The sequence below is a fragment of the Rattus norvegicus genome, chromosome 18, assembly GCF_036323735.1.
Source record: "Rattus norvegicus strain BN/NHsdMcwi chromosome 18, GRCr8, whole genome shotgun sequence".
NCBI lineage: Eukaryota > Metazoa > Chordata > Mammalia > Rodentia > Muridae > Rattus > Rattus norvegicus.
In genome coordinates this window covers 57,343,481-57,406,221 of record NC_086036.1, presented here as the reverse complement: position 1 = coordinate 57,406,221, position 62,741 = coordinate 57,343,481, and the positions used below count along the sequence as shown (strand labels likewise).

Sequence of the window (62,741 nt, the reverse complement as noted above, 5' to 3'; positions counted from 1 at the left end):
AGAGACAGGAACACTGTTGGTGGGAATAGCCCCAGCCAACAAGCTCCCAGTTCTCAAAAAAGGGAACGCGGCTGGGTGAACGAGACGTGTGGAGGGACAGCCATGTCAGCAGGACCCTAGCCAGACACTAGCATCTGCACCCCGAAGGGCGGACGTCAAACAAGTGTGAATTGGACTCGGTTCTCTAGTGACCAGCCCTGAAAACACCAAGGCACGTTTCTAGGCTGCAGATTGACTGTGTGCTTGCTCTGTGTCTGCTTAGCACTCACTACCCAGAGACATCCCCATGGGCAGGGACACCTTGCCAGCTCTTCCAGTGTGGGGTCTTTGTTGGTGACCTCCCCACCTTCCGGGACATTCTTCTCTCAGGATACACATTCCACCTTTGATGTAACAGGCACTTGGTGTTTGGTCCCTTTGGGCTGTTTTTATTGTCGATTTGTTTCTTGTGCACTTTCATGGGTGTATTCTTTTTTTTTTTTTTTTTTTTTTTTTTTTTTTTTTTTTTTTTTTGGTTCTTTTTTTCGGAGCTGGGAACCGAACCCAGGGCCTTGCGCTTCCTAGGCAAGCGCTCTACCACTGAGCTAAATCCCCAATCCCTCATGGGTGTATTCTTGCTCTTCAGTTTTTGGGAAGACAGATGTATAGACTTACACTTTGAACCAAAGCAACCTGAACTCCAATCAGAGGCATGCAGCCCGCTGAGCTATTTGTGGTTACTTGGGGCAGGCACCCCAACTTCCATCAAGGAAGAGGGAGTAATGAAAGTGAGGTTATGTGTGTGCCGCGTCTGTAAGTGTACCATGAATGGCCTAGCTTCTGTTTGCTTGAACAGACTGTTCTTAACTCCATCCAACCAGATAGCATGGGATAATTCTAGTCAGTTCAGTTTCTAAAACCTTCTAGTTCCCAGAGAGACCCCAAATAGAAGGAAAATCTCTAGGGAAGAGCGGCACCCCATACGTTTTGCCAGAGGCAGTAAGCCTCTGGGGCACTGTGAGCAAGACAGGGGGGGGGGGTGGGGGAGGATCAGGCTTCCCAAGCCTTAGAATCTCCCAACAAGCAAGAAGTCCCTGATCTTCTGGACAGGCCTCAGGACCCCGTAAGCATGGTCCCCGGTCAATACTAGCTCAGGCCTGGGACTGAAAGGAGCAGGATATAAACAGCCTGTCTGCATAGCCCAGGCACTGGGCCTCCTACTCACCCACACATCCCCGCCTCAGCCCCAGGGGATGTTGATAATCTGTTAGAGTCTCCAAGGCTCTGACACCCATCTCCCAAACCACTACTCACCACCACCCCTTTCCTGGGTAGCTCTGTGTCTCTTTGGGGAAGGAGGCCCCACTATCCAGCAAAAAAGGGGGCAGAACAGCTTCAGGGCCCTAGACACAATGAAGGAACTAGCCAGTCTATGGGGGCAGGGGATGAGTTGGGCCAGCTAACATCTGCCACCTTACAAGTAGTGGAGTGAGGCGGGCTAGAGGGGAAAGCTGTGTCTGAAGCAGGTCAGATTTAACACTAGGCTCTAGCTGGGGTCTGGCACTGAGCTGTTTTATTTGGGGTGGCCCTCTGTTGTGGATCTGGGGATATGTGGCCTTGAGGATAGTGTCTCGGTGCTTCACTACAGTTCTGGAGTACCTTAAGGGAGCACTGCTTACAAGCAATGGGTGTCTCTTATTCACTTGCCCTGGAGAGCCTGGGACCAGGATAACCACACAGATTTGCTCACATTTTCCCCAAGAGCAACTCACAACCCACCATTTGGGGAACCGACAACTCTGAGCTCAGTTGCTTACCCTTGGGCAAGGAGCCTTGGTGACTCTTGCCAGGGCCTCTGTCCCTATCCTAGTGACCACTAGAAAGTTCATAGGTGCTTAGGGCTACAATGACTCACAACTCGGCCTCCCTGGGAGCTTGTCTGTGTGCTCTGGAGGAAATAGCAATGGTTAAATGTTTTCTCTAGTTAGTGAGCAGTGTCCTTATTAAGCAACTGCCAGGCACCCGGCATTGTTCTAGGCCCTGGGGAACAACATGGAACACTTATACTAGTTCCTAAACTTGTGCACCAGTGGAAAGTGGCAGATGTGACAGTGTCCCTGTTTCAGGAGCAGCAGTGCATCTTGGAAGAGCCCTTCTGCTCAGCCTTCAGCATCTCCTGTATCCATGACAACATCTGCGTCTTCTGCAAGTTCTGTGCTGCATCTTCTGAGAAGCCTGTGACCCTTAGCTCAGCTTAAACAGAGAAAAGCTCTGTCCCCAGAAGGCGAAGTCTCCCCAAATTTCCAGGGGGGCTCAGTTCTCTACACATCACGAGGGGAGAAGAGCCAGCCTGGTGATGTTGGCAATTTCCAGAGCCTGGGTCCCAGGAAATGAACTCCATCATCGCCTGGTGTTGGAAGAAGCTTCAAGGTCCCTGGCTCTGGATCACAGGAGACGTCCTGCCCAGGTCCTACACAGAGGCATGTGACCACTATCTGGGGATAAGAGTGACACTCCTCACAGGCATGCAGCACTCTACAACTTAGAAGCAGTCAACCCTGTGACTTCATTTCCTCAGTACATGAAGTGAAGTCACTATAAATACAAGAGAAGAAGAAAGCGTCCCAGGGAAGAGAATCACCTGCCCATAGCCACACAGTGAGAGAAGGACAGAGAGGGTTTGAGATGAAATGCTAGGCCCTGGTTTAGAGAAAGATAAGGGTGCCAGGTCAGCTGGGGTCAGAGGTGGGTGACCCATCATCAGATAGATGGCTTCCACCAAGGGTGAAAGGTGGAATGATTCCAAGCTATGCTCACAGCTGCCTACACTCTGCACACATCTGCAAGGGAGAGGATGTATCTGTCGGAAGGCTTTGTGCCCGAGTGCCAGGACACTGAGTAAGCCCTGTAGAGACGCAGGGGTCAGGCTGACCTAGCTCTGTCTTCCCAGTGTGCTCTCCTGGAGACAGCTTGGCTTGTCTGTTATACATGGCTATCTTCAGAGGACTTTCTCTTCCATACCAGTATCCCCTTGCGTTTACCCCATTATCTTAGCCTAAACTAGGTCTGGCTGGGCATTCCCAGAATCATATGTCTTCTTAAGGAAATCGCAGATCTCTTCGACTCTCAAGCACCGCGAGACCATCAAAGGGCATTTTTCTGACATGCCCATCAAATGTCTCCTGGCCTTCCATGTGAACCTTTTGTCTGAACCCTCGTTCTGCTGCCCATACATTGACTGAGAATGCCCACAGCAAGCCTGATGCCTCTGTCCATGCCGAGCAGGCACGCTCAGGATTCCCCGAGTTGTGCTACAACAGCTAGCAGTCCCCAAACCCAAGAAGGTTGGTGCAGTCAAGGTGCCCTCATGGCCTTTGTCACAGGACTCGTACAGGTCACAGAGCCCCTTCCATCAGAAGCAGAGACGCAGAGATGGAAACTTCCCATCGTGTTCATGACCAGAAGCATCACAGATTTATGGGTGACCCATCTACAGAGGCCAAGGATAGGTTTCTGAATCTGTATCCCAACCATAGACTTCACTGGGGCAAATTTCATCTGTCTCTGTCTCTCTGTGTCTGTGTCTGTGTCTGTGTCTGTGTCTGTGTCTGTGTCTGTGTCTGTGTCTGTGTCTGTGTCTGTCTCTCTCTCTCTCTCTCTCTCTCTCTCTCTCTCTCTCTCTCTCTCTCTCTTAGTGCAAAGCAGGGAGTCATACCCAGGGTCTAGCATAGCATATGACAGGCAAACGCTCTACCACTGAACTACATGCCCATCCCTCTGTTTTTGTCCTCTTAGCTTCTCATCTGTAAAATGAGGGTGATGAGGAGGTAACCACCTTGTTGCTTTGCTGGGGATTGAGCTGGCAAGGTGGAGGGTGTAGTGGTTTATATATGCTCAGTGCCAGGGAGTGGCACTATTAGAAGGTGTGGCCCTGTTGGAGGAGGCGTGTCACTGTGGGCGTGGGCTTTAAGACCCTCATCCTAGCTGCCTGGAAGTCAGTATTTTGCTAGCAGCCTTCAGAACAAGATGTAGAACTCTCAGCTCCTCTAGCACCAAGTCTGCCTGGATGCTGCCATGCTCCCACCTTGATGATAATGGACTGAACCTCTGAACCTGTAAGCCAGCCCCAATGAAATGTCATCCTTAGAAGAGTTGCCTTAATCATGGTGTCTGTTCACAGCAGTAAAAACCCTAACTAAGACAGAGGTTAAGTTATCAGAGTCTGGTTCACAGAGCTTTCAGTCAGCTCTCATTATAGGAGCTGGTGTGACCATCTCTCCCTATATCCCCCATGTTGTCCCATTTGGGGCCTGTCAGTTCTTTTCCTAACAGTCCCTGTCTTGTGTTTGTTTGCTTGCTTTTCCATTTCCTCTCACTGGACAGAGACTGAGGACTGAATACTGAGGCAGAGGAAGGCGTGTTTATGTGTCTTTCCAGCTCCCTCCCAGAGGTATACAGCTCGAGTTCACTACCAAGTTCTGTGGCATCGAGAGAAGGAAAACGGAATTTGGAAATGAATCCTTGCTTGAGATGAAACATAATGTGGTAAACACCGAAAAGAAACAGCCTTTGTTGGAGCTGGAAGAGGCTTCGAGAGCAACGTCCCTCGATTCTTAAGTTTAAGGATGGACAAACGAAAGTCCAGAGATGGAAAGAAATGGGTGCCATGACACACAGCATTCAGCATAGCATTGGGAGGAGAGCCCACTTCCTTTACTCTAAAGCTTTGGACTTTCCATGCACCACCTAAGGGGACAACATGCTCCGCCATCAAGATAGCGGGGGAGGGGACCGTCCCGGAATTATGGCATGTCCTCTCTTCACAGGGCTGTACTCCAGCGGGAGTTACAAAGCTAAGAACCTTATAAACATTACCTTATTAAGGCTTCTTGGAAACCCAAGGTCACAGCTCCTCTGGGTCATGGGACACCGGCTGAGTGTCCAGCGAACAGACAGAGGACAATGTTACATTTCTCCCTTGGTCTAGCAAACCTGGCTTCTAATTATAGGATTTGTTTAGCAGTCCTGAGTGGTTTATGAAGGAAGGCTTGGAGTCAGCAGCCGTCTTCAGGGCTGAAGAGTATCAAATGGAAAGACTGGGCAGGGTACCTGCAGGGAAGGGAGCCTGTGCAGTATGACAGAGGATGGGCAAGCACAGTGTATGTGCGAACCAGGCAGGAGGGGTGTTAATGTCCTCCAGACCCACTAGCCAGGTTGCTCTCAGTTGGAAACCCCTCCTCCCAACTCCTCTCTGATAGCGTAACCCCTGGCTCCTGGGGAGAAATGTCACTCTGTCCTACAGCAAGCAGGTAAAATAATCAAAACCAACAGGTACCACCTTGCTATGATACCACTTCATCCATCACCATGATCCAGCTCTTCGTCCACAGAGACAGGGAGTGGATACTCACAGGGAGGGAGGAGAGTTATTATGAAGGTGAGTATCATTCTACTCCTCTGCGGCCAAGCTGGGGCATGGAGAACTTGCCAGAATATTCCTCCACAGGCCAAGGCTCTGAGTGCTCAGCCCATCTACTGGTTGTCACGATCCTCCTCATTCAAGACGGCATTGCTCAGTCTATACCCCTCACCTTTCAGAGACCCTGCAAGTCCTTGCCGTGTCTCCAGTCTCCCAAACCTCACCGCACCACCACCCGTGAGTTAGCATACACACGAATGCCCCAGAACCTCTCGAACAGAACTATTCTAAACTCGAAGCAAAGACAGCATTCCCAAAGTGGGTGTCGTTCTACGCTTGGGAAAAATATAAGAGGTTTGTGTTTTTAATTCTATCCTAAATTCCACCTTTTAGTTTGTGTTAAAGTGACATAATGACATAATAGCGCCTTGTAAGATGTGTAAATAGTGGGGTGTGAATAGTGGGGGGTAAATAATAAGATGACTCGGTGGCTAAAAGCTCTTGCCATCTTTGCAGAGGATCTGAGTTCAGTCAGCACCCGTGTCTGATGGCTCTCGGCTGTCTGTAACTTCAGAAGTCACGATGCCTTCTTCTGGTCGCTATGGGCACCCATACACACAAGAGATATGCTCACTTAGGAACATACCCATTAAAAAATCTTTTAAAAGTATGAATAAGGACCAGAGAGATGGCTCGACTATAAAGATATTTGTTACCAAGCCTGACAACCTGAGTTCAATCTCCTGGACCCAAATAAAGAGGGAGGGAGGAGAGAACCTTTCACCCACTAGGCAAACACTCTGCCCCTGAGCTGTGTTCCCAGACAGCATTCTGTTTGCTTGTTTGTTTGTTTGTTTGTTTGTTTGTCTGTTTGTTTGTTGGAGATGTCTCCCAGCTGGCCTGAAATTCATGATCTTTTTGCTCATCCTCTCCAGTGCGAGAATTTTGTGGGGGAGGGGGGAGGGGGGAGGAGAAGGCTAAGGATTCTTTTAAAGCCTTTCTTGCCCTGTTCTGAATCCTTATAAAACTGTTTCTCAGAAGTTTCCCAGGCTTCCCAGTAGGAGCTGAGCTCTTGGCATACCCTTTCCATCACTGTGACAAGAGAAGCTTAATTAGGAACCGGTGTCTACTGGTCTGCCTACTCCCAAGACGGTGACAGGCCCTTAAATCAGGCCGTCTTTATCTTAGAAGTGCCCCACTTGTCCTTATAAAGGTCAGACAGGAGTTGGTATCTCAGCCCCAATAAAGGCATGGACAAATGCCTAAATACATTAATCCCACCGCCTTCTGAAATCCTCCATGCTTCGCAAGACCTCTCATGTCCTATAGCACTATCTTCTGTACAAAGCAGTTGCTCCTGACTGCGGCTCACTCCCAGTGACGTGGCTCCGCCCCCCAACCCTTCCCTCTTTCCCAGAATGCATTCTCAGAGAACAAGACAGATGTCCCCGGATCCAGACGCATCTAAGCTGAATCTACCCAAAGGCTTCAGTTAAAAGGACCCCCAATGATGTCTTGTCCCTGTAAGAAATGAATCCTCATTCTTCTTCAAAAGGAAATATTAGTAAATATCACGCAATAGAAATGATCTGACTTCCCTGTCTCTACTGAGGTATCCACCCCAGTACTCTACAGATACCTCAACTGAGGTATCGATACAAACAATACTTGAGCACTTTTATTTGAGAAAAAAAAAAAAAAAAGCAGCCAAAATCTCTGCAGCCCTCAGCAAGCAAGCTCAGGATCGAGGAGAGCAGATACAGACGGAAAGATACATCCAGGGGTTGGGGATTTAGCTCAGTGGTAGAGCGCTTGCCTAGCAAGCGCAAGGCCCTGGGTTCGGTCCTCAGCTCCGAAAAAAAGAAAAAAGAAGAAGAAAAAAATACATCCACACCCTTCTCACGCTCTCCCAGGTGAGCAGAAAATGTAGGCCTTTCTCATGGATTGGATGTCCTGGCCCCCGCCACCCACAACAAGGCAGTAGCCAAACAGATGGGGAAACCTGGTTCCCTGGTTCAAATCCTTTCTCATTCGTAATGCACTGGAAGAGAGTGTGGGGTTTAGACTGCGCATGCACTCCATCCCCAGGGCACAAAGAAAGTGGTAGTGGCAGGAATTGTCATGGCTGAGAAAAGACGACTGTATTTTGAAGTAATCTTGAGATAAAAAATAATAATAAAGTGGGGCTCAGTGGTTAAAGCACTTGCTGCTCTTGTAGAGAACCTGGGTTTGGTTCCCAGCATCCACGTGATAGCTCCCAAATTGTAACTCTAGTTGCAGAGGGTCCGATGCCCTCCTCTGTCCTTTGTGAGTACTGTACATACGTGGTACATGTGCATACATGTAGCAAAACACTCATTCACATAAAAAGTAGATACATCTTTAAAATATTTTTTAAAAATTATAACAGAACAACAAATTGGGTGTGACAGCCTTGTGTAAAGGATCTACAAAGTCAGTTCTCAGCATGTGGGATTAGAGTCTAGTCGGGAGTATGTAACAGCCCCAGGGACCACGTCATCTTGACTGGATTGTGTTCAATGGAGCTTCCCAACCAGTAGTGTTGTGTAAGAGACTTTTCCTAGGGAGAAGTCAAGCAACACAACACACGCACACCTACTCATCCCAGAAAGGGAACCTATGACTGACCAAGTAATGATTATAAAGTCCATCTTGGTGAAGCAGTGGGCTTTTATCAGGGTTATTAGCAAGAGTCCGAGTGAGTGGTTACTTACAGGGCAGGGATGAGTCAGAAGCAGCTGCATCACTGAAAAGCTCAGCACCAAGGGGATGACTCATGAAAGCTGCAACCCTGGAACCCTCTGCACAACTTCCCAGGTCTGAGAGAGCTCTCTGCACCGTGGCTAGTCAGAGTCGACTTCCCTCAGCACAGTTGACTTCTCTAGCGCAGCTTACCCCTTCTAGAAAGCCTGGTAGGGGTCTTAGAGAATCTTCTAAGTCTTTCCCATTGCCTCTACCCCCTGCCACTCCAGACACGTGACCTTTTGTCTATCTCGGGAGTCTTGAGTCTCAAACCTCCTCCCTGCCTCCTTCCCTGAGGGAACATTTCAACTCTGAGGAAGCCATTAGTCAACAGGTGGGTCTGATGAATGATGGTTACCACATGTCAATCACAGGAGTTTAACCCTCTCCACCTCTTGGTTTCTGAGAACAGGGAAATTTCTAGTAGACTCATGTGCTCAACATCTGAGATTGAGAATGATGGGGCGGATGAACGGTGTGGTAGATAGGTGGTATCGGGTTGAGGCTAAAGAGTCTTTAGAGCATCTTTTCCAACCAGCTCAAACTGATATCTAAACTGGAAACTACCTCACCCAGACTTCTTGGAGGAAGGCCACTGTTGTAACTGTTGGAAGAACCAGCACATGGTCATATATGTAGCATTGTCTCCTCACTCCTGTCCAGGGTTGACTTGTAGACCTTCTTTAAATTAATATGATAAAGTCCTAATCCTCAACACCTCAGAATTTGTCCCTATGATATGACCAGACTCCTGCTACCTTGAATTCCTCACCATGACAGACTAGGCTTTGAACTATGAGATAAAATAAAGTCTTTCTCTTTTATTTCATGTATGTGTGTACACTGTAGCTGTCCTCAGACACACCAGAAGAGGGCACCGGATCCCATTACAGATGGTTGTGAGCCACCATGTGGTTGCTAGGATTTGAATTCAGGACCTCTGGAAGAGCAGTCAGCGCTCTTTTGTTTTTTTTTTTTTTTTTCTTTTTTTTTTCGGAGCTGGGGACCGAACCCAGGGCCTTGTGCTTGCTAGGCAAGCACTCTACCACTGAGCTAAATCCCCAACCCCGCAGTCAGTGCTCTTAACCACTGAGCCATCTCTCCAGCCTAAGTCTTTCTCTTTTGAGTTGATTTTGGCAGAATATTTAGTCGTAGCAACAGGAAAGACATTGACCTTGTTTGGAAATAGGGCTTTCCAGGTATTATTAGAATGTCACGTCAGCATCCAGCAAGATGTCTGTCCCTTAAGAGGAGGGGAAATTAGAGACAGACACAGAAGTGAGGCCACATGAACATGGAGGTGGAAATGGGAGTAATTTGTCTACAAGTCAAAGAATGCCAAAGAATGCTCGCTCCTCAGATGCTAAACAAGGGTATGGACCACCCTTTTTTCTCATATGCCACCTTGTCAACTGTCTGACTTCAGACATCCTACAGATACATGCACACAAGGGCATGGGAATTAAAAGTCAGGAGAGCTGCTGGCATCATATTCAAAGGCTAGGTAACCAGGAAGCTGCTAGTTTCTTTCCTGGAGACCACAGGACAAGACTTGGATCTCCAAGGTCTAAGAGCAGGATAGGGATCTAGCAAAGGTAGGTTTCCGTCACTCTGTTCCTGATAGAAATAACACCCTACGACACACTAGAAAAAGTGCTTTACTGGCTACCTGGTATGACTTAGTCTAGCCAATTGAATTAGAAGACTAACCGTGGCACTTCTTTCTGATGTCAAGAGTAACAATGACCTGGCAAGACAGCTCTGTTGAGTTATCCAACTTGAGCACTCTTTCAGCACATTATTTCCAACAATGCATTTTGGTGCACACTCAACCAAACGCAAGTCACCTGTATAACTGAAGTGTTTTTATTTATGGTGTGTGTGTGTGTGTGTGTGTGTGTGTGTGTGTGTGTGTGTGTGCCAGTGCACACCTGTACCTGTGTGAATTCCCATCTCTGTATGTACTACATGCATGCAGTGTCCTCAGGGCCAGAAAACGGCATTAGATCTCTTGGGACTGGACTTATAGATGGTTTCGAGCTATCATGTGGGTACTGGGAACTGATCCCACATCCTCTGGAAGAGCTCTTAGCCACTGAGCTACCTCTCTACTTCTCCAGGCCCTGTGATGTGTTATTTTGCACTATTTGGGTTATAGTTAATATATCAGGGTTGTCCCTGGAGGTTCAAATGTTCAAGGCCCTGCCCCATGTTGGTAATAGCAGTAAGTCAGACATACAGCTCCTCGGCCCTCTCCGGCTTGTACACACACACACACACACACACACACACACACACACACACACACCATCCTGCTAGGTCTACAGGTCATCTAAGCAGCCCCTTTGGCCCTGTGAGTTCATTCCTTGTGGTAGAAAAACATGAAAGGACCAACCTAGGCAGATCTCAGCGAGTTACTGCCTGAGTGGTGGGGTCAAATTCATGACTGCCAAAGGGGCCAGAGGGTTGGAAGCCAGTGTTCCCACTATACCAGGAAAGGGTCCCATGCCAACTAATCAGAGCCTTATAATGCAATCTGTTGCCATTTCCTGTCAGCGTCCCATGCCAGGCTGTCCCAGAGTTTTGGAAGAACTATGCTACACATTGTTTCCTCCACCTCCACAACCAGTCTTCCTTGGCGAGCAGCACAAAGGGTCTGTTACATCCTTCTTTCAGGACAGCTTACCCTCCCCTGCCATTCCCAGAGATGCTCCCTCAGGCACTGCATAGTCAGAGTCTGTCTTGGCTTGTCTGTGCAAAAGACTACGGGAGAGACAAAACAAATTCAACATGACCACTCACACACTCACCCACCTCACCCACTCACAGTTACGTTTTACCCCAGTGAGGTTCTACCATGTGTCTTCAGCACTGGACTTGTTAGAAAGCCTCATCAGTACACTGAAAGGAGCTCTCTAGCACGATCTTTGAGAATTAATGCATCCTCTACTCTTCCAGTTGAGCTGCTGATGGGAGTACATTTGTGAGAGCACAGTTTGATCACAAAGCAAGCAATTATAAGATTTCTGAGCCAGGTGGTGGTTGACCTACACCTTTAATCCCGGCATTCAGGAGGCTGAGGCAAGTGGATCTCTGTGAATGCTTAGCAGCCTGGTCTACAGAGTGAATTCTAGGATAGCCAGGGCTACACAGTGAAACCTGTCTCAACAAAAAGAAGAAGAGGAAGAGGAGGAGGAGGAGGAGGAAGAGGGGGAGGAGGAGGAGGAGGAGGAGGAGGAGGAGGAGGAAATAATAGAATTCTGAATTAACTACTTTCCTCAAAAAAACAACTTGTTGGGACAATGTGATGGCTCAACAGATAAAGAAACGTGATGATAATCTGAATTTGACCTGTGAAAGAAGAGAACAGACTCTGAAAAGTTGTCTTCTGACCTCCACACATGCACTATGGTACTATATGAGCGTGTGAGCGCACGCTCGCACACACACAATCCCATATGCATAATTTAAACAGTTTAATGAAGTACAAGTTTCTTTTGGCTCACCGTTGGAAGGGACAGTTCATCAGGCAGAGGAAGTCTTGAGAGCAGCAGTATAAGGCTGCCCACACTGTACATGCAGTCTCGAAACGGCAAGCATGGAGGTCTGGGCTCAGCTTGCTTTCTCTTTTTTTTTTTTTTTTTTTTTTTTTGGTTCTTTTTTTCGGAGCTGGGGACCGAACCCAGGGCCTTGCGCTTCCTAGGTTGCTTTCTCTTTTTTATTCCATCTCAGACCCCAGTTTGTGGGACAATGCCACCCATATTCAGAGTGAGTCTTCCAATCTCATAGATCTTCACAGACGAGAGAGAGAGAGAGAGAGAGAGAGAGAGAGAGAGAGAGAGAGAGAGAAATTTTGAAAGAGGAGATGAACCGTTCCAAATTTCTACAGTGAAGAAGTCAGGTAGCCTCACATCCCACATTCAAACACCATTGGAGATGGCAGTTAACATTTGGGGGGGGGTTGTTATTTGTTTAGACAGGGCATGACACTATACCTCTGGCTGGCTTAGAACTTGCTATGGAGACTGGATAGGCCTCAAACTCATGGAGATTTGCCTGCCTCTATTTCCAAACTGCTGCGATTAAAGGCATGTATTTCTATGTCTGGCTTGTTTGTTTGTTGTGATGGGTTGTGGATGCAGGGTTCCAGTTTCGGTTTGGGTTCTGAGAGAGAGTCTCACTTGAGCTGGCCTGGATTTATGGCCCAAGCAGGTCATGGTGGTTAGACTGAGAAATGTTTCCCGTCCAGTAGGCTTGTATTTGAACATTTGGTCCTCGCTTGGTAGTGCTGTTCAGGGAGGTGGGAAAGCCTTGCTCGGGGAAGTACTTCACTGGTGATGGGCTCTGAGCGTTCATAGCCTTGTCCTGCCTTCAGTTTGCTCTCTCAACAGAAACGTAATTAATACACAGTCCTTGAGCTCTTAGTGATTCTCCTGCCTCAGCCTCCTGAGAGCTGATATAGCTTAGCTGCGTGTCACCATGATTAACTCTTTTTCTTTTTCTTTTCTTTTTTGTTTATTTGAGACAAGGTATCTCTACATAGACCTGGCTGTTCCAGAAGTCACCAGGTAGAGCTGGGTGGTCTCCTGCTCACAGAGATCTACCTGCCTCTGCCTCTGAGCAGATTAAAGCATGTACCACCCCTGCCCAGCTTGGAGCTTACGTTTTAATTTAAGGGTTACAGATCTTGTCGAAACATAATTTTTCTCACCTCTGACTTGTATCCCTGGGGTGAATTGGTAGGAAATCATGCTAAAAGCAAGGGAAAGGCTGAGGGCTGGAATATGAAATGAGATTCAGAGGGTCTCAGAGCTGGAAGAGGCTTCCCAGGTTAGTATTCACCCTTTACTTGCAATCCCTAGTGGCCGAGAATTCTCTGCTTTACCGAGCCAATCCATCAGCCCACATCATCCTTCATGTCTTTCACTGATTGTTTCAAGGTCTTTTCAGGGCTGGGGGTGTATGTAGCTTGTAGGATTATTAATTGGCGCTAGTCGTAGGGTTAATGGCGTCCTGTGTCTGCTCCGCCACAGGCTTGGGCCACTGGGGGAGGCAGAACATGGGAAGTTGACCACACCCCATCCCCCTACCAGGGTGTCGGGCTGTGAGAAGCTGTGGAACGCCACTCAGGCGTGGGAGGTGCAGTTTGGGCGTAGGACACAGCCACAGTTGGCTCAGAGGTTCCCAGGCCTGCAAGGCGGCTGGGGCTGTCTGGTTCTCAGGCTCTTGGGCATCCAGGTGCCGCTGAGATGCCTCAAAAGAGCTGAGAATGGAGTGGGGGCCTGTGGGCTGGATTTAACCCCGGGGTCGAGGGAAAAGGAGGGGGAGCTCCAGCTGGTCCCTCCTAGGTAGTCCTTGGCTTGATGGGGTAGGCTTGAGCTTGGTGGTCACAGTTGGGAAGGAAGGGAAGCCATCTACAGGAGAATAGATGGTGAAGGCCTTTTCTGTGGCTCCCTATGGCAGATTCCGATGAAAAGAGACAGTCCGTGGTTTTAAGGCTTTATTGTCATGGTGGAAAGTAGATGAATAAAACCCGTACCACACTTCTCGGAATGGGCCTGAGATTAAATACCTTTTGCAGGGAGGAGTGACTGGGAAGGAAAGTTCATTGGCTGAGCCTCCAGGCCTTTAGGTACCTCATTATAATGGGGATCTGTCTTGAGTCTACATGACCTGTGGGAGGGCTTGGGGCATTACACTTAGGTAACTGGTGGTCACAAATCTGTGGAGGGCTGTGGGCTAGTGACCAGTCTGGTTTCCTAGGAGTCAGGCGAAAGGCCTACCGTTCCTTCGGGGTCTCCAGGACGCAAGCCTCCTCAACCGGGAACTAGGGTGCCTTTCACTGTCCCACAATAGCTCAGTTGCTAGAGTGTTCTAGCATGTACAAGCTGTGGGTTGGGTCCCTAACACTGCGTAAGCGTGTGTGATGGCATGTACCTGTAATCTCAGCACTTGGGGGCTAGAGGAAACATCAAGAGTTGAAGGCCAGCCTTGTCTACATAGCAACCTTGAAGCTAGCCTGGGCTACTTGAGATCTTGTGTCCAAAAAAAAAAGTCTCTTGTGTCTCCACCTGTACAAGCTAGAGCTCCTCTTTGGTCCCCTAACTTCCTGGCTCTCTTTAAGTCCTGGTCATGACAACGGATTGTTTTTTTTAGAGGGGGATTTGGGAGAGACAAATAGAGCCCTGTGGAGGGCTATTGGCCAGTGTGGCCTTCAATTCCTAGACTAAAGCTGTCTTCCTGGCTCAGCCTCCCAAGGAGCTGGGATAACAGGTGTGCACCACCATACCTGCACTGGCTGGTTTTGTGTGTCAACTTGACACAAGCTGGAGTTATCACAGAGAAAGGAGTCTCCCTTGAGGAAATGCCTCCATGAGATCCAGCTATAAGGCATTTTCTCAATTAGTGATCAAGGGGGGAGGGACCACTGAGGGAGGTGCCATTCCTGGGCTGGTGGTCCTGGGTTCTATAAGAGAGCAAGCTGAGCAAGCCAGTAAGTAACATCCCTCCATGGCCTCTGCATCAGCTCCTGCTTCCTGACCTGCTTGAGCTCCAGTCCTGACTTCCTTTGGTGATGAACAGCAGTGTGGAAGTGTAAGCTGAATCAACCCTTCCCTCCCCAGCTGGCTTCTTGGTTATGATGTTTGTGCAGGAACACAAACCCTGACTAAGACAATGCCTGACTGGCCAGTGGACTTTCTGGTAACCATGCTTTAGCTCACAGGTAGAGCCAGCTAACAACACTGCAGAGCTGGCGGGAGGAGGCAATGACATGTCCTCAGAGCTTACACTTCTTCTTCTCAACCATAAGCCACAATACATGACTGAAGTAGCATGGTCTCCAGAGGGGGGTTTTCCTTCATGGTTCTGTTGGGCTGGCTTTGCCTTGCCTCTGAACCCTGTAGGCAGCCCTTCATTTTACTCAGCTGGAACCCGGGGGCTAGAGAGATGAAGTTTCACTCCAGGCACCCTTGTCAGATGGCTAACTCCCATGCAGAGACTGGGGAACAAGACATCACAAGCCTTCTCCACCCAGCACCTCTCTCAGTTGCATTCCAATGAAAGCGTGTGTGCAATTATCTATCTCCCAGCCCACAGAAGGAAGCAGAGACATCCACAGTGACTGCTGTGCGGCAAGCCCTTGGGAATTGAGTGCTTCATCGGCTCCATTCTAAGGAGGAGGGAAACCATTAATACTGTCTTGGGCACCAAGGGGTAGAGCTGAACTCAGGGTGACTCCAGCTCCCTCCCCACTCTGGGATGCACTACAACCCTGCCAATCCTCTCTGGCCATACAGAGAGGGAGTGGCTAGCTCCCTATCATCACAAAGATGAAAATCCAGAGTGCCACAGTTAACTTTGCCCTTACTTACCTGTCCACATCCAGGGAACTCTTCCTCAAGGCCCAGTTTGTAGATGGGGAATGTTTAATAAACCACTGGGAATACTCCTAGTTGATTGGGAACCAGTTAAGATCAATAGTGTGGTCCAGGCTTGGTGGCACATGTCTTTAATACCAGCACTCAGGAGGCAGAGTCACGCAGGATCTCTGAGTTCAAGACCAGCCTGGTCTACATAGTGAGTACCAGGACAGCCAAAGCTATGTAGACAGACCCTGCTTCCTCTCTGTCCCCCAAATCAACAGTCTGACGTCTGACTCCATCCCCTAAAACCCGCTGGTTGGACCCACACAGGGTGGCATGAGTTTCTTATTAGCAGGAACGTGAAAAACGGGAGCAGATCATAGAGTGTGATCCCAGGAAAGGGAAACCTGGGTAGCTGTGGGAGTTGCCCAGCCCGGAGCCTGGGTATCTATATCAGACTGTGAATAGTCAGTGGAAAGCCACCCAGTGTGGACATAGAAGTGAAACCCTGAGTCATGAAGGCCAAGGACAGAGTGGTAGCCCTCGGCAAAGATATGCCTGGCCACTAGGAGGAGCTCTCTGCAGGCCTCAGAGCTGAACTTCCCATTGGCCAAGGCCTTTCACGTAGCCCTTCCATATGCATTTCTGGCCAGCCCTGTGCGAAGTCTGGAGGCTCAGAGCTTGTCCAGGAAGTCACCAACTCCTAGAAGAGACAAGTGTGGTTGTGTGAGGTGAGTCCTAAGGGGACGCAAGAGGGCATGTGGTAGGGAGTAATGAGATAGCCCACAGATCTCGCAGAGATGGTGTCTACCAACAGAGCAGGAGCAGGCCTTGGACTGGATGTGGCGAAGAATACCTGCAAACTCTGAGACCTAAGAGTTTTCATAAAAATAAAGAGGCTGTGGTTGTTCCTTAGGGTAAGAGACTCCCCAGCAGAGCATGCCTGACAACCCCAGATAGGGCAGTCTCTGCATGGGGATAGGAGCAGCGGCTCAAGATACTGGATTTCTGGAGAAGAGATTTATTCGCCTTCCCTAGGGCCTGCCCTGTATCTCTGTTCCCATCACCCGTTGAGCCCCAGAAGCTTCAACTGGTATCTTCCTCTTGGGGGATTCTCAAAACATCCCAGGGCCGTTGTCCCGTCCTGGGACCCAGGGCAGCAGGAGTAAAAGGAAGTTCTCACACACACACAGCTCTCTCCCAGGAGTTTGCTGAGTTCCCAGGCTGACAACTGGCAACTCTCAGAAATCCGTCCCCCACTCCCTTCCTCCTCTCCTCCCTGCCTCCTCCTCCCTCCGCTGCCCTTCTCCACTTTAATAACTTCCACATGGGCTCTGGGGGCTGAAGCCAAGCCCTCAGCATTGTCTGAAACCTCCAAATTTAGAAGAAATATGAAAATTGTCAACCACTCCTTCCTTAGGGGGTAAAAGCAACATTCGGCACCAGGGGCAGGTCAAGGCGAGGCAGTCACGTGGCTGGCGTCCTGGCCAATCGGGGACCCAGGGAGGACTCAGCACCCGCCTTGCCCCAACACCAGGCTCGCTTCTTCAGCTCATATAAGGTAAAAGGCAGCGAGGCCTCGGTGGCCAGAGAGCCACGGGCAAGGGGCTGAGCAGAGGGGGGTCCAGTGCAAGTTGCTTAAAAATGCCCCTGTAGCATCAAGGGGTGCCAGACCCAAGTGAACTTAGTTGAGAAGCAGTAACACCCACAACCACACCCCAAACAGACTGGGCCTCCACCTCCGAAGAGTCATCCCTGGACCAGACACCAGTCAAGGTAAGGACTAGCCACAGACACAGGTCCCTGCGCCGGTCTCTGGGGCTTCCTTCCAGGGGCTTTCGTTCCTGCTGTCTAACTGCTCTGTTGCCTTCTGCCTCTCTAGATCTGAGTTTCCCCATCTGTACCTAGGCTGCATCTGGTGATCTTTAAGCATTAGACCCAACCCTGAGCAGCTCTAGTCCTATGGGCTGCTTCTGTTGAATGAGGAGTTGGGGGCTGAGCTGATGGCAGGCCAAGCTCCCACCATGCCACATCTGGGCAGTTTGCCCTGTCTCTACCGTATATCAGGTGTTCATAGCTCCAAGGATCTGGGGCCCCGGTTGAGGAAAACTGTTTCCAAATAATGGATCCAGTAAGCCAAACTTGAGGAAGCAGTTGAATAGCTCAAACACCCAGGGAGTAGGAAACACAGGGTTAAAAGGATATGTGTAGAAGGGAGAGGGGAGGGGCTGAGCTCAGACCCCAGATCTGTACTCAGTGCTGGATTATGTGGCTCTGGGCAGGTACCCATCCCTCTCTGAGCCAGCTTGCCGATCTAGGTGTAAAATGGTCTGGAAACATAGGGTGTGGTTTCTGAACCATTTGGGGGAAGCCCTCTCAGGAGATTCCTGGGCTACAGCCATCTTTGATCATAGACTCTGAGTCCAAGCACCTGGTCAGAGCCCTGGGAGCTGTTGAGGCTGAGCTTAAGGTGACAGAGAACACTCCCAGGGCATCTAGCTGAAGGGATCTCTCTCCCCAGGGTGCTGCACTGCCTCTGGTGGGCACAGGGATGGTGTCTGATGCAATAAGCCGTGAGTGCAGGACTCCAGGGCAGGAATGGGGTGAAGGGCCTTGGGAGGAAGTCCTGTGCTGTGTAGGGGCCGGACACAGCTCTGACTGGAACACAGGCGGCATCCAACACCTTGGACCCAGAATGGAACACAGTTCTCCAGTTCCAGACTGGGCCACATCTATTCCTTCTTATACCTGGTCACCCAGGGCTTTATGGTTTAGAAGGAAGCACTGAGCTTCCCTCCCCCTGAGAGGGTCCAACTCTGGCTTGTTTACATATTAAAGCGGTTGACCCTGTCATCTGCCACCTCAGATTAGGCTTCTTAATCTTAGGGGCAGCCTAAGTTCTGACAAACCTATTTTTTTTTTTTTTGGTTCTTTTTTTTTTTCGGAGCTGGGGACCGAACCCAGGGCCTTGCGCTTCCTAGGTAAGCGCTCTACCACTGAGCTAAATCCCCAGCCCCTGACAAACCTATTTTTATGGCGAGGAAATGAGACAGAGGGGAGAAATACTCAGAGTGCCCTAGGAAGAGGAAGGTAGAACAAATCCCAGCCAGAGGAAAGGGGCAGAGAGACTAAGACAATTCCCTTTGCACTCATCCTCTGCTCGGAGCTAGGAATCAGCCGTGCAAGTCCCCAGAGCCGTAGAGCAATCGGGACACAGTTAGGCAACCGTAAGGCCAGGTGGAAGTGGAGCTCTAGCTGACAACAGAGCTAGGGCAGAGTGTGTCGGCCTAGTCAGGGGGTTCCTCAGGTATCGTGAGTAACAAACATATTGCTTTCATTTGTGACTTGGATCCAGGAACCTGAGACTTTTAGATTTACTGAAGCCTTGCAGGACTGCGGGAGCTGGGTCCACTTCTTCCCTTTTTACAGAGAGGCCAGACACTGTATATGTGTGCTGGCTGTCCCAGGGTGCTGTCTCCACCAAGACTTTCTACCTTCCTGCTCTGCTACAGTCACCATGGTCTTCCTAGGAAGTATCCAAAGAATCTCAGACAGAATTTGTATGGAGATAAAATATGTATGGGACCTTCCCCCGGAGCCAGACACTAGCTACACAGTTTCTATTGTCTTCCTTATTCTCAGGAACTAATGCCAACACCCCTGGTTACAGAGGCGGAACCCACAGCCCACCCAAGGGCTTACCACTAGAAACTAGCAGAAGGTGTCAACCCAGGCTCCACCTTCGTGCTCTCAGCTGCCTTCCCAGGGGTGAGCTGTAGAGCCATGATGTGAAAGTTGAACCTGCAGGGGAGGCTCTAGTCCCAGGGTTTGTACTGGGACTTGATGAGCGGCCCCTGACTCTAAGGCCAACTCTCAGCCATGTCACTGTCCCAGAACAGAGGAGACTCACTGGTCCCCCAGCCACACTATAGCTCTGTGGCCAGCCTTGGCCCTTTCTCCTTCCTGGCTAGTTCTAGAGAAAAGTGAATACAGACAGCTCTGCTGAGAAGAAAAGTTCCAGACTCCACAAATGGAGCCAGCATTGAGTGTCTCCTCAGGTGAGACAACGCCCTAGAGTAGGTCTCTAAGGTCCTTTGCCACTTCCTTCAGTCCTCCATCAGGGCTGCCCCTGTGGCTCAAGTCCCTGGTGACTCAAAGGACCATGAGAAACCTGGGCATGGTGACACATACTTTTAATCCCAGCATTCAGGAGTTAGAGACAGGGGGATATCAGTGAGTTCAAGGCAACCAGGTCAGCCCATGTAAATCCTGTAAGAACAGAAGAGGAAAGAGAGGAGAGACACGTTGTGAGAATTGTGAGAAATGTTGCCTTCTGTTTTCTGTTCAGTTTTTTTTTTTTTTTTTTTGGTTCTTTTTTTCGGAGCTGGGGATCGAACCCAGGGCCTTGCGCTTCCTAGGTAAGCGCTCTACCACTGAGCTAAATCCCCAGCCCCTTCTGTTCAGTTTTAAACACACGTCCTGTACACAGAGGCCAGAGTTTCTCAGTTTGTACCTGGAGAGTGGGTGTGACTGGAAGACCACACAAGAAGTCATCAGGCTATTCCCACTGGGTGGATCCCTCTCCTTGACCATACTGGAAGTGATGGGATTTCTTGAAATATATACATTAAATATTTTATTTTGTATATGCCAGTTAATGTAAGGATGTAGCTCAGTAGTAGAGCATTTGTCTGACATAGGTGAGGACCTGGGTTCATTCGTAGCACCACAAAGGAAGGAAGGAAGGAAGGAAGGAAGGAAGGAAGGAAGGAAGGAAGGAAGGAAGGGAGGGAGGGAGGGAGAAGGGGAAAGAGGGAGGAAAGAAGGAAGGAAGGAAGGATGGTGGGAGGAAAAGGCAGGTAGGCACATTCACGTATATTCTGTAGGCTGCTGATTCTTGTCCACACAGGCACTTGGGAAGACCATGGAGGAGGCTGAGTACCAGTCATCCTGATGCACCCTGGGTCCTGTACCTACGGGTTAGCTGTAGGGCTTGGGCAGAAAGTGGAAAGCAGGGGGCAGCCTCGGCTAACAGCCTGTTTAGACAGGCCCCACGGGGATCTGGCATCAGCACGCATTGTGAGGGCTCTGGGGCCAGCTATTTTCCTGCCTGCCAAAGAGTCTGTTGGTGGCAGCCTTGCAGCAGCACAAACCTTTGCTCCGATTTGAAACATGCCTGATGCACAGTGGGCCTTACCCACTCTCCTGACCCACACGGCCAAGCTCCCTCAACCACTTTTTGGGTCTGTTGCAAGATACAGAATTCTGCAGAGGCTGGGAGTGGGGGCGTCCCCCGTGTCCAAGATGAAGGAACAAGACAGTTCTAGTCGAAGTGCTCTAAAAACACCATGAAGTCACAGGGAGCTGGGATTTCCTGGGGCCAGGTCGGCACAGGCGGCCTTGTTCTGAATCTTTCATTTTTTTGCCTGGAAGCAACTGTGGTTCCTTGAGTTTCCACGGCTCCGTCTGTAGAGTAGGGAGATTAAGGTATTTAACAAGGATAGTTTGTTGAGCCTTTAGATTAGAGCAGTGGAAGCTCTTGAAGCCCATTGAGTAATGACTGGCACACAGGGATTAAGCAAAAAAAAAAAAAAAAAAAAAAAGAGCTGCTCCAACCCCACACAGCTTCTCAGGTAGGAGATGTCCTGCTGGGTTCTAACTTCTTGGATGCTAAGGAATAAAATGCTTTTGTTCCTTCAAAAACAACAACCCTCAACACAAAACAGCATGTGTCTGTGATGGCAGCTCTCAGGTGGTGGAGGACGGAGGATCAGGAATTCACGGGGCTATCCTTAGCTACTCAGTGAGCTCAAGGCCAGCCTGGGCTACATGAGATCCTGTCTCAGAAAACAGTTATCATGCTAGGGATGTTGTTAGCCCATGGTTTGTACCATGGTACAGCGCTTGCTTGCCCATGCTGGGCCCATTCCCAGCACGACAACCTCCCACAAAACCCAAACTGCTATGTATCAAGGCCTCCCTACCCAGGACCCTGAGGTAAGTACCTTCATCCTTGAAGTTGAAGATACCCAGAGAGATAGATCTGGTCTTCTAGAGAAGAAGCCACACAGGTCAATAGGCAAAATTGGGACTCAACTCCAAATCTGGCTGAGTCCACGGGCTTATTTTCTAGAACCAGCCAAGAAGGCTATGAATCCGTACCAGTTCCAGCATTCGCCTCCTTTATGAGATACCTGACGTTTTGGGGAGGAAGCTATGTGCCTTCTAGATTAAGCATAACTATGCTGACAAAATGAACAGAGTCACCCTCTCCACACACTCTCAACCACAGCCCAGCTGAGGGCAGAAAATGCAGACCCTGGCCAGACCCCTCTAGTGCACACCTGCCAGGATGTCTGTGTCCCCTTGGAGGCCTCATCAGCCCTTTCCCCACACAGCGTTTTGGAGTCTTGAAGAAGGAATAGTGAGCTAGGCCAAGACTAAAGGTGACCCCACCCTGAGGACCTCCTCAAGAGCCATGTCAATCTATGTCCCTGTGGACCCCGGCTGTATCACAGGGAGGGTGATCGATAGAACCCTGCCCCTCCTGACCAACTCTCCCTTCCCTTCCTCCTCTGCTTCTCCTAGCCAAACAGGAATGGGGATGTCAGAACAGGCTGCTGGCCTAGATAGCATAAGTAGTGGCCATGATAAAAACTCCACTTTCTTACCTACCTTCCTTGAGCCAGCAGATCTCAGGCATACAGCCACCCACCTTGAAGAGCCTCAGGTATCCTCTGAGGGGAACTGAACAAGGGCCTGGTCTTGGCTCTGTAGCCATTACACTTGAGGAAGAGCCCTGCCCTGCTGAGCTCTTCAGGTCCTGATGCCACCTCTTGGCATGGGAGGGGACCAAGTCTATGTAGTCACCAGGACTCCGTCTGGAAGAAAACTGCCAAGTGGAGGAATAGGGAGATCAGAGTGGAGAGGAGATGGGAGGGCACCCGCCCCCCAAGAACCAGGAGGCAGAACTGCCAAGGGGTCTTCAGGATTCTCAGGAGCTCTAAAAGCACACGGAGGGGGAAGCTGGAGAAGGGAGAGACCCGGGCTCTGAAATGACTTGAGCTGTCAGATAGCTTTTTGGTTTCTGATGGGTAGAGATCTTTTTTTTAAATCTGTTTGTCCCCATCCCCAAAACACCATCAGCCCAAGAGCCCCAGAGGAGTAGGGAGATGAGGGAATACGGCTGAGGGTTGATGCTTAGATGTCAGGGGAGGGAAAAGAGCCGGGACAGGGAGACAGCATGCTACAATCACCAACTTCAGACATCTCCAGAGCTCGCTGAGGAGCAGGAATTCTGCAGCCCAGTTGACAGGGCGTGAAGGCCCAGAGATGCCAGAAGCATCTACACACTAGAGGGGTCTCCAATTGTCTGCTCAAAGAGGGAGGAGGTGCTTTGGAAGTAGTGGGTTTCTTATCCAAAGAAGTATGCGAGATTAGCAATGATAACAGCAATGGTGACCCCGTGAGGCCTTTCCCACCAGCAGCCTGCAACTCCACATGCCCACGCAGGCTGCCGTGGGACAGCCATGGAGCGTAAGTCCCTGGCTGACTGCATGTCAGATTCTAGCCAGATATGACGTCAATTCTGCCCTGGCTTTGCGCAGGGCTTCTTGCCCCCCCCCCCCTTCCTTTTATCCTACTGTGATCTTTTCATCCTCCCAAGGGACTCCAGGCCTGACCAGAGAGACCTGGAGCCTATTTATGAGAATAAGGTCCCTGGGGACCATTCATCCAATGGCCTCCCTACTCTGCAGGAGTGAGACCGGGGTGGGGGGTGGGGGGCAGAGTCTCTGAGAGCCTGTTCACACGCTCCAGAGAGTCTGCATGGGGATTCCAGCAGGGTCACAAGAAAGCAGCTGACTTATGACCACGATGTCTCAGTCTTTCCCTCTTTTGCTCCTGCCTTTTCCCCAGCCATGGCTGTGACAAGAAGCTAGTGAGGAAAGCAAACAGCTTCCCTGGGCTGAGTCACAAAAGTCAGTATAGTAAACTGGGATGCAGGAGCAACTCTAGGTATTCCATTACCTTCTAGAACCCAGGGAGGTAGACATTCCAGGCAAGAGGCCCCAGGGACCAGCCAAGCCTGGGTGAGAGTCCTGGAATAGCAGAGTCAAGCATCAGCCAGGCTGACGGACAGGGTAGGGACGCTCACCAGTAGAGCTTCCTGAACTCAGGTTCAAGCTGGGCAGAAGGGGTCCAGGCTTCCCTGAATAAAAGCATTGGGGTAGAAGCTTTGGATGACCTTGAGTGATAACCCCCTGCCTCAGGCTGGCTAACACCAGAGCAGGACTTTTGATGTCCTCCTTTTGGTATCCATCCTTGTGGCTTCTTGGTAAAAGGTTTCTATCTCCTCGTGTCAGTGATAAAGAAGCTGAGAAAAGACTTCCCCACCATCACACTGTCCAAGTAGAGGCATCCTTTAGAGCTCCTTTGTCTTCTAGCCAATGTTGAAGACTATGTGGCTCCTCAAATCAAAGGGAGGGACAGAGTAGAGACAGGTATCCAAGCAGGACACGTCACGGTCCATTGTCAGCTAATAGCAACTTACTATCAATTCCTGCTGGTCTGTCTTCCAAGTCTCCTTATATGGCCTGAGATGCTCTCCAAGCTATGGGAGCCACAAATGGGAGGGGGCCTCCTGCAAAAGAAATCCCCAAGATGTGGGACAGCGAAGTCCTTGGTTCTGTTGGTTCTGCCTAGAGCGTCATATGAAATTGAACAAGAGACACCCTCTGGCCTCAGTGTGTTCAGTAGGGTCTGGACCCAAGGAACCAGAAAAGCAGAGGATTCCCCCTAAGATCTCCTGCCTCGCTCATCTGAAATTTACCCCGGAGGTTTGGCCCAGGAAGTGGGTGGGCCGCCGGAAGAAAACAGCAGCCTACAGATTCTTCTATGCCCAAGCTTTGCTTTCCAGCCAAGAAATTCCCAGAGAGAGAAAAAGCGTGGAAACAAGCTTGGCGTGGTGACTCACGCCTGCAGGAAATCTGAGGAGGGTTGCTGTGAGCTCAGAGCTAGCCTAGGATACTTAGTGAGTTCAAGGTGAGCCTGAACCATGCAATATGAAACTGCGTGTGTGCGTGCATGTAAGGGGCAGTGTGTGATGGCGCAGAAGCAGAGAGAGAGACACAGAGAGAGAGAGAGAGAGACAGAGACAGAGACAGAGACAGAGACAGAGACAGAGACAGAGAGAGAGTGTGTTCTGGGAAGCTCTTTAAAATTATCCCAGTCAGCCGGACATAATGGCTTACACCTTAAGTCTTAGCGTTCAGAAGACAGAGAGGCAAGTGGATCTCTGTGAATTCGAGGATGCCCTGGTCTACATAGTGAGCTCTATAACACCTTTAGCTACATAGTGAAATGCTATCTCAAAACCAAATGATAGGGGTTAGGGATTTAGCTCAACGGTAGAGCGCTCGTTTAGCAAGCGCAAGGCCCTGGGTTCGGTCCCCAGCTCCGAAAAAAAGAAAAAAGAAAAAAAAAAGCAAATGATAATAATAAAACAACAAATATTAAATAAAATTATCCCAGTGGAGAAAGCTAAGACCAAAAAGGGTCAGCAGAGTATTCAAGGTCACAAAGCAAGTCAAAAGCCGGAAGAGAAGCAGGGCCTGTCACTCCCAGGTCAGTGTTCTTTCCACTGTCTACAGAGCAATGGGTACAAAGGCCACCCTGGTATGACCCTGGGTCAGTGTTCCCCACTGTCTTGAACTCCTCACAAGAAATCTAATCTCCTTCCCTACCTGGACTCAGTTTCTTTCTTCCTGGAGACAGGGAACTGTGTGAACAAAAGATACCCAGGACCCAGTACTAGCATCTTTCAGATACCCTCCCTGGGCTTTCCTAGGACCTAATACCAGCATCCAGCAGACCAGCACAGCTTTTCCAGGTGGCCCCTTTTGCCCCTACCTTGGCTCTTTCTTTACAGACAGTCGGGGACTCAGACCAGAAAATCCCACCAAGTTGCAGTCCCACCAGCCCTATCCCACCCTAGACCCCATGGTTGGGCTTCATCCAGAGTTGTAAGGCTCCAGCCCAGCCTGCCTCTGAGAATCTGGATTTCTTCTTACCATAAAAGGGCAAGTGTGCCTTTCTCAACCCTGCTGCCAACCCTGCTGGGAGAAAGGCTGAGTTATTTTTAGATGTAGGGTTTACTCCTAACCCAAGATGGAGTTGTCCCTTTGCACCACAGCCCCCTCCCCAGCTGCTGCTGTCTCCTTCCCTTTACCTTCCTCTGTGGTCATCAATATCCACACACACACACACACACACACACACACACACACGCATGCCACACTCACACCACATACCACATATACATATACACACCCACCACACACAGACACACCACACACACATACACACACCACATATACACCACACACATGCACACGCACACGTGTGTCTCTTCTCTGTATCCTTCCCTCCTTCCCAGATCCTTCCTTTCACAGCCAGCTTCCCTCTTCTTGCCCCTCCCTCAGATCTTTTTCTGGTTACTGAAGAAAGTGACACATCTGTACCCCCGCCCCCTCCTGAAACAGTATTTACAGCATACATTCCAAACATCCGCCATCTGGCTTCTAGGAAGAGCCAAAAGCTATTTGAAGAAGGAAGTCATGATTATTCCATCTTCAAAGCCAGGGAACTTAAGGCCCTCTTCTGCCCCCCCCCTTCCTCCCAGAGGCCCCCTGTGTCGACCAATGACATCCTTCAGTCAATTGATGAGGTCAGGACCTTAGCTGGATGTCAGTTGGATCCCTGACTTCAACCACTTCCTTTGTTTCCCTTGCTTCTTCCCCTCTCCAAGCTTCAGAGTTCTCATCTGAACGAAGGTGCGAGACCAGAATGCCCCAAGATTTCACGTCCTGGGGCAGCTTCACTGAGACTAGTTTTGAGCAGAGCAATAAGAACAGCGGGGAGTTGGGAGAATCCCGACACCATGAAGTCCCCCTCTCTACCACCATGTCCTGCATTTGTAGCTCCTGACACTCATAGAGCAGAAGACCCATAGGAGTTTCATCCCTGCCTGCTAATCTTTGTACCCTAAATAGTCCAGAAGAAACCAGTGCCTGATATCCAGGAAGCTTGAACATTCCCACGAAGCCCTACAACCCTGGAGACTCCTATTCTTTACAAAGCAGGCAAGATGGGCTGGAAGGTGACTCAGTTGGTAAAGTGCTTACCATATAAGCCTTAGACAAGGACCTGGATTCAGATCTCCTGCACCCTTATAAAAGCCAGGTCCTCTGACAGCACTTATAATCCCAGTGCTAAGGAGAAGACAGATGGAGCCTTGACCTTGCTAGATAATCAATGTAGCAGAATCAGCAAGGGTCGGAAAAGAGTCCCTCTTTCAAAAAATAAGGTAGAGGCTAAGACAGATGGCCCAGTAGTTAAGGACGCTGGCTGTTCTTGCAGAGGATGAGGGTTCAATCCCCAATACCATACAGAAGCTTACAACCATCTGTAATCTAGTCCCCAGGGATCCAACACCCTTTTATGGCCTCTAAAGCACTTACACAGAGATATACTTAAAAACAAATTAAATTTTAAAAAGTGGTACTGAACAATACATGACAGCTAATAGCAATCTCTGGTCTTCACACTTACTGGTTCATGTGGATGCACAAGCATATGCCTACGAACACACACACACACACACACACACACACACACACACACACACACACAGAGGAACATACGAGCATATACACAAACCCAAAAGACATAGACAGAACAGAAGCAAAATGTTTATAATGTCAATGGGGTTTTGGGTTGTTTGTTTAAACAAAAATCCCACAAACAAGAGAGAAATGCCATGGGAAAGGGACAGCTACACCCACAACAAGAGAACGTAGCTTCCAGTGTCTGGTGGCTTTGCCAGGGCCCAGATGATTTCTGTTCATACTGAAAATGCTTGCTCTGTTCTCCAGCTTCTTTCCTCTGAGACAGGCTTGGCAGTCTGGGCTTCAGGGGAGTGAGGACAGTGTGTGCTGCACTGCGTGGGGCCAACCGGGACTCCTAGACTAATGTGCTGTGTGGCGGTGACCTGGAGTGCTGGGAGCTCGGAGACCCTTGGCTTCTTCACTTGTTAAATGGCACTAAGAAAGATCCTAATGGGACTTGGGCAAACATTCTTAGCAGGGGGAGGAGCTCCTGACTCTTCTCCCCCACCTTGCTTGGAGAAGCCAAAGGGAGTTGTGCAGACAGCCATTCCTCTGCCCAGATTTTCCCCTCCCTGGAAATCTAGACATCCAGGTTTAGGACCTTCCTCTCTTCCCCAGGATCTGAGCCACTGGAGGCAAGACTTGGGGTTCCAAAGGGGCCAGGGTCCTCTTTCTCTTCCTCCCCTCCCCTCCTCCTACCCCCTTGCTGGTTTCCACCTCAGGCTGTATTCCCAGGGTTTGCTCAAGAGTCCCAGAGCATCATCCCCTAGGGAGGAAGCCGGGAGCGTGTGAGGTTGGTGAACTCTACAGGGTGACAAGGGGCTGAGGGCGCTCTGGGAACAGAAGCCAAGGGAATCTGTGCAGGAGGGAACATGAGGAGGGGTTAGGCAGTGGTGGTTCCTGCTGTCAGTATCCACATTTCTAGATGCCCCTCTGGCCCTTACCATCCTAATGATAGAAACTACAGACATTTATTCATGGCTTACCACGTGCCTAGATCTGGGTTTGCTCTCTCCTGCCTCTGACTGTCAGAAGCCAAGTGAAGACAAGGGTCCTTGGACACAGCTGGGAAGTGCCAGAGATGAGATTCAAAAGCAGGGCTCATCCTCTCCTTTATTCTGTGCAAGCAGATTGTGGCAATCAGATCCTGGAGTCAAGAGCTGGGGAAGGGAGCTGACAAAGGGAGGCTAAGGTAGAAAATCTCTCCCAAAGCAACAGCTATGGCTTATTCCCTGAGAGAAGGTCCTGGCTTTGGTAATGATCTTGACCACGTGAACTTTCTTTTATAGCCATCCAAACTCAAGGGCTAGCCAGCTGAGCCTGTCTGCCTTGGCTACTGGTCATTACTTGGAGCAAACTGCAAAGCCTCATTCACACACACACACACACACACACACACACACACACACACACACACACACACCTCAGCAATAGTTGCACCATTCTGGGGTCATTCTTCAGACTAAAAGCCTTGAGCTACTGCAAGGGGTTATAGTCTTGGTCACCAAGTTAGCCCCAGGTTGTGGTTTTCCTCAACACAACCCATTCACAACATGAGGTGGGACTATTGGCCTCTAGGCAATGCCCTTTTGGATCAGAGCTTTCATGGACAAGACAACTACATCAGAAGGGAAGGCACTCCCTCCTGCTCTCAGAGTTGCCCTGACGTCTCCCTTTGAAAACCAGATGGGCACAGCAGAAATCATGGCCATGTAGGGCCCAAAGGACAGTTCCAGGGGGCCTGCAAACCTCAGCAAGTCAGCTCAAGGCTTCTAAGCTAGGAGTGGCCTAGGCCCGCCCTTGTTCTCTCAAGAGCAGTATCTGGTGCAGGCCCTTGGAGTTCAGCACGGGGCGATCCAGCATACTTCTGACAAGCCTGATCTTTTGTTCTTTTCAGGAGAGAGTGATGGCTGGTAGGATTCCCCCTACACTGGAGAAGAGCCCCAGAAAGGAATCTTCCTGAGAAGGCGAGAAGGGACAGGAATGGCTGCCCGGCTCCCAGAACTGTAAGTGCTCCCTTCCATTGCCCCCACATACACTCCAACTCGGCTAGCTCTAGGAATAACTAGGGACCCTCAGACAAGCTCCCCATCCCAATGCTCAGAATGACCAGGAAACCAAGGCTAGGACTCTAGACAAAGGGCAGCCTTTTGTACATTAGTTGGATGTTGGGGTGGAAGTGGAGTGACTGAAGCGAAGAAGAGGGGACCCAACAGGCATGAGAACATTTCCCACCCCACTTCCCACCTCACCCCACCTTCTTTAGAGGTGGAAGAACTTTGTAGGAGTGGTCCCTGGGGTCCTGGAGCTCTGGGCAAGGATTGTGCTATTGGTAACAGCAGCTCCCACGGTTGGAGGTGCTTTTTCGGCCCTGCTGGAGTTTGAGCATGCAGCATTCTGCATTTGGTAGCACTCAGGAAAGAGCAGTGGTGGAACGTCCATAAGACAGGTAGGGAAACTGAGGTGCGGAAGGTAGGAGCACACTCGGAATTGCGAGGTCAGGCTGCGTAGGGACGTAGGGACGTCTGGCACGGATCTATCAGGGATGAATAAACAGAGGGAGAACTGGAGGTGATGGAGGGGGAAGTGGGGAGGCAGGCTGCAGAAAGGAACCACGATTCTGTGGATGGAAGACAAAGCTTGTATAATGCAGCCCACCTGTTCACCCCTGTGTAGCCTCCACATGTGTGCGAGCGTGCACCCCGACACAGCATGCACTCCGTCTCCTAAGATCCGGTGTAAACAAATCGGATTAGGAGGCTGCAGGCACCTCCTCTGCGGACCCTCCAGCGGACATTAAGCAGGCCTGTAGAGTGGCCAGCTGCACTCTCTCTGGCACGGGGACAGTCAGCCCTGAGCCCCCCAATCCCTCCCCCACCCAGCCTCAGGAAGGAGCCTTGCAGAAGATGCCAGGATGATGGATGGGGTGAGGGAGGTTCCAAGGCTGGCCTGAGAGCACACAGGATGTTAGTGCTTATGTGAGGAACATTTCTGAACTGTTCCCAGCAGCCCACCCCTCCACCCCCTTGGGCTTCCCTCTACAGCCTCTCCCACGGTCACCGCTGCTGGCCTGGGACTTGGGCCTAGTCTGAGGTTCCAGTCGGAATCTGGGGCCTGGGGCCTGAGTCCCACAGCTGGACAGAGGCGGGACTGCTCACTTAGAAGCATCAGCACAGGGAGACACCAGAGGCCACTTTGGAGAGCAGAAGGGACCTGTGAGCAGAGGGGAAAAGCCATCTTAAAGACACTCCATGCTTTCTCACCTGCTGCTTCTACTGATCCTTAAAACAGGCTGCAGAGCTGGGATTGCGGCCAGCAAGCTTTATTCGGTCAGCCAGTGCATCCGCACATCCCTTCTAGGAGACCCTAATCTGCAGCAGGCCAGGTGTCATACACTGAAGACGACAGTAAATAGCCTATTGTCCCCATCTGAGGAACTGTCCCCCTTAGGCTCTGTTGTGAAACAATGGGGCTTCCCTGGCTTCCCAGGGGCACACCTCCAACACAACCAACTTTCTATAGAGCCCACAGGATAGCTGAATCTGCCCCATTAGGCTGCACCAAGGCAGCCAACTCAGAAACCCAGGCCAGATACCAGGCCCTGACACCAGACAGCCTGAGTTAAATCCTCATTTCCCGTTCAGCTGCGTAGTTGTTCTTAGCCTCTCCGGGCCTGTTTTCCCTTCTGCAAAATGGAGGAGCAATTACTCTCATCTCATAGCTGACCAAGGATTAATTCTTTTTCATGTTCTCATTTATCATCCCTCCCGCCTGCTACACCAATCAAAAACCAAGATAGCCGCTCGGTTTGTATGAGTGGTTCCCAGTATATGTGCCAGGTCTTGCCTGCCTTCCCAGCAGCAGCCCAGGTGACCAGTGGTGGCCCTCAGTCTTCTGCTTGGTGACTGAGGTGGGAATGACAGGCAGGGCTCCTAGCTCAGAGCAGCCTTGCCATATAAGGACAGGAGCCACAGAGCGTCCTGCCCAGGCCTGGTGAAACTATCCAGACAACCACTGTTTATTTTCTCCTTCAGCCTCCCCTCCTCTCACCCCTCCCAGGAGCTTTCCAACAGTCAGAAGGCAGAGATCCCCCAGCCTGGAGACATTTTCTGAAGACACGGGGAAAGGAGAAAAGGCGGGCTACTCCCTGGCAAGCTGCTAAGAGCCAGTACCAAGAACGCCAGGTAAGATCCGGAATCTCCCTGGTTCCGCCACCTCTTTATCAGAATGGAGAACCAAGCCTGGGATATGAAGGGGCCTGGTGAGAAATATCTCTGCTCTCTGGAGATAGAACTTGGATCTCTAAGCCCCTCTCATCTCCCAACAGCACTTCAGGGCCAAGGAGCCTTTCTTGGGGTAAATGAATGGTTCCTTCAAATACCTCTTCTCAGTGAAGCTACATTTGAAGGAGCCAGGGGTCCGGACAAGCTCTGCCTACCAGCCCAGTACATGTATGTTCCTGGGCCCAGGAAAAAAAGGCATACCTCCCCATCCCATTGTTCCTCCCCACCATCCCAGTCCCCACCCCCACCCCACCCCTTCCAGGAGGCCTTGTGAGCTCCCCAAGGGGTGGGGGGAAGGAACCTCCCTGACCACGAGCTCTTGGCAGTCTTTCCACAGGCTCTCTGGAGTTCCGATCAGTCTGCCCCCATGCCCTCCTTGGTGCTTCCCTTCCCCCTCAGCCTTCTGTGCCCTACAAGGGCAAGGGCAGTATTGGGGCTGCTTTAGCCAGGAGTGCAGAGACATACTCCCTAAGTACACAGAGACGGTGCTGGGTCTGCTGAACGAGCCGTCCCATACCCAGAGGACTAAGAAACTAAGATGTCAGGCATGGAGTTTAAGGTGAGGGACCAGGCCCCGCTGCTCTGCACAGTACCTTACACTCCAACCCCGGGGAAAATTCTATTTCCTTGGATCCTTAGAGACCTATGGGGATCTGCGCAGTTAAAAGTTCACCAGCTTGATTATTTGAAAATCATAGGGACAGAACTAGACAGTCTTTATCCAGGGATGGGACGAGGAAGATGTGGCAAAGACCTTTTGTGGCTGAACACCTACCTCTCCATTCTGTCTGCCTATGTACTTCTCCTTAAGAAAGAAGGACCACCTTCTGTCTAGTTCCTGTGCCCCGCCGAGAAGATGTAAAATCCTGGCTACACTCTCCTTTACCCCAAGGTGGGATGGCAGTAGTGGGACGGCAGTAGCCCTCATTCCCCCTTTCTGAATCGATGCCTGCAAATCTAGAACGCCTCACCATCCTGGTCCTTCATCCAAGGTGATCATCTCTAGCCACACAGGCTGACCAGAAGGTAGAACAGGCTCTGGTATCCTGCCCCAAACCTAGTCATTGGATGTCCCCTTTTTTTGTTTTCGTATTTATTTATTTATTTATTTATTTATTTATTTATTTATTTATTTATTTTGGTTCTTTTTTTCGGAGCTGGGGACCGAACCCAGGGCCTTGTGCTTCCTAGGCAAGCGCTCTACCACTGAGCTAAATCCCCAGCCCCACTGTTTTCTTTTTTAAAAAAAAATTATTATTTATTTATTATAAGTACACTGTAGCTGTCTTCAGACACACCAGAAGAGGGCATCAGATCTCAGTACAGATGATTGTGAGCCACTATGTGGTTGCTGGGATTCGAACTCAGGGCCTCTGGAAGAGCAGTCAGTGTTCTTAACCGCTGAGCCATCTCTCCAGCCGTGATGTCCTGATTTTTTACTTTTGTCTGTGATTTTATTGTAAAGAGTAAGGTGAGTCCTTTCATGTCCCTAAGCTGCCATACTGTTATAAATGGAAAACTGACGCCATCCAGAGTTGTAAACCCCAATATGAAGACGAAGCATCAGAACCACATTGTCGCTTGCTTCTGTGGCTTGTTAGGCGCCGACCTGAACCCCCTTCCTGAAGTAAGCAGGCCTCAGGAAGAAGTCAGAGGCAAAACAACCAGGCTTTCTTCTCCTTACACGGGACCCCAGGTCAACAGGCACTGTGGCTCATGCCTATAATCCCAGAATTCCAGAAGTAGAAACGGGGTGAGTCGGCAGTTCTACACACTGAATGAGTTTGGGGCTAGCCTGGTCTACATGTGTCTCTGTTTCTAAAAAGAAAGAAGGAAAAAAAAGAGAGAGAGAGACATAAGGGGGAGGGAGGGGAGGGCCTACATAGAGGCAGGGGATGACCCAAATGGTGTGTCACCAAATGACTCCCAGAGATTACCCATCCCTCTGCTGCCCCAGAAAGCAAAAGCAGTGTAGGCAGAAGAGCTTTGAGTTCAGTTGACCCTGGGGAAGGCTCCTAGCAACCCAGCTATGCTGTGTCCACCACTCCCAGCTACTTACTGAAATGTCCCTTGGTCAGCTTCAGTGCCACCTCTCCCAGGGTCCATGGGAGCCATGGGGAATGTCATGGAGAAGACCAGACATTCTGACTCCAAGAGAGTCCTGTGTTCAGATCTCCTGGTAAGAGGGCTGTGGAAAGTTTCTGAGGATTCCAGACAGAGGGGAGTTGCTTATTGGCTGGGGATGCCTGAGGGCAGAAGTTTCCTGGTCTTAGCAACAAACCAGAGAAGCTTTTCCCACTGCCCCTGCACTTCACCCCCAACTTAGGGCTGCTGCTAGATTCTTCTCAGGAGGCCGAGGAGCTGTGGGGTTTCTAAAAATGGAGGTAAGCATATTTTTATTCTGTTCTCTCCCAGACCTGAGAAAAGGCTGCCTACCCTGTTCAGAAAACCCTGAGAGTACACATACATCATCCAGCATCAAGGCCACCACAGTCACCATGAAGCAGAGGTCTTCTAGGGACCCTGGGATCTTAGCAAGAGCTGGGTGAGTGGGTGGTTTGGGGTGGGAGTGCTCTGCTCACACAAGCCATGGCCACAGGAGAAAAGGAATCATTCACGTGGTTACTCAGTCGCCACTGTCTGTGCGCATGTGCAAAGTCATCGGCAGGTTCTAGGGCCCCCAAATTATAATATATGGACCCTGGCCTCAGGGAAATGGAGAGGTAAGCTAGGGTGACCCAGAGATGAACCACTCCAAAGCCACAGAGGGTGATGTGGGTTGCGATTGATCTACTTAAGCAGTGTTCAACATGGCCTTGATTCGGGGGCAGAGGAAAGCCAGCAGACTCCCTTTCCTGAAGGGAAAGTGAAGGAAAGTGCTCCCAGATGAAAACAGTACCCCAAGAGCTAGGAAGAAACAGAGTTCAAAGGTTGGGAGCGCCCATGAAGGAGATGTCCTTGGATCTAAAGAAGTAAGGGGTGGTTTCTCAGTAGCTGTCATTTGTCCAGACTGCATACAGAGACGGATGGGGCAAATACGGGAACCACAAGTTGAGCAGGCACAGAGAGGCTATCTGCAAGGCCCTGGGTTCCATCTTTAGCACTGAAAAAAAAAATTAACTGCACACTTCAGATGGGTAGGGTCCATCTCAAGAAAGCTAACTTTAAAAGACAAAGGACACGAAGATGGACGTTTCCTTCCCAGAGGTCTCCAGGGCGTGTCCAGACCAGTATAGGAGGCAGACCACTGCGCATGCTCATTCTCCTGCCCAGGAAGAAAGCCGTGGCCTGAGCGCGGAGCGCCTGTCTCCCAGCCTGAGGTGCAGTGCTGCATCTCTGGTCAGTTGGGAGTCTGAGATGAAGCACTGTAGCTCAGGAAGGGAGAAGATGTTCTGCAGCCGTCGCCGGGACATGGTAAGTGTTGGTGAGGGGTAGCGGGCCCGATCGGTTGTCCCTAGAGTCCGCTGCAGCAACTTGTGGTGATGTTCCTTGACTCAGGCTGTACCAGGGCTGAGCACTCTTATGCCATCCGTAACAGTAAACGCTGGTTCATTCAATGGCCGCCAGCACCAACACACTGCCTTTACTTCCTCAGCCCAGAGAAGACACTGCTAACAAACAAACAAACAAACAAACCGCGGCATCTATCCATTCTGAGAGGGTTCCAACACGCCCTCGGAATCCTTCTCAACACTGAATATCTACTATAAATGGTTCTGCGTTGAAACCCCTTCATCTCTGTGGATCAGACAGTCCCAAACAACCCTTAGTCCTAGAGGTAGAGGCGAACGGTCCTGGCAACCCAACAGAAGTGCCACACATTAGGCTTGGAGTCACTGTCCTCACTCTTTGAGCTCTAACCCTGGTTGGTGCTGTTGCCTCAACCAGTCTGGCATCTCGCAAATGTCTGCCCTGTCCCAGAGGCTTCAGAGAGGCAAGGGGCAACAGAGGGGAGCCACTGGGGTCTACCCATTTGTATTTAACCTCCCTAGCCTGCTCAGAGGAAGCTGACCCACTTCATAGAGCAGAGTATGAAAATAGAACGCACCCCACGCGGTCTACAGCTGGTTACTCTCAGCTGTAGTGACATCAGAACCACACACTTCTACATGTCCACCTGCAGGCCAGAAGAGGGCATCAGATCCCTTTATAAATGGTCCTGAGCCAGGTGGCTGCTGGGAATTGAACTCAGGACCTCTGGAAGCGCAGCCAGCACTCTTAATCGCTGAGCCATCTGTCCAGCCCCTGACCATACATATTTCTAAGAGTCCTGTGGCCTCACTTCCTTCATGCTGGCTCCTCGCCCACCCAGTAGGTCCTATTTGATGCCACCTCACAATCGAGCAAAGATCAGAGTCTAAGTGACCTGCTGGAGGACAACAGTGAGAAAGTCGATAGAGCCTGGGAACGGATTTCATGACCACTGGCCAGAGTTCTCATGGCCCCATGGCAAGGGGGAGGGGGCAGGGAGGACTGGTCCCAAATGCTTCCTGACCTCAGGGGAGGTACTTTCCAAGCCACTCAGAGCTCTGGTTGCTCTCCCCAGAGTAGAGAGCTGCATCCTGAGAAGTGAGGTGCATATAGCACCCCACACTGGCTGCCAGAGCTGGCGCCGGATGCAGGGAAAACTGCTCGTCCCTAGGGGTGGGCGTGGCACTGCTGAAGGCATCTCTCTCCCACCTTGTCCTCACGGTCCAGTTTTCCCAGGAATCCCTTGGATGCTAAGATGGGGATTCCTGGAAATACTGTTCTTGAGGTCATGGCTTAACAGCTGGATCTGCCTCCTTCCCACCCTGACATTTCCTCCCAGGGAGAAGGGAGGAGGAGGAGGTGCATCGGAGGGAGGTAAGCGGTCTTGGGACCTCTTCTGACCTTTGTGTTGCTTTTTTCCCACTGCGTCCATATTTCCTAACATCCCGGGGAGGTTGGATGTGGGAACCTCAGAACTGCTTCACTCTTGAGAAACTTGTCTCGAGTCACAGTGGTTGAACCAGACTCCGAGACAGCCTTCCCTCCACTCTGACCCTCCACATTCCTTCCCACAGGCCCATATCCACATTATTAAGAAAGTAATACACAAATTTATTTTCAAGGTTTATTAAATCAGTTAGGTAAACTAAGAAACAGTTCGTCTCCATTGAATTTGGAGGGCAGCCACAGGAAAATGAGGTTTCAAGGTAGAAAATATGCTATTTGGAGCGCCCCTGGTGGTGTTTCTTCCCACTGCAGGGACACTCGTGACCCCTGTACACAACCAGGGCTTAATTAACCCTTATTCATCTCTCGCCAGAGATGTGTCCATGTCTTAGAGTTGGCTTTTCCTTAGGCAGACCACCTAGAAAGCAAAAGGTAGAACCAGGATTGATTTTGAGCCTGGAATTGAATGTCTGAGTCAAAAGAAAAAGTGGCTCCCCCCACCTCCCGCCCCAACTCTTGGGAGTTCTGTTTTTTTCTCAGTAAGTCTTTGCTCACTGTGCTAAAAAATAAATAAATAGATAAAAATTAAAAATAAAGCACACACCTTTATTTGCAACACTTGGGAGGCAGAGGCAGGAGTGGAAGTCAAAACCCTTGATGAAATCCAGCTATAAAATAGGACTTGGGCTGGAAGGATGAGATGGGGCTTACCAGCAAAGGCACTTGACACCAATCTAAGGGCTTGAGTAGAAGTCCCCAAAGCCACTGAGCTCCCGAAACTTGTCCTCTGACCTCCAAATGGGTCGTATGCCGTGTGCAGCAAACGCGCTCACACACACAATAGAAAGAAATAAATGTGAAGGAAGTTCTAGAACTTCGGTGCTGGGGACACGGCTCAGTGTGTAAAGCGCTGATTTCACATGCCCAGCGCCTATGTGAGGTCACACTTACAATCCTAAGGCTGGTGGGGAGAAAGACAAGAGGACCCCTGGAGACCTGCAGCCAGCCAGGCTAGCCAGGGTTGGTTTACCAAGACTCTGCCTCATAGAGTAGACAATGACAGAAAACAGTGACTGTGTGCACACACACATGCACTCATGCACACACCCATGTCCCTGAGAACCACCCTTAAACTGTCCCTAGTCCGGTGGAGGTAGCAAGTGTCATAGCCCCACAACCCTCGTTTCCAGTGTGCCCTGGAGTCTCCAGAGACCAGGCAGTCCCCAGGGGCTACTATGCTCCCAGCAAGCATCCAGAAGACATTTCTGAAGAGAGACCCCTCCCCCCTCCCGCTCACATTCGGAGACCGTTGCTGACTTACTCGGGATGGCAGACTTGCCGATGACAGCATCACCACCCTCCACTCTCGGGCTCTTGACACTCTGGGCAATCCCAGTTCTCACTGCAGACCCAGTGAGGTAGCAGGCAAGCAGCCCAAGGCTGAGAGAGCTTAAGACACTTACCTTAGGCCACACTCAGTAATTCCCCAATCCAACAGTGCTTACGATTTCCACCATCCTCCCGAGTCCCACCCAACAAGGCTCCCGCCAACCCCACCCGCACAGTGGCTTTCCCATGGGGGGAAGAATAGTGAGCCTTCCTCTCTATGTTTTGTGACAATAATAAAGCACTGGACCTTTGATTTGTGTCATCTTTCTTCCTGGGAGTATAGGGGCAAGAAAGAACTTTCCAGTACTCACAGCCATAACCTCCAAGAGCCTCTGCTTAACAGACATTTCCACAGACCAGTACAGGGACAGTAGGGAGGAGCCACCTCTGAGCTGCCCATCCCACTCCTGCTGCCTCAGGATGCTTCCAGGCCACGACTCAAAGTACTTCAGGGAAGAGGTCTGTGGGAGACGGGGACCATTAAAGTTAAGCAAGGGCCACAGAGGGGGATCTAATACATGGTCACCCCTTTCCTTCTGTTCCAGAGAACACAGTCTGAAACCATATGTTCCCACATCACACATGTGTGCTATTCTGAGTTACCTCAGGCCATCGCCCAGCTCTGCAGTGACATGGCTTCAGTGGTACTCCAAGCCACAAAACCAACACAGGATGATTTTTTTTTTTTGAGATAGGGTCTCACCCATTCAGCCCAGGCTGCATGATCCCCAAAACTACTGTATTTAGACAAAATGGACCCTCTTACGTAGTCATTGAACTTGTTTCGCCTCAGCCTCCGAGGGCCCTGGGTTGGACTGCAGAGAGGGCTCAGTGGTTAAGACCACTTGATGTCCTTCTAGAGGGCCTGGGTTCAGTTCCTAGAACCCATGTTGAGAGGTTTGCAACTACTTGTAACTCCAAGGATGTGGCTTCAGGAGATCCTACACTCTCTACTGGCTTCGTCGGGCACCTGAACACAAATATACACATAAATAAAGTATGACTAAACCCAAGGGCTGAGGTACATACCCACCACACTAGATGCCGGGACTTAAAGCAGTCACATGGCCAGTCAGCGGTGGCATATGCCTTTAATGCCAGTACTCTGGAGGCAGAGGCAGGAGGAATTCTGTGAGTTTGAGGCCAGCCTCGTTTACATAGTGACGAACAGAAAGCCTGTCTTGGAAAAAACCCAACCCAATCGGAAACAGTCACATGCCTCACATGACCTCCCAAGCTACTGTATTTAGACGAAACAAGCCCTCTTACATGGCCATCCCCAGGAGCCAAGGGCCACCTACACCTCACTGCCCCAGAACAAGCCCTGAAGAGGGGTCCGAGGCTCCAGAATCATCCCAGTCACCTGAGTGCCAAACAGGGAGTGGGAGAGATGGGCCAAGGGTGCCTCTGCAACTGTTGTGCTTTTCAGCTTCAAAACAGTAGCCAGCAGGATGCCACAGCCTTCTCAAGGACCACAGGCTTTGTCTTTGCTGTCCCTCCTTCTAGAGCTTCCATTTGACATCCTAGTGGAGCTGATACCAACCAGCTAGCTGCCAGCAGGTCACAGTCACAGGGTCCCCAAGGAGAGGGGTGCACAAGAACGGGAAGGGCTGGAGAGGTGGCTCAGCGGTTAAGAGCGCTGACTGCTCTTCCAGATGGTCCTGAGTTCAATTCCCAGCAACCACATGGTGGCTCACGACCATCTCTAATGGGATCCTATGCCCTCTTCTGGTGTGTCTGAAGAGAGCAACAGTGCACTCACATTAAACAAACAAACAAACAAACAAATGGAGGAGGAGGGGAGGGGAGGAGGAGGAGGGGGAGGAGGAGGAGGAGGAGGAGGAGGAGGAGGAGGACCACCCTCAAAGGTGGTAGGTAATTGCGTAGGTTTTTCTCGGGAGCGGGTGGTGGTAAGACAGGTTTTCTCTACATAGCCCTGGCTGTCTCAGTGGTCTCGAACTCACAAAGATCTGCCGGCCTCCGCCTCAAATGCTGGGGATTAAAGGTATGCACCACCGTTCCCCACTTGTTTGGGGAATCTATATTCGCCTTGGCATCACTCAAAGCCTTCTGTGTGCACAGTGTGCCTGGTGCCGGCACACTCACTGTTCAGGAGCAGACAGAGAAATCCTACTGTAAAGCGATTCCAGCTTGCATTTATCAGGACTCTTCCTTAGACTGGTGTAGCTGAGACCACGCCTCAACTGATGTCTAAAACCGGAACAATTTCACGGCATGTCTAAGTACCATGACACAGGCTTCTGTTCTGGGAAGGAAGGAAACAGGGAGAACGGTGTCCCAAACCCTTGCTCTTCCCAGATGGAGAGCCTAGAGTTACTTACAGAAAGGAAGGGCGGGTTCTCCTGGAACGGGGTAAAGGGGTGGTGACTCAGGCTGGGGCATAGGGCGCCCTCTTGTGGCCCATCCTGGGAAGACAGGCTTCCTTATTCTCTAGTACTTAATCATAATGTCATCATTGGCCGGCGGCGTGTATTGCTTTTGTCGAAGACTTTGCATTTTTTTTCTGGATATGAAAATTTATTATTCTGTTTCCATTGTCAAAATTTTATGATCTTGGCCTTTCCTTCTTGCCTTTGTACAGAGCCAAAAGAGACACATTGGCTACTTTAACCACCTTAAAGCGGACTCCAGGAATATCACCCACGGCATGGCCTTTGCGACCAAATCCAGCAACCAGAACTTCATCATTTTCCTCAATGAAGTTCAAGCAACAGTCATTGGGCACGAACGCTGTGATCTTCTTGCCGTGCTTAATGAGCTGCACCCTGACACACTTCCGGATGGCAGAATTTGGCTGTTTGGCTTCAGCCCCTACTTTTTCCAGCACAATTCCCTTTGCGTGAGAGGCACCCCCCCAAACGGATTGGCCTTCAGGGCTGTGCCCAAGTGGGCTTTCTTGTACTGTTTATCATGCCACTTCTCGTCCCGTCGGTGACTGCGGAGCTTCCGGGCAGTACGGAGACCACGACACTTACCCATCTTGCCGGCGCCACGGGCCCGAGAGAAAGCAAGACTTTGCATTTTAAAATGTACTTTCCACCAGTCATGGAGGTGTACACTCTTCATCTCAACATCCGGGAGGCAGAAACAGGCGGATCTCTGTGTGACTTAGCCAGTCCGATCTATAGAATGAGTTCTAGGACAAGCAAGGCTACATAGAGAGATCCTGACTTCAAACAAACAAACAAACAAACAAACAAACACACCTGAACAATCCAAACAAAACAAAATTTTCTTTTTGCCTGTGGCCCAATTTGCCCATTGTCATCAGGTGTTAAAAAGCCTCAGAGGGGTTAAACAGTATTTGTCCTGAATCCATTGTTCTTACGACTTACTGACCCCTCATAGAAATTAGCCCTGAGGTAAGTTTGGGTTTGCTGCTTTAAAAAAAAAAGATGTATTCATTTGTTTGTTTGTTTGTTTGTTCCTTTGTTTGTTTGTTTGTTGTATATGTGTGAGTGCCTTGGTGTATAAATGTCCACCACTTACATTCTGGAGCCCATGGGAGTCAAAGGAGGGTGTTGGGTGGCCTGGATCTGGGGTCACAATGACCTTTCTGAGCTGCCATGTGGGTGGCAAGAACTGAATCTGGGTCCTCTACAAGAGCAACCAGCGTTATTAACTACTAAGCAACCTCTCCAGCCCCACTTGAACTCAGACTCTGGGGTGAGGGGGAGTTTGTGCCCCCAAATTTTTAATTTTTCTTTTTATGTGTATGGGTATTTTGCCTGTTTGTATGAAAACATGAAATAAAGCAAACAAACAAACAAAACAAAAAACAACCAACCAACCAACAACAACAACAAAAACCCACTAAGGACATTGAAGTACCTAAACTCAAGGAAACCAACTAAAAGAGAATTCCAAAGCAAACATCAAAAGTAGGGATCGGGTTGGGGATTTAGCTCAGCGGTAGAGCGCTTGCCTAACAAGCGCAAGGCCCTGGGTTCAGTCCCCAGCTCCAAAGAAAAAAAAAAGAAAGAAAAAAAAAAAGTAGGGATCACATTAGTGAGAAACAGATAATGAAATTAAAATGGGTGACTGGCTATCATGAAGAACCTATTAAAAATTTTAGAACCAGGTGGTGGTGACCCACAACTTTTAATTCCAGCACTTGGGAAGCAGAGGCAGGTAGATCTCTGAGTTTGAGGCTAGCCTGGTCTATAGAGGGAGTTCCAGGACAGCCAGGGCTACACAGAGAAACGCTGTCTTAGAAGGAGGAGGAGGGTTGGGGATTTGGCTCAGTGGTAGAGCCCTTACCTAGGAAGCAGAAGGTCCTGGGTTCAGTCCCCAGCCCCGAAAAAAAAGAAAAAAAGAAAAAAAAAAGAGGAGGAGGAGGAGGAGGAGGAAGAGGGAGAGGGAGAAGAAAAAGAAGAAATGACTTTTATACTAACAGAAGCTTAAAGCTCAATAAAAGGACCTTCATTCTATGTAAAGCCAATGGCAGATTCATGAACCGATGGACCAAGCCTTGCAGGAGTGAACAGGGGATCGTGACAGTTAAAGAATAAGGTTGATAATTTCTCATAAGTCAAGCCTAAGTTCCTAAGTATGTGCCATCCTCCTGCATGCATTTTGCATGGCTCCACGGCATCTCCTGCCTCCCCAAGTTTAGACCTAAATAGAGGGCAAACACTATGCATAACTGGGAAGTCCTGGTCTCCGTGTGGTCCTGCCTATCACTGACCCACCCTTGTCTCAGCACTCGTCTGCCCTGTAAAGCAGTCTGAGAAGTCGTTAGAACTGTGCGACATGGGGCTGGGGATTTAGCTCAGTGGTAGAGCGCTTACCTAGGAAGCACAAGGCCCTGGGTTCAGTCCCCAGCTCCGAAAAAAAGAACCAAAAAAAAAAAAAAAAAAAAAAAAAAAGAACTGTGCAACATGTCTTTCTAGGAGACAAGTTCCTCCTCTACCCAGCACAAGGCTCCAGTCTTTTCCTTCTCCACAGCATGGAATTCTGGGAAACTTAGAGGTCCTTTCATCTTACTTATCTTCAAGCTGACAGCAGGGTCCTCTCCTGCCAGTCAGTGACAGGCACACTACTCCCTCATCTTCTCCTTGGCCAGTCTCTTATCACTGACTTTAGGGTATCACTGGCTAACCCAGAGTAGCCTCCCCATCCTAAGATCCTTAACCCAGTCACATCAGCCAAGAGCCACCAAAGAAGATCACAGATTCTGGGAATCAAACGAGACGTCTTCCCACCTAAGCCTCCCTATTCAAAATGGCCAAAGTAAACGTAAGACATGTTTCTAGTTCCGGGATGGCAAGGAGTGTGTGACAGGCATGATGGCAGATGTACGGAGGCCGGCAGGGGACAGCCACAAGGCTCAGGGGACTCAAGCCCCTCCTGCTGCCAGAGATGGACAGGATGGGTCTCTTCCAACCTCCCCCCCCCCCCCCCCCCCGCCTGGCCTCAAAGAATGGCAAATTTTGATGCCTTCACTGAGTCTAAGGAAGTTGAAGGCCCTGAAGGGTTTGAGAAGAGACACATGAAGGCTGTGGGAGAGGTTTTATAGCAGAGAGCTCCAGGGGTAGCACGCCAGCTCCTGGGTTTGATTGCCAGCATTGCCGCTCCCCACCCCCATGTCTGTTATACATGGACTGACCGGCCTCACTCAGAACCCATCACTTCCGGTGCCCACAAGCTCAGCAACTGTGGATGCAAGTAGGCCGGCTGCAGAAACTTCCACCCCGCCTGGGAACTCTTGATTCCTCCCATCCCACACTTGTGCAACCAATTTTGTGACTCAAGATGCAAACTTCCCATCTTCGGGGTGAGCTTCAGAATGCCTGTGACTAATCTCTCCCATATTATCCCAGGAGGATAATTTGCCTAGAATGAAGTGGGGGCTTCTTCTGTGTCTCATCCTGGATGAGCCAGACAGGGTGCTGAGCTCAGCATTTTTAATCGTCTCAGCGGTACCTTTGGAGATCTGCCGTCGTGATTTCCACCTCTGCCATCGTGATTTTCACCTCCCGAAGGAAGGAGAAAAATGCTCAGTAAGGCTAAGGTACCTATCCACGGTTGGCCCGCTGCCAATCATGGCGGATGGGACTTGTACCAGGGTGGTCTTGTCCTTTGAGTCTGAGGTGCCTCACCAGTCCCTCCGGCCCATTTGAGGATCCAAACTCAGACCCAGTGTTCGTGCAGCATCCCGCAGAGCTTTGAATAGCCATGGCTCTAACTGGGTGGGGAAGGGAGTGCGCCATCTACAGTTCTACGAGGATTTACACTGTCCTCAAGGAACTGGTGAAGAGACATATTCATTAAAAGAAAGCTGGGAAAGAGCGTGGTGGCAGACGCCTTTAAAGCCAGCATTCGGAAGGCGGAAGAAGCAGGCAGATTTCTGTGAGTTCAAGGCTAGTTTGGTGTACACAGAGAGTTCTGGGACAGCCCAGAGTGAGCCCCTGTCTTGAAAAAAAAAAAAAAAAAAGACGGAGGAAACAAACAAACAAGAAAAAACCCTGGAAGAACATATACTGAAATGTCAGCATTGGCGTGAACAGAAGGAGCCGTCTGCCCGCTCTGTACAAAGAGTATGTGCTGCTTTTGTAAGCACAAAAGAAGTAATTAAGACAAGAAGGAGGGGAAGGAGGAGCATGAGTCAGCAGACCTTCTGGGATACCAAGGCAGCTCCCCCAGAGGCTACAGCTCCTCTCCCTGACTACACTTGCTCCCTAACCTGAAAAACCTGCGGCTGGGCCTCGTTCCTGTTCTCTACCTCCTCCCAGCCTCCGAGCCAAGCTACTGCCCATCTCAAAATGTCCCCTCACCCTCCGTACTTCACAGGAAGCCTTCTTGTGAGGCTCCTGTCCCAAACTCCCCAGGACTGTGAGGGACAGAGATTTCAATCACCACCATCTGCCACAGGGACATGGAAGCCAGGGAAAGGCCTGTGATTCCTTGGGGTCAGTCACGGCCTCTGTAGCTCTTTCCCTTTTCTCCCAAGCTCGCTTTAGGAACCTGACTGGAAGCACAATGGGCCTGTTGATGCTTGTTTAACCAATGAAAGAGCAAGGGTGTGCCTTTTCTTTCCCCGGTCCCCTGGCACCCTGACATCTGCTACAGACCCACCCTGATTTCTGTGGCCCTCAGCTAAACTTGGAGTGAGGACTCAGAGGAAAGATCTTTGACTTGGATAAGGATGGTAGGGGAAAGAGGTGGGGGAGGGGTGGGCAGAAAGCATCACATCAGCAAGAACGTCCAGGACAGTAGGTAAGGCAAGAGCTGGGTGGGAACTGTGGGTATGATGGATCAATCACTTAATGCCTTTGGCTTTAAGTTCCATCCCCTAGAAAATGGGTCTCACAGAAATCGCAACCACCTTCTGAATAGTCCCAGGACCAGGTAAGGACTTTTCTACGGCCTTTAGCAAAATACCTGGATAGAATGCACTCTGAGTCTTGTTGTTCTTGACAGGAGCATACTGGTCTGATCAAGCCAGCTCATTTTGTGTGAGCATTTGCCATATGCTGTTTGCCAGAATCCTGTCATGCACCATGGATAGAAAGTAGAAAAAGTTTCCATCACATAGTCCCTCTAGAGACACCAGCCCATAAATCCAGCCATTTTATAAATCCAGAATCCTTTGCGGTTCCCAAAGCCCACGGAGTTCGTGAATGTCGCTGGGGCAGGCACAAGTGGGCAGTGCAAGAGAAGGGCCCTGAGGCCTTTAGGGCTGAGAGAAGACATCTGATCTCAAGCCCAGGTCAAAGGTTGACAGAGGGATGCCCCACAGATGACAGCAGTGAGTAGTTTCAGGCCCAGAAGCAGCCAGGGGAAAAATCTGTCCAGACCTAAGCAGACAGGTCATGTGTAGTAGGGGTCGGAGGCAGGAGTGATATTCAGTTGATTTCTACAAAAGAATCTGAGGTGAGGGAGCTGTGGTGTGGTGAGGAGTAGGGTTGGGGGCGGGGAGGGGGGAGGGGGAGCTGGACGGACCTGAGAGAGTGAAGGCAAAAGATGCAGACACGCCTGGAGGAATTATCTGAATCTCGGTGTCTTTATCTGTCTGGAGATTGATGCCCAGATGCTTAGGTTATCTATATCCCTGTCATCTTCCACCAGGCGTGGGCCAGCTAAGCACAATCCCGCGGGTGGAGTCTGGAAACCCACAGAAGCAGATTGGCTTCCCCATGTCTGTCGGCCAGCCTGGTCTTGTTGCCCTGAGGTGGGGACAGCTACATCGACCAAGTGTCAGACCTATGATGAGCGTCGACTAAGCCAGGTTCCCAAGCTAGAGAGCCCAACCCGTTGTGCTGCGTGAGATGGAAAAAAAAAAAAATGTGGAGGAAGCTGCGTGGGCCCACAGCGTCAGTCTGGCTTCTCTCCACATCGGCAAGAAGAAAGTGCCCAGCAGATGGCAGCAGAGAGCACGTGGCCAGCCTCCAAGGGCTTTGCCACAGAAAAGGAGTCCATGACCTTGGTAGTTATAAACTGAGGCCTGGTGATTTTCAGGCCGTCATTGTCAGGAAAAGGTTTCACAAGGGCGACTACTACGTCAGCATTCTCTCTCTCCTGGGCCCCAGGCAGCTCCACTCCCACCCTTTCCAGGTTCCCCAGGCCGAGGTAGCCTGCGTTTCTTCCTTTGGGGCGGGGCCACCCTTATTGCAGGAGCCACTTAAGTTTGCAGCTGTCAGCACTCCCCGAGGGTGGCAGCTGTTGTCAGCATGTGAAGGGGAGGAGGGGACAGAGGACAGAAGGTCGAAGAGGCCCTAAGGAGAAGGGACCCCCACCTGTCAGGGCAGGGTCACCCTGATCCAGGGCTTAAAAGAGCTGTGGGGGTTCACACTGACATCTCACACAAATCATTCCGGACACACACACTCAGAGACACACAATTGCATGCACTCTCATCGGGCAACTTCCACACAGTAATGCACACGGTTGCACACCCACTTCCACACAGTATGAATGCTCACACTCATCGTGGACACTCAGCACACACACTTACTCTCAGCATACACTAACACACACCCATTCTCCCCCACAACTGTCCAGATATCGACATTCTTCTTTTTTGCTCTCCCATGGGACTGTGTCTTCATGGACGCCATATCGGGACTTTTTCTTTTTTCTGTAAATGCAGAAGTTGGAAACCCCATTCAAGTTGACTCAAACAGATAAGAGAACTGTTGACTGGTCACTTGAAAATCCAGAGGTGTTCCAGCCTCAGGAATGGCTAGGTCCAAAGGCCTGGGTGATGATGTCATTGAGGGTGTAGTAATCTGGTCTTTTGGCCTCACACACACCAGTACTGGGGATTGAACCTAGGGCCTCACACATGCTAGGCCACCACTCTACCACTGAGTGGTATCCCAGCCATTCCTCCACCAAGTTCTCCCTACAGTCATAAAAATAGCCCCCAGCAATTCCAGACTAGCATTAGTGTATCACAGTTTATGCTCCCAGTAGAAAAGATTCCCTTGGGGTTGGGGATTTAGCTCAGTGGTAGAGCGCTGGGTTCGGTCCCCAGCTCTGAAGAAAAGAAAAGAAAAAAAAAAAGAAAGAAGGAGAGAAAGAAAGAAAGAAAGAAAAGATTCCCTTGTCCCTACTCCTAGTGACTTCAACAAACAAACAAACAAGCAAACAAACAAACAGTCTCCCAAATCTCACAGTGGCCTACCTGGATTGTGATCTGATCCTGGATTCTGTCACTGTGACTCAGACACACTAGACCTGGGCACTGTGCCCATCACATGGAGAAGAAAGGCTAGAGTCACTCTACCAGGACCTCGTGTACTCAATCTAGGATGAAGGAGGGGCAGTTCCTCACGAAAAGCAGGTATGCTGCCAAAGGGTCACTACAGTTCCCAAGGTGTTGGTAGGCAAAGAATACCATTTAAGCCAATTCCAGAGTGAGTCGCAGGTAACTCTGAGACAGTAGCAGGACAAGAGTGTCACCTTCAGGTTCACATAGATGTGACGATCACCTGCCTCCAAAGAAAGTCTATCCGGCAGAAAGGTGCCTAGGAGGGAGGCCTCAGGCACTAGGGTGGTACTCGGTCAGCACAGAGAATGGAGAGGCTGTCCCTCTCGAATTTGGGGCTTCTCCCTGAAGTCCTGCTCTGTCTTCTCTCAGCTGTCTCACGCATACATTCCAGTCAGGTACTGGTCAAGGGCAAGCCTCAGACCATCACTATAGTGACAAACCTGATAAGCACACACGTGTTGGCCTTACCAGCAGAAAGCTGTCGGAAATACTATCCACTGAAGAGATTGTCTTTCAGCATCCGTCTCTCATTCCACGGAGAGGGTCTTTGTTGCCTTAGTCAAAATACCCAAAACAGTCGGGGTATGAGGGAGGTGCACCCCTTTAATCCCAGCACTGGGTGGAAGCAGGCAGTTCTAGGCCAGCCATGGGTCTACAGAATGAGTTTCAGGATAGCCAGGGCTACACAGAGAAATCCTGTCCAAAAAAAAAAAAAAAAAAAGAAGAAGAAGAAGAAAGAAGGAAAGAAAGAAAGAAAAAAGAAACAACAAAACATTTCCTGTCTGCTTCTGCCCCACCATAACTGAGTAATTCTAGTCAATGAAATGAGAGAATAACCATCCCAGTCAGATCCCTTGTCTTTTCCTTTGGTCTTTTCTTTCTTTGTCCCTTCATCTTTCTACTGTCTTTGTTTTGATCTTGCTTACCGAATGTGCTGGTAACAGAGGCCATTTTGGACCAGGAGGGCCACACAGAAAAGGAAGGGGCGTGTCCTCTCTGCTCAGGCAAAGCATAGCTACTGTGCCAGCCTTGGCTCACCCAGTTTGCTGCTGGTGGTGTTGGTTTCTTTGTAGTTTGAGACAGGGTTTCTCGGTGTAACACCCCTGGCTGTCCTGGAACTCACTTTGTAGACCAGGCTAGCTTTGAACACAAGATAACTGCTTACCTCTACCTCCAGAGTTCTGACCACCATGCCCAGCCAGTTTTAGATTTTTTTTTTTTTTTAATGGGAGGAAAAAAAAGTAAACGTACCATTTTGGGAGCCATTACTGTTTTGAGCCTCTGCTTCCTGGGGTCAGATCTGATGACATTGATTTCATATTATCTCTCCAACTCGCCACAGGCTCCACCCCCTCCCACCCCTAGTGCACACAGGCCCAAACTGTATATAGTCCCACACCTGGGAGTGGTGCTTACAAAAGAAAGATGTTTCCTCCTGTTCACTCATCAGCCTGCACACAAGCAGACTTCTCTCTTTCTAGAGAACCGACAAAGGGTTTGCAGATCCTACCCTAGGCTTCTCTTCCCCAGGGCCCTCAACAGTATTCGGATATTTGTCTATATCCCACTCTCTTCACCATTCCCTAAAGCCATGAGGAAAAAACTGCCCACCATTCACAGTTCCCGTCACCTGCAGGTTTGTAAGGGCCTCAAGGGCCCAGGGTCCTGAGGCCAAGCTAAAAGCCTGATACTTCGGTGAGCCCCAGTGGTGTCAAGGTCCAAATCTACACAGAAATAAAAAGAGTACCCAGAAACACAACATGGCTGGCCAGAGGGACTCCTACAGCAATGTGCTCAGTTTGAGGAAAGAGGAGAGCCCTCTGGCCTGGTTGGGAAGAAACCCAGGGGCTTGCTGCTTTCCTCTCAGCAGAGTAGGGAGTAAAAACATTCCTGGACTCTGCAAACATTCCTGCCTCCAGCAACCCCACCGTCTTTCGGAGCCTCCGCCCTGGCCGTTGGCCAAGGCAGCTGGTCTACCGGGAGGAGTGCAGGCAACTGCCAGAGAAAGAAGGGGGAGGGGCGAGAGGAGAAGGGAGGGGACTTGACTCACTTAAGGCCACAGGACACTTTATGACTTAAAGTCTTTGCCAGGTGACCCTCTTGTCCTAGTGTATGGAGAGCCAGCAAGCAGTGTGTCCTCTCAGGACTCCTGAGCTGAATGTTGCAAAGCTCCAAAGATGGGCTAGCTCCTAGCCAGTCTGACTGAGCCTTTCTACAGATCTATGTCAAGAGTATGACTCTACCAGCCAGGAGGGTGGGGAGGAGGGTAGTCCCAACAGAACAGGAACTGCAGATGGTAAATGCTGGCCCTGTCTTGCATTGTTCCAGTGGGGAAACCGAGGCCCACGGGATAGAGACTTGTTCCAGGCTCCTTAGCTGTGCCAGCTACACTAGGACTGGCACCCAGGTTCTGCGAGCAATACCTGACCGGTCCCTGCTTCATCCCAGCCCCTCCTACTCTGCGTGTTCCTTCAGCTCTGTCTTCCCCTGTTCTCGCCCATTGACCTGTCTGTAAATGTTTCTTTTGTTTAAGACTTACACTGTAGCTGTCTTCCGACACACCAGAAGAGGGCATCAGAGCCCTTTACAGATGGTTGCGAACCACCATGTGGTTGCTGGGAATTGAACTCAGCACCTCTGGAAGAGCAGTCAGAGCTCTTAACTGCTGAGCCATCCCTCCAGCCCAGCTCTGTAAGTATTTTACCCAAGTAAATTCCTCCTTGTACCCTTACAGATCTGCTTACTTCGCCATCTTCCTTACGCGATACCGTGAGCACAGAGATACACAGAACTTAACAGGAGGCTACAGGTTACAGGAGCAAATGCCCCATCATTTTATAAAAGGAACTCGAGGGTCTGGGGATATAGCTCGGTGGGTAAAGTGCTTGCTTAGTATGCTCCAAGCCCTGGGTTTGATCCCTAGCCCTGCATAAACTGGGCTCAACGGCCCATACCGATAATCTCAGCACATATCTATAAATCCTCAAGGTCATCCTTGGCTATATATTAGAGGAAAGCCTGGGCTACATGAGACCTTGTCAAAGGAGATGGAAAAGGAGGAGGAAGAGAACAACAATTCGATCATCTGAGGATTGTGAGCCTAGAGATCCTGGAATCCATTGCCCGGCCCCAGCATACCTCCCCAACCCCCACGCAGAGCGGCTCAGCCAGGGCTGGGGCCAGGCTGCTGCCCTAAGGTGCCAGCTGCAGCGTTGCAAAACCTGCCCGACAGCTGGGGATGGTTCACAGGGAGGGGCCAAGGGAAGGTTTGGGTGTGGCCCTAAGTAACCAGCCTCGGGAGAAAGTGCCTGAGATTTGACTTTGAGACCCAGCCCTGTTCTGCCTGCCTCTGGCCTCTGTAAACCGGAAGGTGTCACCAGGGTTAGAACCAAAGGGTAATTTTGTTTGTTTGCTGTGGTTGGTTGGTTGTTTTTTGAGACCGGATCTTTTCATAGTGGTGGCTCACACTTTTAATCCTTGAAATCCACCAGGCTGGTCTACAGGTCTATGGAATGAATTTCACAACAGCCAGAGAACCCTGTCTTAAAACAGACACACACACACACACACACACACACACACACACACACACACACACACCACACACACACACACAGAAAGAGAGAGAGAGACAGAGACAAAGAGACAGAGACAGACAAAGACAGAGACAGAGAGAGATTCACTCTTGTGTTGCCCAACAAGGTCCTCTTGCCTCTGCCTCTTGAGTCCTAGGATTATAGGCCTGCACCACCTCACCTGAGAGTGACTGTTAACCATGTTCATCTCCAGCTGACTGATGTTGCTCTCTGCGAGCTGTGCTGGGGAGAAGGAAGGGAGCTGGCCGTAGACTGGTCAATTATCTGATAGTCTAGCCCTATCATGGTTTTTGGAGTGTCAGTCTGCTTGCCTTGATGAATTTGCTCCAGTGATCAGAGTCAGCCGCTCTCAGGAGGGGTAGAGCGGACAGTGGGACTGACCTCTCCCTTTATGGTAAACTGTAGTACACACAGAGAGACCCAGCCTCTGGCTTGCAGGGTAAGGGGGATAAGGGGGTAAGGATGTAAATGTCCCTTTCAAGCAAGTGGGCCTCTGGATGTGCAGGCCTAGCATTCCTTGTAGAGAGGTTTGGGTTTTTTGTTTTGGTTGTTGTTTTTTGTTCTGCTGGCTTGTCCAGCCATTGGTTTGCTGAAATTGCTCCTCCCGCTGCCTGCAGCTCAGGCCAGACCAGCTGGGACAGGCCTGGGCAGAGTAATAGTCTGTCTCTTCCTGCCTGTGTGAGAACAGCAGGAGGTAGAGAAGCTGGAGAACAAGGGAGGGCTGAGGGACAGAAGTCCAGTCCCTGAACAGATAAGCAGCAGCCTAGAACATTGCTCCTGAAGAGGAATTTCCTGTTGAGACTTCCTCTTTCCTGGGGAGCGCCACAGTGTCTGGCTGGTGTCTGGCTGGCCTCTGGCGCACACACAACAGTTTTGTCAGTCAGAAAGCACTCTGCTGCCCTGTGTACTGAGTGGCTTTGCGCTTCTCCTTCCTTACCTGCTCTCTCAGGTTTCAAAGGTAGAAATCAACAGCACCCATTCATGTGCACTAGAAGCTAGGGAGTTGGGAGCCGCCCAGTTTGCAGGCTGGGAAATGGACTCAGGCCATCTGGAAGTGTTAAGTGCTGTATCTCTCTCTCTCTCTCTCTCTCTCTCTCTCTCTCTCTCTCTCTCTCTCTTTCTCTCTCTCTTTCTCTCTTTCTCTCTCTCTTTCTCTCTCTCTCTCTCTGTATGTGTATGTGTGTGTTTCTCTCTGTTTCTGTGTGTGTGTGTGTGTGTGTGTGTGTATTACTCTGTGTGTGTGTCTGCCTGTCTGTCCCTCTCTCTGTGTGTGTCTGTCTGTTTCTCTCTCTCTCTCTCTCTCTCTCTCTCTCTCTGTATGTGTGTTTGTCTGTCTGTGTGTGTGTATCTGTCTCTGTGTGTTGTGTGTATGTCTCTGTCTGTGTGTGTAAATATGTATACCTTTCTTTTTTTAAAAAAAAGATGTATTTATTTTTATATATTTGAATATACTGCCACTGTCTTCAGACACACAAGAAGAAGGCATCCACTACAGATGGTTGTGAGCCACCATGTGGTTGCTGGGAATTGAACTCAGAACCTCTGGAAGAGCAATCAGTGCTCTTAACCACTGAGTCATCTCTCCAGCCCTACCTTTTTTCTTTCTTTTTTTTTAATTTTTTTTTATTTTTTAATTTTTTTAAATTGCATATTTTTATTTACATTTTTTTTTTGGTTCTTTTTTTTTTTTTTTCGGAGCTGGGGACTGAACCCAGGGCCTTGCGCTTCCTAGGCAAGGGCTCTACCACTGAGCTAAATCCCCAACCCCCCCTTTTCTCTTTCTTAAGACAGACTCTCTTAGCTAAGAATGATGCTGGCACACTCCTTTAATCCCAGCATTTTGGAGGCAAAGGCAGGTGGATCTCTTGAGTTCAAGGCCAGCCTGGTTTACAAAGTGAGTTCCAGGACAACCAGGGCTACACAGAGAAACCCTGTCCCAAAGAAGCAAAACAAAAGCAAACAAAAGGACAGGATTTTCTAATATTCTAGGCTGGCTTTCAACTTGCTATGTAGAGCCTCTGACATCTACCTCTAGAGTGCTGAGATTATAAACCTGCACCACCATGCCTGGTCTATATTGTGCTGGGGATGGAATTTGGGGTTTTGTATATACCTGGCCCGCACTCTTACCACCTGAGTTACAGTCATAGCTCATCAGTACACCCAGCAAGTTAGATATTTAGTTGTTGTTTTGTTGTTGTTTTTGTTGTTGTTGTTGTTGTTGGAAGGCTGGTTTGGTTTTTAGAGACAGGTTCTCTGGCCTGGAATTTTTGGAACTCAGGAGAGAGCGAAATCGAGAGTGAGAGAGAGAGAGAGAGAGAGAGAGAGAGAGAGAGAGAGAGAGAGAATTTATTAGTCTTTTGGTTGGTTGCTTTTTTGTTTTGGGGGGGTGTTTGTTTGTTTGTTGAGTCAGGGTCTATCTATGTAGTCCTGTCTATCTGTCTGTCCTGAAACTCTTATAGACCAGGCTGGCCTCAAACTCACAGAGATCAGCCTGTTTCTGCCTTGAGTGTAGGATTAAAGGCGTGTGCCACCACATCCAGCCCCTATTGTTATTATTTTTAATTATGTATAGGTATGTGTGTCTGCTTGTGAACGAGCGCAGCAGAGTTTCTCAGCCTTCCTAGTGCTGCGAGCCTTTAATTCAGTTCCTCACGCTGTGATGACCCCAACCATAAAACTCTTTGTACTGCTACTTCATAACTGCAATTCTGCGACTGTTGTGAATTGTAATGTAAGGATCTGATACGCAGGATAGCTGTATACAACCCCCATGAAAGGGTCCTTCAACCCCAAAGGGATCGTGACCCACAGCTTGAGAACCACTGATATACAGGAATGCTGGGAGAGCCAGAGGTGTCAGATTCCCTGGCATTGGAGTTACAGATGGTTGTGAGGCACCTGTCATGGGTGCTGGAAACTGAACTCAGGTTCTCTTCAAGAGCAGCAAAATCCAAACTAGAGAGATGGCTTGGTGGTTAGAGCACCAGCTGATCATACAGATGACCCAGGTTCAATTCCCAGCACCCACATGGCAGCTTACAACTGTCCATAAATCTTGTCCCAGAGATCCAACACCCTCTTCTGACCTCCTCGGGCATCTGGTGTATATACATCTCATATAACAAAAACGAACACATAAAACAAAATGCTATATCTTAAGAGGGAAAAAAAGGGCTGGAGTATTGACAAGGAGGGTCAGAGCAAGGACAAGAGGACAAGGAGGGTTCTTGCGGAGGACATGAGTTTAATTCCCAGCACCCACATGCAGTTTACAACTGTCTGTAATTCCAACTGAAGTGGATCTGCCACCCCGGGGCACCAGGCATCTACATGGTACACACACAGACATGCAGACAAAACATTCACATACATAAAAAATTAATAATAAAGAGTTATGTGTCACTTGAATAGTGTCGTGTTTTTACAAGAAAGGGGAAAAAGAACTAACAGCAAGGACTCTTAACACTGGGCAGTCTCTCTAGCCTCTGAGATATTTCTGGGGCTTGTGGGGTTTTCCTTTTTTTGTGTGTGTGATGAGTGGTAATTGCCTTTATGCTTGACCAAGTCAGCTCAGTGAGTCAACCAAGTCTCAAGGGAGGGAGCAAGGATGGAAAAGTGGAAAAGAAAAGAGGCAGTTAGACGACATTATAACACGACTCCAGCCGGGGCTGAGGCTGACGCGGGTTTATTCTTCTCCAGCCTTCTTTTATACCATTCTACGTACATGCAAAGAGTAAGGTCAGTTCTAAGGTATAAACGGAGAAGCTAGGGAAAACAAAGCATGGACAAAGGTCATGTGATTACTGTATTCAGTGTCTTATCAAGACCCTCCAGGACACAAAGAACACATTCCTCAGTTTCATTCATCTTGAGTCTACTTCTGAGTCTGAGTCCTAGCCCAAAGTCAAATTCCTGCCAAATTCCTAGAGGGCGGCCCCAAAAGCTCTCCACAATGCGTGTTCCCATGTATGTGGGCACATGCCCACGTGGAGGTCTGAAGTTGATATCAAGAATCTTCCTTGATGGCTCTGACCTTTTAATTTACTTTGTTTCAAAATTGCTTGAGAGCCAGGTATGCCTTTAATCCCAGCACTCAGGTAGCAGGGAAAAGGTATCTCTGTGAGATCAGGGCCAGCTTGATCTATAAAGTGAGTTCCAGAACAGACAGGGCTGTGTAGAGATACCCTGTCTCAAAAACAAAAAACACATGTGTGTGTGTACATGTGCAACAGAGGGACAACTTGTAAGCATCTGTTGTCTTCTTCTCCTGTGTGGGTCATGGGGGTTGAACTTAGGCTTGACAATAAGTGGCCTCACCAACTGAACCATCTCCCAAGGCCTCGATGGTTTGTGATGGCAGCTCCAAGAGAAAAGGAAATACAAGGATGTCTGTAAGGTGCCTAGCACACACTGCAGCTTCTGGGGTCGCACCCTTACCTCCCGCTGATACACAGGGTCCTCCTAGACTCTGGCTCTACCACCTATGGAATTAGACACAGGATGACAGTTTCACAAGGGCTGCCGAGAACAGTAAAGGTTGGATGTGGCCAGGGCTCAGTCACCTCAGGTCTGTTTCTTCTGCTTATCCTTCCCAAGCAGCTGGTTACGTGCCTGGTTATTTATGACTGAGAAACAGAACAACTCCGGGAACCAGAGAGTAGCTGCTTCCTGGATTTGGGTCTGGATTTGGGTCAGGTGGCTTTGAGAGCTGGTTTCTGTCTTCACCTTTAGTCCTTTCTTCCTGCATGGAAGGCAAGTAACAACTGTGACGTCCACAGGTTCTCTCTAGGTCAAGTGGCCGCCCCAAGACCAAGGTCTGTCACTTGGCTCATAAACAAGGAGAAGAGCACAGGAGAGTGACACACTCTGCCCATAGCTTTGGCTCTAGGGAATGTACAGGTCATAAGTTATTTTCGTTTGTTTTTTTGAGACACAGTTTCTCTGTGGAATAGCCCTAGCTGTCCTGGAACTCAATTTATAGAGCAGGCTGGCCTTGAACTCTCAGAGATCCATCTGCCTCTGCCTCCAGAGTGCTGTGAGTAAAGGTGTACATCACCCTACCCAGCCAGGTGGTGAATTCTAGCTATGTCACAGTTGTCACCCGAATCTACTTCACTCTGTCAGTTCTGGGGCACCTGACTGAGACCTCAATAAACCTCAAGGGTAAAGACAGCCCCCATCTCCTTTGGCCAGAAAAAGATATGGTGTAGAACGCAGATGCCTGCCTTGATAACCCAGCATGTATTTCTTCCTGCCTTCCCACCCTCGGCCCACAGAGGCTCTGGGAGTTGATCGCACCAACTTCAGGGTGTATCATTACTCTCATTCTTGTCTCCTCTCTCCTTCCTAGCCTCTGACATCTTCTCCAACATATAGCTTGTCCTCACTGCCATCTACCCTACTCTGCCTTGAACTCATGTTTCCCCGAAAGAAGTTTAGATGAATTCTCCTTTGCCTTCCAGCCAGGCTCCCTCAGGATCTTAGGAACTTGCCAACAGATTGGATCCCCAGCTAGATCCAATCAACTGTACCCAAGAGGCAGCACCCCAGGGTTCCACCTGGCTGTCTCTGAGGGGGATATGCCAGGACAGTTAGTTACACCAACAAGGCTGCCGGCCTGAAGGTTACACCATCTGTCTCCATGCCGTCCCGTCTCCATCCCCCTCTGCATGTGCTAAGCTTACAGTCTTAGCTACAGGCAGCCAGATGAGGTGTAGGCTGCCACTCCCTCCTGCCCCACCCAGGGCAAGCAAGATCAATCAATCATATCCCTCTCTCCCATTGGCTAAGCCCAGAAGCCAACTCATTCTTCATAGTATGTTCCAGGACGCCATCCTAAGCAAAGTTGGTGGACAAGAACAAACTAAATGAGAAGGAATGATCTTGAAGTCGCCGTGGGCACTGGCGCAGTCAGGAAATGAGTCAGCACTCCTTACCTGAGCAGGGTGTGGGTGTGGAGCAGCGGGTCAGTGTCTCTGGGGAGAGGTTCGAGTTACCTATGATCTTCTGGATCTTGACATCAGCCAGTTTGTGAGGAACACCTTCACCAAGGGCAAGACCAGGGTGAGGTGCTGACTCACTAGCTCTGAGGTTGAAGTTCATCATCACCTCATGCAGGAGCTCCTAAGCCTGATAGAGACAGGCTCTCTGCTTAGAGGAGGCACTAAGGAGTCAACAGAAAGGCTGATGGGCCAGCATAGCTGTGCTTTGAACAATAGCAAGCCTTCTCAGAGCTCTTGCTTGCACAGTCAGTAGAGGGGTGTGTCTGTTTCTGTGTGTGTGTGTGTGTGTGTGTGTGTGTGTGTGTGTGTGTGTGTGTTCCTTCTGTTTCTTGACTTATTTAGACACATGAGTCGCACAAGAGTAAAATCATTTTCCCACTCATGGAAGAGAGAGAACCACAGTGAGGGTCAGGACCTTAGCCCTGTCAGGCTTCCCATAGTCCCACAAGTTCAATGATACCAGATTTATCTTCCTTCCTTGACAGGGTCTTACTGTGTAGTCCCAGCCTTACTAGACCAGGCCAACCTTTAACATTTAACATATTTCAGGTCTTCCCTTTAGGTCTGTCTGTCTGTCTTTCTTCCTCCCTGTCCCCCTCCCTTCTCCTCCTCCTCCTCCCCCCTCTTCTTCTTCCTCTTCCTCCTCCTCTTCCTCCTCTTCCTTCTCCTCCTTCTTCCTCCCTCTCTCTCTCTCTCTCTCTCTCTCTCTCTCTCTCTCTCTCTCTCTCTGAGACAGGATTTTACTATATAGCACTGACTGTCCTGGAACTCTGTATGTAGACCAGGTTGGCCTCAAACTCATAGAGATCTATCTATCTCTGCCTCCCCAGTTCTGGGACTGAAGGCATGTGCCTTCTGGCTATTTTTCAGATTTTCAATAGAAAGAAATTCAGATTTTTTTTTAAGGCAGAACCTCATTCTAGCCCAGGTCAACTTGGAAACCATTCTTTAGCCCAGCCTACGCCATGAGGTCCTTCCTACATCAGCCTCTGAGCACAGTGACTGTACACATGAGCCACTACTTCTGGCTGAAATTCAGATTTTTATGTGAAATGTTTCCATTCTTGAACTTTAGCAACTAACTCAGAACACTGGGGACATTTATTATATATAATATATATGTATATATAATTTTTATTTTGTTTTGGACCAGTGATTCTTAGCCCAAGACCATCTGCATGTCAGCTATCAGATATTTACATTATGATTCATAGCAGTAACAAAATGAAAGTTATAAAGTGGCAATAAAAATAATGTTATGGTTGGGGGCCCCACAACGTGAGGAGCTGTATTAAAGAGCTGCAGCATCAGGAAGGCTGAGAACCACTGGAGGAAGAACCCCGGGCTGTTTTTCAAGACCTGCCTCCCTGAGGAGGGCTGAACAGGGACATCACTGCCCTTCTAGAGACCCCTGAGACATGCAGGGTAAGGCATGTGACCTGCCTGCTTTCCACCAATCACGCTCCGGGGCACTCACACTCACCAGGACCATCCGATCGTCGGTGGAGACGGAAGCCAGCAGGCCCGGCCAGCATGAAGAATTGCTTCTCTCTGTGGAGCCCTGAGTGACCTTGAGTGACTCCCCCGGGATGGTTTTTAGACCCCTGTGGTGACGCTTCCAGGTTGGTAGCACAGGAGGACCAACGCCCCCGTCGTCCACTGTCTTTCCATACCCACTTCGATGCTGAGACTCTAATGGCCTCGTGTATGCTATCGGGCCATAAGAAAGGCCATGCTTGAGGGCATCAGAGGTTCTCAAGAGAGTCGGGGACAGCCTGAAGAATGCACAGGAAGGCACCAAAATGGCCCTATGGCCAAGGGCCTATTCCTGGTGGCTAGGAACTAGGCTTGGGGAACAAGCCCTGGTTACTGGAGCAAGTCACAGTTGGCCCAAGCTCTCTTCCCTTAGCCTTCCTAGACAGATGTGGCTAGGTTCTGGAACACTGCTAGGCCAAGGCTGGAGTGAGCTATTGAGGCAGACACATAGCATGGCATCCTTCTCAGCTCCCTATGGCTTCGGCATAATTGCTTTTCTTCTTAACACCGTATTTAATAATGAGCTGAAGCCAGTTGGGTCTGGGTGGGCAACCGTTGTCATAGGCAGAGTCTATGAAAGCACAAACTCCACCTCTGTGGCTGCTAGCCAGCCAGGTGACCTTGGGGAATGTCTTACCTTTTCCCCTTCCTTCTGACTTTCCCTTCATTTCTTTTGCAACAATCCCCAAATTAGTCAGTCAATGAGGAATAGCAACACACCCTTTTCACAACCAGACATTGCCTTGCGGGGTCACTTTCACTCTGGGTGTTGCTTTGTCTAATACTAAGGAAAATTTCCAACATAGAGGATAAATCCAGGACCTCTCTCATGCCAAGCTAGTCTTCTATCATTGATGATGTCGCCCATCTCCTTTTTATTTGAACTTGGCAATTCTCTTGCCTCGGCCTCTCAAAATAGCTGGGATTTTGCCGACAAGCCAAGCTTTTTTGTTTGTTGTTTTTGTTTTGAAGCAGGGTCTCTCTTTGTTGCCCTAGCTGGCCTGGAATTTGCTGTGTAGAGGAGGCTGGTCTCAAACTCGTGGTGATTCCCCTGCCTCTGACTTCCAAATGCTACGATTATAGTTATACGCCATCAAATCCAATGTAGATTCTCTTTCATGTATTGAGACAGAGATTTATATGTGGTCCAGGCCAGCCTAGATCTCACCATGTAGCCCAGGCTGGCTTCAAACTTGAGATTCTCAAGCCATTTGAGTGCTGGGATTACAAGCGTGTGTTCCCTTTCCTGACTTAAACAGTTTTGGAATCGTCTGGAATTCGGGGTGAGTGGAAGCTACCATAGCCTTCATCAGTTTAATCCTTGCCCCTCTAGAAAGTTGCCCTTAGATTTTGTTGTGTGAGAAGAAAGGAAGGATGGGTGCTCCGAGTCAAGTTCTGGGCACACAGCAGGGCCTTTGAGCAACTGAAGTTTTCCCAGGTGGGGGACATGAAAGGGTTGGAATATAACTTCTACAAGATAAAGACTGGTGGAATATCAGCCCTTGCTGGGCTAGCCTACTGGTCCATCCAGGGCTCGGTAGCAGGACTCTGTCTCAAAGCATGCGCTAGGCTGGGCATGATGGTATACATATTTGACCCCAGCACTCTGGAGGGAGAAGCAGGTGGATCTCTGTGAGTTCGAGGCCAGCCAGGTCTACATAATAGTATGTAACCTAATACCCTGTCTCAAAAAAGTAGGAACAGAATGGATAAGCAAGGGCTATGCATGTGGCTCAGATGTAGAGCGCTTGCCTAGCATGAGCAAGGCCTGGGGTTAATTCTCACTGTGAAGACGGGAAAGGGAAGCCAGCGCACAAACCCCACGCTCGCAGGCTTCAGGTCTGTGGGCAAGAGTCCAGTGTGAGCGCTGCTCTGTGGAACTCTGTTACAACAGACCCAGCTCGCAGCCAGGTGATGCTGTTACTACCAACACTGTAGACCAGGAACCTGCAGCCTACTCTGCCCTGGCTATAGAGGGAGGGTTGGGAGAGTGGTCTGGCTGAAGCAGAGCTAGGGAAGGTTGGAAGGGGACACGGATGGCTCTGTGGTGTCAGGCTATGTACCAGAGGCAGCAATGGCTTTGCAAAATATCTCATTTAATATATGACCAAGAGATTGCTAGGTACCTAATCTGTGTTAAATACTGCAGTTGTCATAGCTTTGATGTCTAATTATGGTCATCACAGATGGGTGACCAAATTGCTTCCAGAACACCCTTTGTCAGAAGCATCGCATGTGTCTAGTGCCAGGATGAGGCTGAATCATGGGGTGAGATGGGAATCTGCTACTGTGTCAGGGTCTCTTAGTGTGGTGGCATTTCCATGACTGGGCAGCAGCTTCCTGTGAAAGAATAGATGACCCTGTGTGGGTGTGTACTGACTCAGACTTCCCATCAGGGAGCCCAGGCTGGCTCTCAAATTGCTGCCTGCCCTCAGTATTTCCTCATTCAGCACTTTGTGGAGCTCAAGAGAGTCCCTGAATGAGGGACCTGATAATGAATATGGTGACTCAAGGAAGGTGCAGCCCTTTGATTATGGAGCTGTGAAACTACCCTGCCTGGTGTGTGCCTTCTCATATTTCTTCTGGGTTTGTGGCTCCCTGTGGCCATTTACAAAAAGTTTTTGCAAGTTACAGGAAGCCAGACATATAGCTAGGTTTTTTTTTCTTTTAAAGATTTATTTATTTAATGTTATGTGAATCCACTGTCACTGTCTTCAGACACATCAGAAGAGGTCACCAGATCCCATTACACAGATGGTTGTGAGCCACCATGTGGTTGCGGGGAATTGAACTCAGGACCTCAGGAAGAGCACTCAGCGTTCTTAACCGCTGAGCCATCTCTCCAGCCCCTATAGCTAGGTTATTAGAACACCTGTCTATAGCATGCTCAGAGCCCCGACCGAGTTCAGTCCATGAATTCAGCATAAACTCAGCCTGCCGGTGCATGCCGAGAATCCTAGCATGGGGAAGATGGAGACAAAGAGGATCAGGAGTTCAAGGACATCCTCGGCTGCATAGTGGGTTTGAAGCCACAGTGGAGTACGGAAGACTCTATCTCAGAACAAAAATTCAAGAAGCAAGAGTTCAGAGGTCGACTGCACTATAGCTGTAAGTCTAGCTAGCACTCAGGAAATTGAGGTCAGATTAGGCTACATAGTGAGTTCTAGGCCAGCCTGAGCCACATAACAAACCTGAAAAAAAAAGGGGGGGTGGGGGAGGAGGTAGCTCCTCGGCAGAGTGCTTTTGTAACATTCAGAGGGCCGGGAGTTCAATCCTTGGCCCAGCAAAAAGAGAGCAGTCAGGGGGTAGGGTGGGGGTGGTGACTATGGGATGGGAAGATGTGGCAAGTGAAAGGGTGTGTGTGGCTGCAGTGGAGGGGGCGCAGGTCAAGAAGAGGGTTCAGTGGCTGAGGTGCTTGCTATGCAAGTGCGAGCCCCTGAGTTCAGACTTCCAGCACCCACGTAAAGGCAGGTGTGTCTGTGTGACTATAATCTCAGCCCCCAGGAACAGAGACAGGTGGATCATGGAGAGCCACAGCGGGCCACAGCCAGGAAAAAGTAGCCACATCTGTACACCGACACACTCACGGACACACAAAACAGACGTTAGACAACAAAAACGGGTAGCAATGTAGCGCCTAAGTTGGTACAGTGCTTGTCTGCCTCGCGCAAGGCCAAGTTTGACTTCCAGCACCCCATAAACTAGATATAGTGGGGTGTGTGATCCCAGCAGCGACCCAGAGAGCAGAGGCAGGAGGGTCATGAGCTCAAGGTCATCTTTGAATACATAGGCATGCATGGGCTATGGGGAACCTTGCCTCAGAAAATTAAAACCAGCCCAAACAAACAAAACCACACTGCAGATTGGGCAGGCTTCGTGGCGACCCAAGACTGTACTCTAAGCGTTTGGATGGCTGAAGCAGGAGTCAGAAGGACTAAGAGTTGAAGGCCATCTGGGGCTTTAGCACAAGACTCTGCCTCAAAACTGAAGTGATGCCATGGAACCCCTACTGATTTCTCTGTATCTAGCCTTCGTAATTCCCACAAGTCTGCGTTTCCTCTGCCTGACCCCACTCTACAGCAGCCTGT

At 49.8% G+C, this 62,741-nt stretch overlaps 1 long non-coding RNA gene, 2 other non-coding genes and 1 pseudogene across 3 annotated transcripts; 3 read left to right on the top strand and 1 right to left on the bottom strand.

Annotated features, from left to right (window-relative positions):
• The first annotated feature begins 17,109 nt into the window (after nt 1–17,109).
• Carmn (cardiac mesoderm enhancer-associated non-coding RNA) lies at nt 17,110–38,031 on the top strand. The gene is made up of 8 exons (NR_184396.1): nt 17,110–17,301; nt 29,089–29,197; nt 31,226–31,375; nt 31,519–31,642; nt 31,812–32,033; nt 33,076–33,227; nt 33,890–34,019; nt 34,680–38,031. It is a non-coding gene; the product is annotated as a cardiac mesoderm enhancer-associated non-coding RNA (long non-coding RNA).
• Nucleotides 34,769–34,873, top strand: Mir143 (microRNA 143). The gene has a single exon (NR_031889.1). It is a non-coding gene; the product is annotated as a microRNA 143 (primary transcript).
• Nucleotides 36,152–36,239, top strand: Mir145 (microRNA 145). The gene has a single exon (NR_031891.1). It is a non-coding gene; the product is annotated as a microRNA 145 (primary transcript).
• Nucleotides 38,032–40,296: 2,265 nt separating the features above from the next.
• Rps23-ps2 (ribosomal protein S23, pseudogene 2) lies at nt 40,297–40,795 on the bottom strand (annotated as a pseudogene).
• Nucleotides 40,796–62,741: the final 21,946 nt, after the last annotated feature.